This window comes from Bufo bufo, chromosome 6 (genome assembly GCF_905171765.1).
Source record: "Bufo bufo chromosome 6, aBufBuf1.1, whole genome shotgun sequence".
NCBI lineage: Eukaryota > Metazoa > Chordata > Amphibia > Anura > Bufonidae > Bufo > Bufo bufo.
In genome coordinates, this window is record NC_053394.1 from 101,726,729 (window position 1) to 101,798,817 (window position 72,089).

The 72,089-nt window shown below is 45.4% G+C and overlaps 1 protein-coding gene across 1 annotated transcript; it reads left to right on the forward strand.

The window, feature by feature from the left end:
• The first annotated feature begins 37,426 nt into the window (after nt 1-37,426).
• Nucleotides 37,427-38,209, forward strand: LOC121005557 (taste receptor type 2 member 39-like). Its single transcript, XM_040438332.1, has one exon. The coding sequence runs from the start codon at nt 37,427-37,429 to the stop codon at nt 38,207-38,209; it is 783 nt and encodes a 260-aa protein (XP_040294266.1).
• Nucleotides 38,210-72,089: the final 33,880 nt, after the last annotated feature.

The following is a 72,089-nucleotide window of genomic DNA, read 5'->3' on the forward strand; positions in this document are numbered from 1 at the left end:
CAGTCATTCCATCTGTAATCCATACAGTCAAAAGACTGAAAGTATTCCAGTGAGGGGATTTTTTTTATTTAAAAAAGGCCAAGTTAGTTTATCTGGCGTTCAATATACTAGATACAGTTAGGCCTGCGTTTCATACATCTGGAATTAGCAAACTAATGTGCTGGGGTTGGGAAAACATATATGTACCCATACTAGAATCTGTCAAAGAAAGCGGTACTCACATATAACAGTCATTCCATCTGTAATCCATACAGTCAAAAGACTGAAAGTATTCCAGTGAGGGGATTTTGCTTATAAAAAATAATATATTTCATTGTGGTGCGAGTTGAATCGCAACAATGAAGAAAAATACTATTAAGGGACGAGGACGCGGTCGTGGTGGTGTCCGTGGAGCCTCTGTTGCTGGTAGAGGACGTGGCCGTTCGGCCCCAGGCGCACACAGTAGGGAACGAACTCCCTCAACTAGCCGGCAGAATGTACCGCAATATCTCGTGGGGCCCAATGCCGCTCTTAGGATGGTAAGGCCTGAGCAGGGACAGGCATTAATCGATTGGGTGGCCGACAGTGCTTCCAGCACGTTCACCACATGGTCTTCCACCCAGTCTTCTGCGGAAAGCGCACAGGTGGCACCTGAAAACCAAGCCCATCAGTCTGTCACATCACCCCCAAGCATATCAGGGAAACGGTCTGAGCCACAAGTTATGCAGCAGTCTCTTCTTCTGTTTGAAGACTCTGCTTCCAGGGTTTCCCAGGGGCGTCCACCTAGCCCTTCCCCAGTGGAGGAAGACATACCATGCACTGACGCACAACCACTTATGTCTCCAGATGAAGAGGACATGGGAATACCACCACAGCAGAGTCACCGACTCTCTGATGATGACGAAACACAGGTGCCCACTGCCGCGTCTTTTTGCAGTGTGCAGACTGAACAGGAGGAGGTCAGGGAGGGAGACTGGGTGGAAGACGATGCAGAGGACGATGAGGTCTTAGACCCCACATGGACTGAAGGTCGTGGCGATGACTTTCACAGTTCAGAGGAAGAGGTAGTGGTGAGACCGAGACAACAGCGAAGCCAAAGAGGGAGCAGGGGGCCAAAGCAGACGAGCCGCCGCCCCCAGAGTTCGCCTGCTACTGGACATCGCCAACAGGGACCCAGCCCCACAAAGGCAGCTTCAAAGAGTTCCCTGGCATGGCACTTCTTTAAACAATGTCCTACCGACAAGACCCGAGTGACTTGCACGCTCTGCCATCAGAGCCTGAGGCGAGGCATTAACGTTCTGAACCTCAGCACAACCTGCATGACCAGGCATCTACATGCAAAGCATGAACTGCAGTGGGGTACACACCTTAAAAACCAGGCACTCGCTGAGGCTCCCCCTGCTCCCTCTACCGCTGCTGCCTCGGCTTCCGCCTCGAGAGGAATGTTGCCACCTGCCGAGCAGCAAACAGAGGATGTGCCACCGACACCACCACCACCGCCACCGTCAACTAGCGTCTCCACTATATCACACAGCAGCGTTCAGCTCTCAATATCTCAAACCTTAGAGAGGAAGCGCAAATTCCCCCCGAGTCACCCTCGAGCCCTTGGCCTGAACGCCAGCATTTCTAAACTGCTGGCCTTTGAAATGCTGTCATTCCGGCTGGTGGACACAGACAGCTTCAAACAGCTGATGGCCATGGCTGTCCCGCAGTATGTGGTTCCCAGCCGCCACTACTTCTCCAAGACAGCCGTGCCTTCCCTGCACATGCAAGTGTCCGATAAAATCAAGTGTGCACTGCGCAACGCCATTTGTGGCAAGGTCCACCTAACCACAGATACGTGGACCAGTAAGCACGGCCAGGGACGCTATATCTCACTAACTGCACACTGGATGAATGTAGTGGCGGCTGGGCCCCCGGCGGACAGTTCCTTGGCGCACGTCCTTCCGCCCCCTAGGATCGCAGGGCATCATTCTCTGCCTCCTGTAGCCTCCTCCTCCTACTCGGCTTCCTCCTCCACTGCTTCCACCAGCTCATCCGGTCAGCCACACACCTTCACCACCAACTTCAGCACAGCCCGGGGTAAACGTCAGCAGGCCATTCTGAAACTCATATGTTTGGGGGACAGGCCCCACAGCGCAAAGGAGTTGTGGCGGGGTATTGAACAACAGACCGACGAGTGGTTTCTGCCGGTGGGCCTCAAGCCAGGCCTGGTGGTATGCGATAATGGGCGAAATCTCGTGGCAGCTCTGGGACTAGCCGGTTTGACGCACATCCCTTGCCTGGCGCATGTGCTGAACTTGGTGGTGCAGAGGTTCATTCACCACTACCCCAACATGTCAGAGCTGCTGCATAAAGTGCGGGCCGTCTGTGCGCGCTTCCGCCGTTCACATCCTGCCGCTGTTCGCCTGTCTGCGCTACAGCGGAACTTCGGCCTTCCCGCTCACCGCCTCATATGCGACGTGCCCACCCGGTGGAACTCCACCTTGCACATGCTGGAGAGACTGTGCGAGCAGCAGCAGGCCATAGTGGAGTTTCAGCTGCAGCACGCTCGCGTCAGTCGTACTGCCGAACAGCACCACTTCACCACCAATGATTGGGCCTCCATGCGAGACCTGTGTGCCCTGCTGCGCTGTTTTGAGTACTCCACCAACATGGCCAGTGGCGATGACACTGTTATCAGCGTTACAATACCACTTCTATGTCTCCTTGAGAAAACACTTAGGGCAATGATGTTAGAGGAGGTGGCCCAGGTGGAGGAGGAGGATGAGGGCTCGTTTCTAACACTTTCGGGCCAGTCTGTTCGAAGTGGCTCAGAGGGAGGTTTGTTTAAGCAGCAGAGGACAGGTTCACAAGTCGCCAGCCAAGGCACTGTACTGGAGGACGAGGAGGATGAGGAGGAGGAGGTGGAGGGGGACGAGGATGACGCAAGTTCACAGCGGGGTGGCAGCCCAGGCCCATCACTGGTGCGTGGCTGGGGGGATACGGTGGACGATGACGATACGCCTCCCACAGAGGACAGCTTGTCCTTACCCATGGGTAGCCTGGCCCACATGAGCGAATATATGCTCCAATGCCTGCGCAACGACAGCAGAGTTGCCCACGTTTTAACGTGTGCAGACTACTGGGTGGCCACCCTGCTGGATCCCCGGTATAAAGACAATGTGCCCACTTTAATTCCTGAACTGGAGCGCGACCGTAAGATGCGCGAGTACAAGCGCACGCTGATAGAGGCGCTCTTGAGAGCATTCCCACATGTCACAGGGGAACAGGTGGAAGGTGAAGGCAGAGGAGTGGCAAGAGGTCGCCAACGCAGCTGTGTCACGGCCAGCTCATCTGAGGGCAGGGTTAGCATGGCAGAAATGTGGAAAAGTTTTGTCTCCACGCCACAGCTATCTGCACCGACACCTGATACGGAACGTGTTAGCAGGAGGCAGCATTTCACTAACATGGTTGAACAGTATGTCTGCACACCCCTCCACATCCTGACGGATGGTTCGGCCCCATTCAACTACTGGGTTTCGAAATTGTCCACGTGGCCAGAGTTAGCATGTTATGCCTTGGAGGTGCTTTCCTGCCCGGCGGCCAGCGTTTTATCTGAACGCGTATTCAGCACGGCAGGGGGCGTCATTACTGACAAGCGCAGCCGCCTGTCCACAGCCAACGTGGACAAGCTGACCTTCATAAAGATGAACCAGGCATGGATCCCACAGGACCTGTCCCTCCCTTGTGCAGAGTAGTCCTTATTAACTGCCTAAAACATGTCTTGTTGTGCTACGGGCCACTTCTTTATTTGATACAAATTTTATGAAACCCACAGTTGAATGAAACTCTTCTCTGTCTGGGCGCCGGGGCCTAACCAGATGAAAGTGGCCGGTTAAACTAACGGGTGACATGAAGCCATAACCTCTGCCATGCTACCTCTGTCTTCTGTCTGGGTGCTGAGGCCTAAGTCAAATAAAGCGGTCTTCTGCTGTGCTGGGGGATATGAAGCTAATCTCTGACCTCTCTCCTCTGTCTGGGTCCAAAGGCCTAAATCACTGAAAGAGGCCTTCTCCTGTGGTGTGTGATATGATGCCAGAATATGTGCTGTGGGGCCTCTCTCCTCTTCCTGGGTGCAGGGGTCAAATAAACTAAATTGTGGCCTACTCCTGTGGTGGTTGATATGATGCCTGATTCTCTGATGTGGAACCTCTCTCCTCTGTTTGGGTGAAGGGGTCAAAGTAACTAAATGGTGGCTTCTCCTGTGGTGGCTGATATGATGCCAGAATATGTGCTGTGGTGCCTCTCTCCTCTTCCTGGGTGCAGGGGTCAAAGTAACTAAATGGTGGCTTCTCCTGTGGTGGCTGATATGATGCCAGAATATGTGCTGTGGGGCCTCTCTCCTCTTCCTGGGTGCAGGGGTCAAAGTAACTCAATGGTGGCTTCTCCTGTGGTGGCTGATATGATGCCAGAATATGTGCTGTGGTGCCTCTCTCCTCTGTCTGGGTCCAAAGGCCTAAATCACTGAAAGAGGCCTTCTCCTGTGGTGTGTGATATGATGCCTGAATATGTGCTGTGGTGCCTCTCTCCTCTTCCTGGGTGCGGGGGTCAAAGTAACTCAATGGTGGCTTCTCCTGTGGTGGCTGATATGATGCCAGAATATGTGCTGTGGTGCCTCTCTCCTCTTCCTGGGTGCGGGGGTCAAAGTAACTCAATGGTGGCTTCTCCTGTGGTGGCTGATATGATGCCAGAATATGTGCTGTGGGGCCTCTCTCCTCTTCCTGGGTGCAGGGGTCAAAGTAACTCAATGGTGGCTTCTCCTGTGGTGGTTAGTATGATGCCAGAATATGTGCTGTGGGGCCTCTCTCCTCTTCCTGGGTGCAGGGGTCAAAGTAACTCAATGGTGGCTTCTCCTGTGGTGGCTGATATGATGCCAGAATATGTGCTGTGGTGCCTCTCTCCTCTTCCTGGGTGCGGGGGTCAAAGTAACTCAATGGTGGCTTCTCCTGTGGTGGCTGATATGATGCCAGAATATGTGCTGTGGGGCCTCTCTCCTCTTCCTGGGTGCAGGGGTCAAAGTAACTCAATGGTGGCTTCTCCTGTGGTGGTTAGTATGATGCCAGAATATGTGCTGTGGGGCCTCTCTCCTCTTCCTAAGTGCAGGGGTCAAAGTAACTCAATGGTGGCTTCTCCTGTGGTGGCTGATATGATGCCAGAATATGTGCTGTGGTGCCTCTCTCCTCTTCCTGGGTGCGGGGGTCAAAGTAACTCAATGGTGGCTTCTCCTGTGGTGGCTGATATGATGCCAGAATATATGCTGTGGTGCCTCTCTCCTCTTCCTGGGTGCAGGGGTCAAAGTAACTAAATGGTGGCTTCTCCTGTGGTGGTTGATATGATGCCTGATTCTCTGCTGTGAAACCTCCATCTGGGTGTAGGGGTCAAAGTCTTTCAAAGTCGCCTTCTCCTGTGCTGATTGATATAAAGCTGATGGTTGTGCCATCTGACATGGTTGCCAGGGTCTGATTCAATGGGGGCCTACTCCTGTGGTGGGTGATCTAAATGCCTGATTCTCTGCTGTGAAACCTCTCTCCTCCGTCTGGGTGTAGGGGTCAAAGTCTTTCAAAGTCGCCTTCTCCTGTGCTGATTGATATGAAGCTGATGGTTGTGCCATCTGACATGGTTGCCGGGGTCCCATTAAATTGGGGCCTACTCCTGTGGTGGGTGATCTAAATGCCTGATTCTCTGCTTTGAAACCTCTCTCCTCCGTCCGGGTGTAGGGGTCAAAGTCTGTCAAAGTCGCCTTCTCCTGTGCTGATTGATATAAAGCTTATGCTTGTGCCATCTGACATGGTTGCCGGGGTCTGATTCAATGGTGGCCTACTCCTGTGGTGGGTGATCTAAATGCCTGATTCTCTGCTGTGTAACCTCTCTCCTCCGTCTGGGTGTAGGGGTCAAAGTAACTAAATGGTGGCCTACTCCTGTGGTGGGTGATATGATGCCTGGTTCTCTGCTGTGGGACCTCTCTCCTTTGTCTGGGTGCTGTGGTCAAAATAATAGTAAGTGACCTTCTCCATTGGTGGGTGACTTGAAGCCTGATTCTGTGCTATGGGACCTCACTCCAATTAATATTGTTTAATTTTTATTTATTTTATGTTAACTCATCATTTCCCTATCTACATTTGTTTGCAGGGGATTTAACTACATTTTGCTGCCTTTTGCAGCCCTCTAGCCCTTTCCGGGTGTGTTTTACAGCCTTTTTAGTGCCCAAAAGTTCGGGTCCCCATTGACTTCTATGGGGTTCGGGTTCGGGATGAAGTTCGGGTCGAGTTCGGATCCCGAACCCGAACATTTTTCGAAAGTTCGGCCGAACTCGTCGAACCCGAACATCCAGGTGTTCGCTCAACTCTAGTCTTAAGTGGTATGGAAGCAACTGCACCGTCAGCGACTTGGCCAGGTGGGAGTTCAGCTTCCATACAAGCTAATTGTTGGTTGAAAATAGTTTTCTCATGACTAAGAATTCTGTTATGAATGTCTCTTGATGGAGCAGAGGAGGACAAGAAGAAGTCTGAGCAGGAGAGTCTGCAGCTTATGATGTACTACTTGGGGATTTTCCCACAAGATCCAGTGATGCCTTCTCATGTGCTGCTATAGAGCTCTGGTACTTATGTTTATGTTTAAACACCCACTGATTATTTTAGTCCTGCAGATCTTGCACACCGCTGTTGTTTTATTATTCCAGTCTTGTGGAAAAAAAACTGCCATATGAGAGTTGCTTGCACAGAGCAACAGGCATCCCAGCTTGGCCTAGGTCTGGTACATTTTAAGCCTACACCCACAGTATCAGCGGCATCACCAGTTTCTGAGTCACCATGGCCACCACCCTACTCCTCTGATGTCAGCTCATCCTCATAACCCTGCTCTTGCTACCAGGTCCTGCACAACACACAATCCTCGTCATCTTCATTCTCCACGCCACTTTTGTCAGACTGTGAAATGTCATTGTGGGCTCCTTGGACTGCCTCCTGATTCCTTGCTCTGTATTTGCCCCGAGTGCCACTGTTGCGACCACTGCCCCTATCGCTGCCACCGTAGCTACAAGTGCAGTTACTACTACTCCTACTGGCCAGATGGCTGGTATTGCTGCTGCTACTACTAAACACATTCTGATTCTATGATGACAAGGCCTGGTTCATTTATTTTGAGTCCCTTAAAAAAGTCAGTTTTTTTTTACAGGTTTGGTACACACAGATTATTAAACTGTATTAGCAAAATTGCAAGTGTGTTTTCTGTAATTTAAAAACAGAAGTGCAATAAAATGTCCTAACTCCCTTCCCTGCAACAAACACACTGCACACTGCTATTGACAATTTATTTTGGGAATAATGCAGCACTTGTGGTTTAAAAATTACATTTCTGTACTATAAAAAACATAGTGCGTGACCCTTGCCTCTTTTAACAGTGGTCTATGTTTAAGAGCTGAAAAGCGAAATTAGACTTGGATTATAAATCACTGCAAAAGATGCACCACAAGGATATGCAACTGACAATACTGGCTAATCCCTCAGGCTGATGTTAAAAACTGAGACGTTAGCCAATGTATTCCAGTCAGGAACACATCGGAGCCCTTTTGAACCACCGTCAAAGTATCTCAGTGTGGTCCTACCACTAGACTACCTATGGTGTGTGAACACGGTCTGAATGGTGCTAAGATCTAACTCACAGCCAAGCTCCTACATACCTCCATAGTGAGATCACTCATGCGGTGGGAGAAGAGATAGGGCTGCAAGCCCCACCTATAACAGGTCATGTGACACAGGCTACCATGTGCACTAGAATGTTACCAGCATTGCGCAATGGCACACTCCATTCATATAAAGAAAAATCACTAAAATAAAGTGGCCTAAATGGGAGGAAATGCTCAAAAACCCCAAACACTGTAGTGTGTTTATAACCGGGGGAGCAATTCCTCCGCACATCCGCATGTAATCCGCTAGCGGCAATCCCCAGCAAAAAATGCATACAATGGAGGATGTCGGCAGCGGTCCACATGCACCACAAATGCATCCTACACAAGATGGATTAGTGTGTGGATGAAAAAAAACAGAGACTTTAGCCAATGTATTCCAGTCAGGAACACAACGGAGCCCTTTTGCACCACCGTCAAGGTATCTCAGTGTGGCATGGGTCCAGGGGCGTAACGATCGCGGTCGCAGGGAGTGCGACTGCGACCGGGCCCGGCGGGGGGAGCGGGCCCGCTGTACTAACATGTAATGAAGCGCTGTGAAGGGGCCCGGCATGAAGTACAGTGACAATGCCGGGCCCCGTCAGGGCGCTCCATTCAGAGGCGTAGCGTGGGGGGGGGCCGGGGGGGCCGTCGCCCCGGGCGCCACTCTGCAGGGGGCGCCGTCTGCGGGGCTGGCACAAATTAAATCGCCGACGCTGTGTTTTTTTTTCTTCACACAGCGTTCGGCTGCAGAGCAGAGTGAGGAGGCGAGAGGGGGCGGGGCATGCACGGCAGTTCCCGATAGGCTCCGCCCACCTTCCAGGCGGGAAGTACAGTGCAGACTGCAGAGCCAGGAGCCGGAGGCAGCAAGAAGAAGCAGAAGATCATGGCTGCAGCTGAATCAGTAGGAGACTGTAGTCCAGCTATGAGCCTAGAGACAGTGATTCAACTTGAATTACTTAGTGGGGGCATTGTGCACTGTCTGTGGGGACAGTATTACTTTGTTGGGGCCCTGGGGCGCAAATTACGTAATGGGCAGTGCCCATTACGTAATTTGCCCGCCAGTGCCCCCACTAAGTAATACTAACTGCCCCCACAGACAGTGCACAACTCACTGCACACTGCCCATTACGTAATTTGCCCCCCAGTGCCCCCACTAAGTAATACTAACTGCCCCCACAGACAGTGCACAACTCACTGCACACTGCCCATTACGTAATTTGCCCCCCAGTGCCCCCACTAAGTAATAGTGCCCCACAGACAGTGCACAGTTGTGGCAGTATTACTTAGTGGGCCACTGGGGGGCAAATTACGTAATGGGCAGTGCGCAGTGAGTTGTGCACTGTCTGTGGGGGCAGTATTACTTTGTTGGGGCACTGGGGGGCAAATTACTTAATGGGCAGTGCCCATTACGTAATTTTCCCCCCAGTGCCCCCACTAAGTAATACTAAGTGGCTGAACAAATGCATGCCCTCGCAGGGGCAGCAGTGCAGCACAATCCACCATTATCCGGCCGGCCAGCAAGTACAGGAACAGCCAAACAGGAGGAGTCAGATCGATGACAGCCAGGTAGGAATCAGGAGAAGATGTTAGAACTTAGATGGATGGATCACAAGTAGGGGGCGTGGAGCGGGCGGCGGCTAGTCGGGATTCGGACTCGAGAGCACCGGCGCTCCCAGGCAGAGTGCGCTCTGCGCGGTGGCCTACTCTGCTTATAGGTGGCGCCGGCCCTGGATTCAAGCGACCCTGAGACAGAGTGAGTGACAGTCAGTGTCACTGTCCCAGAGTCCCAAAGTCCCACCCTGAGTGTGTAATTAGGTCAGTAGTTTACTTTGTTGGCATTGGCTGAGGGCAGGCAGGCTTTAGGGGTAATATATGATTATATGAGTTAAGTGCCAGTAAGTGTCATGAGAGCCAGGCCAAGGCTGCCAAGCAGATGGCACCATGGCACTGCAGTCAGAGTGCTGGTGAAGGATGACCAGGGACACTGAGACAGTACTGCCTCTCTGGGATGCCATCTGCCCATCTCTGCTGTCCATATACCAGGCCTACCCTGGTATATGGACAGCAGAGATGGGCAGATGGCATCCTCTGGGCAGTACTGTCTCTCTGGTCATCCTTCACCAGCACCCTGACTGCCACGGTCCTGCTTGGCCTGGCTCTCATGGCACTTCACTGCCTCGTGCTTGGCTATCAGCGCTGAGTGACTCAGTCACACTGCAACATTGACTGAGTCACTCAGTGCTGATAGCCAAGCACGAGGCAGTGAAGTGCCATGAGAGCCAGGCCAAGCAGGACCGTGGCAGTCCGGGTGCTGGTGAAGGATGACCAGAGAGACAGTACTGCCCAGAGGATGCCATCTGCCCATCTCTGCTGTCCATATACCAGGTCTACCAGCATTAGCCATTGATATACCACCTGCCTGCCTGGTCACCCCACCTAACACTCACGGAGACAAGTGACTCAGACTGTTAGGTGTGGGGGGACCAGGCGGTATATGAAGGGGTAATACTGGTAGGCCTGGTATATGGACAGGAGAGATGGGCAGATAGCATCCTCTGGGGGTTGTATCTTACATGGGACTGTATGCTGGAGGAGCTGAAGGGAGAGTGATGTGTTTTACATGGGACTGTTTGCAAGAAGGACTAAAGGCAGGGGGAGTGTTGTATCTTACACAGGACTGTATGCTGGAGGGGCTGAAGGGGGCCATAATTATTACTATAATACTACAGAGGTGTCATTATAATAATAATACAGAGGGGGCCATTATATATTATAATTATACAGAGAGCATTATACTTATGGGCACTACAGGGGAAGGGGACTTCTGTTATCTGAGGATGATAGTAAAGTGAGGAATCTAAAACATTTTCTGCAAAACTTTGCAGAGACGAGACATGGCTGAAAGAAGGTGTCATGATGGTCCTATCTCCGAATGAGGACGTTGATGAAAGTCTACATCACAGGAGATGTCACTGGATGTAACAGGTATGGTGCGGTATTCTCCTGTATATTTCATAGCAATGTATGTTATGTCCATCCAAATATCTGTTTCACGGTAGGGGGGAGGGGGTATATAGAATTTTTCCCACACTGCCTCAGCCTGGCCCCAGACTTGAGGTCACACTGTGTGTGTTCTGAATTCTGGGGCCTCACACCCATCTACTACATTATCTGTACTCAGAGTTATCACCGTGTTATCTGTGGTGTTACATAGGACTGCAGGTGACATCTATTACATTATTTGTTTAAAAAAGGGGCGTGGTCACAGGTTGGGGGGGGGGGGCGCAATACTTGGCTTGCCCCGGGTGCTTGTTACCCACGCTACGCCACTGGCTCCATTACATGTTTAATATGAGGCAAGGTGGGGGAGGTTTGCGCAGAGGGGGTGGGAGGAAGAGGGAGGACGCGCGCACTCACTCACATACACTCGGCCCGGCAGTTCTTGTCACTGCCGGGCTGTCTCCAGATCATCAGTGAAGCAGGAGCTCTAGCGCTCCCTCTGCTGGCCGCACATCGGGCTGCTGGCTGTGGGAGGAGCTCTGAAGGCCCGGGAAACTGCCTTTAGTACAGCCAGCAGTGCGATGTCAGTGTGGCAGCGCAACATCAGGGAAGAGGGTAAGTATGTGTTTTATTTTTATTTTCCTAACACTGCAGACTGGGGGCAAAGGGGAAGGGGGGGGGGGGTTGATGGGCACAACTAGAGTGAGGGGGCACAAAAGTGGGCATCTCTACTGAGGGGGCACCTAATCTGCCATAACTACTGTGAGGGGGGCACATAATCTGGCATAACCACTGTGAGGGGCACATATGTGGGCATATCTAATGTGAGGGGCACATAATCTGGCATAACCACTGTAGGGGGGCACATATCTGGCATAACTACTGTGAGGGGGGCACATATAAAGGCATAACTATGAGATGGCACATATAAAGGCATAACTACTGTGAGGGGGGCACATAATCTGGCATAACCACTGTGAGGGGCACATATGTGGGCATATTTAATGTGAGGGGCACATAATATGGCATAACCACTGTAGGGGGCACATATCTGGTCATAACTACTGTGAGGGGCACATAGTCTGGCATAACTACTGTGAGGGGGAACATATCTGGCCATATCCACTGTGAGGGGCACATATCTGGGCATAACTACTGTGAGTGGGCACATATCTGGGCATAACCACTGTGAGCGGGCACATATCTGGGCATATCCACTGTGAGGGGCACATATCTGGCATAAATACCGTGAGGGGGCATATATTTGGCATAACTACTGTTAGGGGGCACATATTTGGCATAACTACTGTGAGGGGCACATATCTGGGCATAACTACTGTGACAGGAACAAAGGTGGGCATAACTGCTGTGAGGGGCCACAAGAAGGACATAACTTTTGTGAAGGGACCACAAGGTGGGCTTAATTACTGTGAAAGGCCACAAGATGGGCATTACTACTGTGAGGGGCCACAATGTGGACATTAGTACTGTGTGGTAGCACTTAGGGGAAATGTCCTAAATTACCCTGCTATACATTGGCATAGCTCAGTCTACCAGGCCAGCAGAGCTCCCCCAGCTGGTAGTTTCACAGGGGTAGTCACCATCCCTTCCTTATGTGATTATTCTTTTTTTTTCTATCACCACAGGGACCTTGTTCTGGATCCAGCGGACATCACACCGACGCCAGCGACACCCTGGATGAGGTAGGACCAGATTTTATTAGGATTGGGTGAGTGTAGCCATGCATTGGGCTCTTTCACACGAGCGGATCCCGTGTGGCTAATCTGCTGTGTGAAAGAGAGCCAAGCCCCGCTCCGGACAGCAGAGACACCGAGCAGTAACATGATTGATAATGCTCCATGCCTCTCTATGATCGTTTTGCTACAAAATCACGGTGACCACTTTATCTCCCTGTGATTTTTTAGTAAAAAGGTCACAGAGAGGCACGGAGCATTATCAATTATGTTACTGCTCCGTGTCTCTGCTGTCCGGAATGGAGCTTGGCCCTCATTCACGCAGCGGACTAGCCACACGGGAAAGCCATTAGTAAGAAAATCTGCCGCTTCTTTATAAAAATCGGGGGGTAGGGGGGCCCCGATACAAAGTTTGCACTGGGGCCCATAACACTCTAGTTACGCCACTGCATGGGTCCTACCACTAGACTACCTATGGTGTGTGAACACGGTCTGAATGGTGCTAAGATCTAACTCACAGCCAAGCTCCCACATACTTCCATAATGAGATCACTCATGCAGTGGGAGAAGAGATAGGGCTGCAAGCCCCACCATTGTGGTGCACCTTTTGCAGTGATTTATGTATTTGTATATTTTCATCCACACACTACTCCACCTTTATGGTGCATGTGGTCCGCTGCCAACATCCTCCATTGTATGCATTTTTTTGCTGGGGATTGCCGCTAGCAATGGATCACATGCGGAGGAATTGCTCCCTCGGTTATAAACACGCTACAGTGTTTGGGGTTTTTGAGCATTTCCTCCCATTTAGGCAACTTTATTTTAGTGATTAGACTTGGATTATTGTTCATTTACTACGTGCGTTTTTTTTCAAAAGTCACAAAAATGTTGCAACCCACGCTAGGTAACCCATGGTCTTCTTTTACACCTAAACCACTTTGCACTCACAACACACATATTATTAAGGTGCACCAGTTCATAAATTTGATGCAAGCACACAAAGCAAAGCCAGACTGAAAACTGACATAAAAACAATCTTAAATGATAAATGCACACCGTATCCCCACAGTGCACACCACAGTCATGGAGGCAGCCTTATCAGTTACTGACAGCTACTGTATCTCTGTTCACACAGTCATAGAGGGAAGGCTGTCAATCACTCATAGGACTACCTCTTTGACGTCAAAGCCCGGAATGGTTAGGCTAGTTTCACATCTTCAGCATTTTTATGGCAGGCTGTTCCAGGAGACAACAGTTTGCCGGAATTCTCCAGATCCGGCACTGTTGGATGCAAAGTATAAAGGGGTCCAGCAGAGATCCAGCCACATTCCACCAAAAATGCCAACAATTGGCCGGACACAAACTGCTTAACCTGTTGGTGACACATGACGTACCGGTACGTCATGATGTCCCGGTACTTAAGGACACATGACGTACCGGTACGTCATGTGTAGTTCCGATCACCGCCCGCCGCAGGCACCCTGGGACAATGCGCGGGGGGTCCCCCGTCCCCATCCCCCCATCCCCGTATTGGTAATCGTAGCAAACCGCAGGTCAATTCAGACCTGCGGTTTGCTGCGTTTCCAGGTTATTCGGGTCTCTGGTGACCCGATAACCCGGAACAGGATGGTGATCGGTGGTGTGACACCACCAATCACCATGCTCCGATCCTCTCAGGATCGGCTCTGATTGGCTGCAGGGGCGGGCGGGCGCTTTAAAATATTGCAGCACTCCTCACCTCCTCCTTTCTGTGTCCGGGAGTCGAGGACTCTTCTGACCCAGCACCCCCAGCACCCCCTTCTGACCCTCCACAGTTGGCACTAAAAGGTATTTAGGGAAAGGTTAGGTTAGGCAGGGAAATTCAGGGAAAGTTTAGAGGGGAAAAAAAATAGTTTTTTGTTGCATCACCCTAAATCGGGTGTCTGGGGTCCACAGCACAGCTCTGTGACCCTAGACCCCCCCAGGGGTGCTGCAGCTTTCCCCCCTGTCCCCCCCCCCACAACTTTTTTTGGGGCGCAAGCTGTTTTTTTTTTCTTTTCTGCTTACGCTGACTGTGGCCAGCACTCTTAGCGTCCTGCCACTGTTAGCGCATCGTACACTCCACCGCTGATCAACTTCGGATGGCTAATCAGCGAGTTAGAATTTTTTTATATATTTTTTTTCAAATTTTTTGGCCTTTTTTTTAATATATATATTTTTTTATCTGTTAGGTTTAGGGTAAGTATGTGAACACCCATGCCCCCACACACACGCACACCAAATAAAGATTTCCACGCATGCACACACACACACTCCCCTATGGCCCGCCGGATGTTCTCGGCCGAGGAGGCATACGCCCAGCTTGCCTCCGAGTCCGAGAGCCCCAGTGAGGACGAGGATGACCCCACTTTCCTTTTGTCATTTGCGTCCTCCTCATCATCTAGCGATGATGATGAGCCCCCAAGGCGGCGGAGACACCGCCAGACAGAGCAAGGGGACGGACCGCCATGCTAGGGACCCTGTGGCCCACATTAGTACGAGAAGCTCTGGGGCTCGTACTAGTTTTCCGGCACACCAGTTAAATCCACCGGGGCCCCCTACCCGTGAACTTGTCTGGTGTGCCCCAGAGCATTTTGAGCCTGCGATTCCTGATTTTGTTGGCCAACCAGGAATCCAGATTCCCACAGTGGGCTTCACTGAATATGACTATTTTAGTCTTTTTTTCAGTGACCACTTTGTGAACCTGATGGTGGAGCTGTACACCCAACAGTTCATTGCTCAACACCCGGGCTCCTTTTTGGCTAGGGCCAGTGGCTGGACTCCGGTCAGTGCAGCCGAGATGAGGACGTTTTGGGGACTCGTGCTGCACATGGGCCTAGTAAAAAAAAAAAATAGTGTCAGGCATTACTGGAGTGGGGACGTCCTCTACCAGACCCCACTTTACAGTACGGCCATGACACGCTCCCGGTTTGGTTTGAGGCCATCCAGAAATGCCTGCATTATGTACAAAATAAGGCCGGTCATTGATCACTTTGGGGCCAAATTTCTGGACGCCTATGTACCTGGAAGGGAGGTCGCGGTTTATGAGTCTCTCATTGCTCTCAAGGGGAGACTCATTTTCCGCCAGTATGTTCCCTCTAAGCGGACGAGGTATGGCGTGAAGCTGTACAAACTTTGTGAAAGTACTTCAGGTTACACTTACAAGTTTCATGTGTACGAGGGGTGAGATTCCTGTATTCAACCCCCAGAATGTCCCTCCACTCTGGGTGTTAGCGGGAAACTTGTGTGGGACCTTATGCACCCACTGCTAGATAAGTGTTACCACTTGTACATGGATAACTTTTATACTAGTATCCCCTTGTTCCAGTCCCTTGCCGCCAGATCCACGTCCGCTTGTAGGACCATGCGGAAAAATCAACGCGGCCTCCCTACCCACCCCCTCCAGGTACCTATCCCCAGGGGTGAGACCCGTGCTCTTACCAGTGGAAACCTGTTGCTGGTCAGATATAAGGACAAGAGGAATGTCCTTGTACTGTCCACAATTCACAGTAACTGCATCACCCCTGTCTTTGTGCGAGCTACCGCAGCAACGGTCCTCAAGCCCGATTGTATCGTTGACTACAATCGGTATATGGGAGGAGTTGATCTCTCTGATCAAGTCCTCAAGCCATATAATGCCATGCGCTAAACCCGGGCATGGTACAAAAAAGTTGTGGTCTACTTGGTACAGGTTGCCTTGTACAACTCTTTTGTGCTTTTCTGACCGGGACAGAGCAGGCCGGAGTACCTCAGGAACTGGAGGCGCCAGGTTCGTCCCTGGTCAACACTTTCCAGGTGTGGTCCCCCATACTGGAAAGAAGGGACAGACCCAAAAAAGGTGCAGAGTGTGTCACAGGAAGGGGATACGGAAGAACACCACCACTCAGTGTGACACGTGCCCCGATTATCAGGGCCTCTGCATTATTGGTTGGTCCTTAACCGCCTCCGGACCGCCTAACGCAGGATCACGTTCTGGAGGCGCAGCTCCAGGCAGAGTCACGCATCTATGCGTCATCTCGCGAGATTTCCTGTGAACGCGGGCACACAGGCGCACGCGTTCACAGGATCGGAAGGTAAGCGAGTGGATCTCCAGCCTGCCAGCGGCGATCGTTCGCTGGCAGGCTGGAGATGCGATTTTTTTAACCCCTAACAGGTATATTAGACGCTGTTTTGATAACAGCGTCTAATATACCTGCTACCTGGTCCTCTGGTGGTCCCTTTTGCTTGGATCGACCACCAGAGGACACAGGCAGCTCAGTAATAAGTAGCACCAAACACCACTACACTACACCCCCCCCTGTCACTTATTAACCCCTTATTAACCCCTGATCACCCCTGATCACCCCATATAGACTCCCTTATCACCCCCCTGTCATTGATCACCCCCTTGTAAGGCTCCATTCAGACGTCCGTATGTTTTTTACGGATCCACGGATACATGGATCGGATCCGCAAAACACATACGGACGTCTGAATGGAGCCTTACAGGGGGGTGATCAATGACAGGGGGGTGATCACCCCATATAGACTCCCTGATCACCCCCCTGTCATTGATCACCCCCCTGTAAGGCTCCATTCAGACGTCCGTATGTTTTTTACAGATCCACGGATACATGGATCGGATCAGCAAATCACATACGGACGTCTAAATGGAGCCTTACAGGGGGGTGATCAATGACAGGGGGGTGATCACCCCATATAGACTCCCCAATCACCCCCCTGTCATTGATCACCCCCCTGTCATTGATCACCCCCCTGTAAGGCTCCATTCAGATGTCCGTATGTTTTTTACAGATCCACGGATACATGGATCGGATCAGCAAATCACATACGGACGTCTAAATGGAGCCTTACAGGGGGGTGATCAATGACAGGGGGGTGATCACCCCATATAGACTCCCTGATCACCCCCTGTCATTGATCACCCCCCTGTCATTGATCACCCCCCTGTAAGGCTCCATTCAGACGTCCGTATGTGTTTTGCAAAACACGGACACCGCGGATCCGCAAAACACATACGGACGTCTGAATGGAGCCTTACAGGGGGGTGATCAATGACAGGGGGGTGATAACCCCATATACACTCCCTGATCACCCCCCTGTCATTGATCACCCCCTGTAAGACTCCATTCAGACATTTTTTTGGCCCAAGTTAGCGGAAATAGTTTTTTTTTTTCTTACAAAGTCTCATATTCCACTAACTTGTGTCAAAAAATTAAAATCTCACATGAACTCACCATACCCCTCACGGAATCCAAATGCGTAAAATTTTTTAGACATTTATATTCCAGACTTCTTCTCACGCTTTAGGGCCCCTAAAATACCAGGGCAGTATAAATACCCCACATGTGACCCCATTTCGGAAAGAAGACACCCCAAGGTATTCCGTGAGGGGCATATTGAGTCCATGAAAGATTGAAATTTTTGTCCCAAGTTAGCGGAAAGGGAGACTTTGTGAGAAAAAATAAATAAATTAATTTCCGCTAACTTGTGCCAAAAAAGAAAAAAACTCTATGAACTCGCCATGCCCCTCATTGAATACCTTGGGGTGTCTTCTTTCCAAAATGGGGTCACATGTGGGGTATTTATACTGCCCTAGCATTTTAGGGGCCCTAAAGCATGAGAAGAAGTCTGGGATCCAAATGTCTAAAAATGCCCTCGTAAAAGGAATTTGGGCCCCTTTGCGCATTTAGGCTGCAAAAAAGTGTTACACATGTGGTATCTCCGTACTCAGGAGAAGTTGGGCAATGTGTTTTGGGGTGTCATTTTACATATACCCATGCTGGGTGAGATAAATATCTTGGTCAAATGTCAACTTTGTATAAAAAATGGGAAAAGTTGTCTTTTGCCGAGATATTTCTCTCACCCAGCATGGGTATATGTAAAAAGACACCCCAAAACACATTGCCCTACTTCTTCTGAGTACGGCGATACCAGATGTGTGACACTTTTTTGCAGCCTAGGTGGGCAAAGGGGCCCACATTCCAAAGAGCACCTTTCGGATTTCACAGGTCATTTTTTACAGATTTTGATTTCAAACTACTTCTCACACATTAGGGCCCCTAAAATGCCAGGGCAGTATAACTACCCCACAAGTGACCCCATTTTGGAAAGAAGACACCCCAAGGTATTCCGTGAGGGGCATGGCGAGTTCCTAGAATTTTTTATTTTTTGTCACAAGTTAGCGGAAAATGATGATTTTTATTTTTTTCTTTTTTTTCTTACAAAGTCTCATATTCCACTAACTTGTGACAAAAAATAAAAACTTCCATGAACTCACTATGCCCATCACGAAATACCTTGGGGTGTATTTTTTCCAAAATGGGGTCACTTGTGGGGTAGTTATACTGCCCTTGCATTCTAGGGGCCCTAATGTGTGGTAAGTAGTTTGAAATCAAAATGTGTAAAAAATGACCTGTGAAATCCTAAAGGTGCTCTTTGGAATGTGGGCCCCTTTGCCCACCTAGGCTGCAAAAAAGTGTCACACATCTGGTATTGCCGTACTCAGGAGAAGTTGGGCAATGTGTTTTGGGGTGTCATTTTACATATACCCATGCTGGGTGAGATAAATATCTCGGCAAAAGACAACTTTTCCTATTTTTTTATACAAAGTTGGCATTTGACCGAGATATTTCTCTCACCCAGCATGGGTATATGTAAAATGACACCCCAAAACACATTGCCCAACTTCTCCTGAGTACGGCTATACCAGATGTGTGAAATTTTTTTGCAGCCTAGGTGGGCAAAGGGGCCCACATTCCAAAAAGCACCTTTAGGATTTCACAGGTAATTTTTTACACATTTCGATTTCAAAATACTTCCCACACATTAGGGCCCCTAAATTGCCAGGGCAGTATAACTACCCCACAAGTGACCCCATTTTGGAAAGAAGACACCCCAAGGTATTCCGTGAGGGGCATGGCGAGTTCCTAGAATTTTTTATTTTTTGTCACAAGTTAGCGGAAAATTATGATTTTTTTTTTTTTTTCTTACAAAGTCTCATATTCCACTAACTTGTGACAAAAAATAAAAACTTCCATGAACTCACTATGCCCATCATGAAATACCTTGGGGTGTCTTCTTTCCAAAATGGGGTCACTTGTGGGGTAGTTACACTGCCCTGGCATTCTAGGGGCCCTAATGTGTGGTAAGTAGTTTGAAATCAAAATGTGTAAAAAAATGACCTGTGAAATCCTAAAGGTGCTCTTTGGAATGTGGGCCCCTTTGCCCACCTAGGCTGAAAAAAAGTGTCACACATGTGGTATCGCCGTACTCAGGAGAAGTTGGGCAATGTGTTTTGGGGTGTCATTTTACATATACCCATGCTGGGTGAGAGAAATATCTCGGTCAAATGCCAACTTTGTAAGAAAAAAAGGGAAAAGTTGTCTTTTGCCGAGATATTTATCTCACCCAGCATGGGTATATGTAAAATGGCACCCAAAACATATTGCCCAACTTCTCCTGAGTACGGCGATACCAGATGCACAAATGCGTTATTGTCTTAATTGTACTGACCTGGAGAATGAAGGAGGCAGGTCAGTTTTACTACATAAGGAATGCTGTAAAAACAAAACCCATAAAACTGTGGTGGAATTAATTTTTTTTCCGATTCCACCAAATTATTATTTTTTTTAGCTTCCCACTACATCTTATACAATATTAAATGCTGTCATTAGAAAGTACAACATTTCACAAAAAAACAACACTACTGCTATGTGAATGGAAAAATAAAAACTATACTGCATAGCCCTGGAAAGGCAGGGAGTAAAAAACAAAAATGCAAAAACAAAAAATCCTCAGAGGTTGAAGAGGATAAGCACAGTTTGACCAGCCTCTCACTCCCTCAAAGCTTTCCATGACCAATTTCCGTGAAATCTACACAATATTTCTTTCAATTCTTTACCTATAATTGCCCTATAGTGTCCCTATCACACTACAATAGTTACTTGTGGCTCTGTATACTCAGTAATCATTTGGCACAAATTGCCACACTCTACCACTAAATCAGAAGCTGAACACCCTATGGCACTTCTGCTGGTTCATTGTAAATATCTCTGTTCCTACTGGCCCCCTGATTGGCTGATCCAGGCTGTCTGTCAGGCTCTGAGCCAATCAGGGCAAGCCCTCCTCCAATCCCTCCTAGTGTCATGTGATCTTCCGCCCTTATAGTCCCCCCCGTCCCCTGTCCCCCCAATATTAACAATAAAATGGTGTGCTGGGCAGCTTCACCTTCTCTATAACATGCTGCCTGCAGATTACACTACATTTTCATGGCGACAGGTTCTCTTTAATGTGGATGTTAACATGATTTCCACAGTTTTTGCCATGTTGTTTCAATTTCATTAAGGCCTCATGCACACGGCCGTTGTTTTGGTCCTCATTCGAGCCGCGGTTTTGGCGGCTCGGATGCGGAACCATTCACTTCAATGGGGCCGCAAAAGATGCGGACAACACTCCGTGTGCTGTCCGCATTCGTTGCTCCGTTCTGTGGCCCCGCTAAAAAAATATAACATGTCCTATTCTTGTCCGCGCTTTGTGGACAAGAATAGGCATTTATATTAAAGGCTGGCCCTGCCGTTCCGCAAATTGCGGAATGCGCACGGACACCATCCGTGTTTTGCGGATCCGAGATTTGCGGACCGCAAAACACACCACAGTCTTGTGCATGAGGCCTTAAGCAGAGATCTTGAATAAGAAGAGGAACTGAAACACAATGAATATTAAAAGTAGGAGTACAATGAATAAGCTTTATTTGTACTGCAAAACCTCTAAAGCCAGAAACCATTGAGGAACTTAACCTGTTCCTAACATACGCTGTATATGTACAGAGCATGTTGGGTGTTTAATGATGGCCCCTGATCAGGAGCTGAGCAGGTGCCATAATTGATAGAATTCTGCTGTATTAAACAGCAGACACCCAGAGGCAAAGTCCATGATCAGTGAAAATGCTGATCACAGACTTTGAACCCCTTCAGATGGCGTGGTCGGTTGTAAACACAGCATGTGAGAGGTCTGTCCTCAGGAGCACTGCACTCACGGGGGTATAGAGGGGCTGCCCTGTGTGGAAATCAAGGGAGCCGTAAGCCTTTTAAAGGCTCCGAGATCTGTGGTAGTGCTGCATAGGAACTTAGTGAATCTCCCGATGACTACAAAAGGAGCAAGCGGAAGGTTTTACCATGACCCTCACAGTCCACTGATCTGAACATAATTGAACATCTGTGGATAGACCTCAAAAAGGGAAGTGCATGCAAGATGGCCCAGGAATCTTACAGAACTGGAAGACTTTTGCAAGGAAGAATGGATAAAAATCCCTCAATTAGGAATTTAAAGACTCTTAGCTAGCTTCAAAAAGCATTTACAAGCTGTGATACTTGCCAAAGGGTGCTCAAACTTTTTCTTCAGGCTCTTTTCCTTTTTTGTTATTTTGAAAATGTAAGAGACAAAAATAAAACGTTATTGCTTAAAATACAAAGGGAATGTGTCGTCTTCAACTTTATTTTATCTTCAACTTGCTTACAGTAAAAGTAATTTTGACCAGGGATCCCCAAACTTTTGCATGCCACTGTAAAAAAAAAAAATTGCACTAGTACCCAAAAAATTGAATAAAAAGTGATCAAAAGACTTACACACTCCAAAATGTTATTAGTAAAAAATACAGATCACCTCACAAACAATGCACCCTCACACAGCTCCGTAGATGTAAATATAAAAAAATGGGTGTCAGAATATGGTGATGCAAAGAATACCACATTATTCCAAAGTTTTTAAATTGTATTGCAATTTTTTTGTATCAAAACACAAGAAAAACAATAAAAATGTTAAATCTCTGTAATAGTACTGACATGGAGAATGAAGCTAAGCTGTCAGTTTAATCACATAGGGAATGCATTTTTACGCTTTTGTATTTTTTTTCCAGTTTCATCCAATTAGAAATTCCAGCTTCCCACTACATCGTATGCTATTTTAAATGGTGCCCTTAGAAAGTACAACTTGCTTTTCAAAAAACGAAAATGGAAAAACAGAACGGGGTTAAAGTGTCTCACCACAGACAACCCAATTTATATGGGAGCTATCTCTTGACATCCCTAGAAAGAGACAATAATAGCTTAGGAAACATTTGGTCAACCAATACTTCCACACAGCAGCTGCGTCCGGGGTAATGTGATAGCTTATTACATGTAGGACATTCACATGTAATACATACAGCAGATGGCATGAGTCCACAAGAGCAAGAGATTGTTTCCCTTATTGATCCTTATTGTCCATATTCCCCAAAATGACATATAAGACATATAGACAGGGCCTGTAAACTAATTAGTGTGCTGAAATAAATACTTTGTTACAAAGACAATTTATATCTGTCAAACCACATGATTTGTATTCCTGAAAATGAATCTGTTTGAAGTAATTCACATGTACAGTATGAGACTTGCAAATATGTTCTTTGTGTCATCTACTTCAACGACTGGTAATGTGTTTCTAGGAAATGAGGTGGAATGTGTCAAAATAATACCTTGTTCAGAATCTACAGACACAAAGCCTTGAACAACGTACAAGTAAAATATTCTAGATCTCCAACATGTCATTTTTCGTGACTCTTAATTTACTCATCCACGCTTTAGGGATGTTAACTGGCTTGACTGGAAATAGTTTTATCCTAGTAGTTCACTTTCAGGACTGGCTTAGAACCCATGTCCACAATCCTTGTAATATCATCTTAAATGGAATTGCGATTTCCAACATATTCCTGGAAGGAGCTATTGGCACCCAAGAATTTGCTTTCTTTTTGTTTTTTGACTTCTACAGGCAAGAAAAGGTAACAGTCTTATTTATAGCGATAACCATTTCACTTTCATTAACCAGTCTTTGTTGCTCCACTTGTCTGTGTTTCTACTATTGTGTGAAGATTGTTCAATTTCGTGGAACCTTATTTTACAAGCTGAAGGCAAAGCTTCCATTTATCGTGCCCTGGCTACTAGCTTTTTCAGTTGTCCTGTCTTGGTGTGTTGGAATGACATCCTACTGGGATGTCTACTTGGACTTTACAGGAAACATAACAAGTACAATGCCACCTGAATTCAAGAGCAAATGCAGTTGTATATTTCAAGTATATGGTATTGTTGCTTCTGTGGCTTTTACCTTAATACTTCTCACAACTGGAGCCATCATCACCTCACTATGTCGGCACATGAAACGGATGAGACAAAGCAATGAAGGCTATGGACATGCTAGAATCAATACTCATCTATCGGCATCTAGAACTATGACTTCTCTCTTAATCATTTACTTGCTTTTCTACATTGCATTTACTTTGCTAAATGACCCATCGGTACCTAAAGGTGAAACAATAATTGCTGTTTGCTTAATTTTTACTACTTTATTTCCAGTCTTGAATTCTGTTATTTTAATTTTGGGGAACAGAAACCTTATGAATGTTTTAAAGAAGCTGCTATGCATGCAGTCAAGTCCCAGTGATACAGGAGTCACTGTCAGTACTTTCTAGTACTTCAAGTATAGTAATCCCTAATTTTGCACAGATAAGAGTAGCCTCGGAAAAAGGGCCCATGTAACTGCCACATTTCCCACACCAACTGCAGCTTGGCTGACCCTAATCTACTACGTCATAATGAGCTATAATCATAGGGGTTTCTGTCCCATACTGTCAGTCAATCACTCGTCAATCAAGCCAAGCCGGGCAAGGCTAGGAGGATGTCACCCCAGTGATGCTTCTCCCCATTCCTAGCCTTTTTTCAAACCATGTTTTCACTAGAATCCCAGATCATAGAGTAAAACAGCTGTTTGTAATCAAGACACCTGTTGGCAGGGGTGTAACTAGAAAAGTCTGGACCCCATACCAAATTTCTTAATGCCTTCCTCCTCTTCGGCAATTTCCCTGAAATCCCCCCACACACACACAGTAAAATGCCCCCTTATTGCCCACATGCAGTAGTTATGCTCTCTTAGTGCCCCCACAAGTAGTTATGCCCCTTAGTGCCCCTACACTGTAGGTATAACCCCTTAGTGCCTCTACACTGTAGTTATGCCCCCTTGGTGCCCCACACAGGGGATATGGAGCAAACACAAGTTACACAGGGGATGCAACACGAGAAGGGAGTTACACAGTGCAGCCCACAGGGGATTTTCAGTCCGGGACTGCCCAGGCTGTAATGGATGATAGACATCCACTATAGCCTAAGCTCCCCTACCACTGTGAACCCTGTAGAAACCACTATGGCAGCTAAGGCAGTAGTTCCAGCCCTGTGTGGGGACTTCATGCTGTGGTTCGGCTTGAACAACAAAGTACTTAAAAATCAAAGGATTGTTTTCTTTACTTCCCCCCACCACTCTTTCAGCCATAATTGTTTTCTATTTCTCATTTATTAGTAAGTATAGGTTGGGGTTTAATTTATATGATTTTTTTTTATTGTTCGCAAAATGGCACTTCTTTCTTACTCTGCCAAAATAACCTTGTTGTTGTGTTTATGGGCATACCGAATATGTATATGGTTTGTCTTTAGGTACTCTTATTTAATAAAAAATATTTACAATATTATCTTTGTTAAAACATTACACTGTGGTCATTTTCCACAGCATTAACCCACTGACAGCACATGTTCAAATCTCACATATATATGATATGTATTTATACTACCATTAGGAGCACTGTATTTATTAGAGGTCTTATTTATGTATTAGAAATACGTGGGTTTTTTTCAGGGGAAGATATTAGTAGGGATCAGTGGTCTTTCAGAACCAATAGTACATTAAGGTCTTGACATTGTTCTCTTCATCCTCTCAGGCCTGTAGCCAGGATTTCTTCTCTGTTGAGCACCAAGTGGTCTCCTAAGTGTTGTCCCGACAAAGAACATACTAGCAGTGATTATAATTTCAGGTATTGCTAGTCTGAAATCAGAAAAAACAACATTAGAAAAAAAGATGTTCGATTTGTATCTGGTTTTAATTAGAAGAAAAAAATTCTAGATGACACATTCCCTGGTTTAAATTGCTTGGCACAATGTAGCCTAAAGGGTGACATCTTTGTCTAAACTGTTCCTTAGTGTGGAAGATTCATTAAAGAGTTAGTGATATTTTATGTAATTTAAAATGCATAATATTGTAATAAAGCTAAATTGTTTCATCTCAAAATGCAGTTTACTACTTTTGTTGCATATAGCCATCTTACATCTTTTCTCTAGCAAAAGACTAATAGTCCAATCATCAATCAAATTCTGTATGCTACTGTTGTAACTTTTTATAAACTTTTAAACAGGAGAAATGCAAAAATCTGCAATCCATCTGGAAGACCTAGCTAGCCAAGAATTTCAATGGCCCTTGGATCATGCAAAGTTTCTCCAGAAGTGTCACTATAGGGAATAAAGGTGCATTTGGAATCGTCTGATAGGTTGAATCTGTTTCTACACCTGCCATGAGCAGCTACTAGGGTTGAGCGAACTTTAGGATTTTTGGACTCCGGACCCGAACCCGTACTTTTCAGTAAAAGTTCGGGTTTGGGTTCGGTGTTCAGCGAGTTAATGGCGCTTTTTGAAAGGCTGCAAAGCAGCCAATCAACAAGCTATAAAACTCGTGTGCCCTTAGAAGCCAACACAGCCATGCCTACTAATGGCATGGCTGTGATTGACCAGTGCAGCATGTGACCCAGCCTCTGTATAAGCTGGAGTCACGAAGCGCTGCACGTCACTCTGCTCTGATTAGTGTAGGGTGTAGGATGCTGCTGCTGTGAGGGAGAGAATAGGACAGAATCTTTAATCAGAAGTGCTTGCTAACTCAGCGATCTACCTAGACTTTGTTTTGTGGGTGCAGTGCACAATCTTTTTACCCTGCCCTGAGCCTAGTGACCCAGAAAAATAACTTTTATCTGTCTGTTAGTTAGGTGGGCGGCCGCGGCCATTTTATGCAAGTTCTGTGCACCAGCACAGCATATGTGCAATGAAATACTGCAATTATATTCTGGGTTTAAAAAAATCACCCATTTTTGGCAAGACCCTACATCTGTGGCCTTTGCACCATTTGTCTGTGTGCAATTTAATCTTGAAATACTGCAATAATTTTCTGGGTTTTAAAAAACACCCATTTTTGGCAATACCCTCCATCTGGGGCCTATGCCGCAGTAGTCAGTGTGCAATTTAAGCTTGAAATACAGCAATAATTTTCTATGTTTTAAAAAACACCCTTTTTGGGCAAATTACTAAATTTTACAGCCCTTGTTGCATGTCTCAGTGTGAAATACAAGCGTTAAATACTGCTGTCATATTCTGTTATTCAAAAAACACCCTTTTTGGGCAAAATACTACATTTTACAGCCCTTGTTGCATCTCTCAGTGTGAAATACAAGCGTGATATACTGCTGTCATATTCTGTTATTAAAAAAACACCCATTTTGGGCAAAGTACTTAATATTGCAGCCTTTGCTGCATCTCTCATTGTGAGATTCACGCGTTAGATACTGGTGTTCTATTCTGTTATTAAAAAAACACCCATTTTGGGCAAAAAACTAAATTTGCGGCCTTGTCTGCATCTGTCAATGTGAGATACAAGCTTGAAATACAGCAATAATATTCTGGGTTTAAAAAAACACTCATTTTAGGCAAAGTACCTAATATAACAGCCTTTGCTGCATCTGTCAGTGTGAGATACACCTGTTAGATACTGCTGTTCTATTCTGTTATTAAAAAAACACCCATTTTGGGCAAAAAAATAAATTTGCGGCCTTGTCTGCATCTGTCAGTGTGAGAAACAAGCTTGAAATACAGGAATAATATTCTGGGTTTAAAAAAACACCTATTTTGGGCAAGATCCTAAATTTGAGAAATATGAGGAGAGAGTCAAATAAGGGACGTGGTCATGGTCATGGTGCTGCTGGTGGAGCTCCTGTTGCAGGAAGAGGATGTGGTCGATCTGTGCCAGCTACACGGACAAGTGACACACCTTCCTCAGGTGCGAGTAGGCGACAGAACCTTCAGAGTTATTTGGTCGGGCCTAATGCGACTCTATGAATAGTGAGGCCAGAACAAGTACAGGCGATAGTAGATTGGGTTGCTGACAGTGCCTCCAGTTCCTTTACATTGTCTCCCAAGCAGTCTCCTGCTGAAAGATCAGAGTTGGCACCTGCAGCCAATGTCCATCAGTCTTTCACCTCACCCCCTTGAAAATCAGTCAAGCAGTCTGAGCGCCAAGTCATGCAGCAGTCTCTTCTGCTTTTTGATGACACTGCTAGCAGGGTTTCCCAGGGACATCCACCTAGCCCTGCCCCAGAAGTGGAAGAGATTGAGTGCACCAATGCCCAACCACTTATGCTTCAAGATGAGTACATGGGAGGACCCCCGCAGCACGTCTCGGATGATGACGAAACACAGGTGCCAACTGCTATGGCTTTCAAAAGTGTGCAGACCAACAAGGAGGGCAGAGGTGAAGACTGGGTGGAAGATGATGTGGAGGACGATGAGGTCCTCGACCCCACATGGAATTAAGGTCATGCAAGTGACCTGTGTAGTTCGGAGGAAGAGGTGGTGGTCGCACAGAGCAACCAGCACAGCAGAAGAGGGAGCAGGGTGCAAAAGCGGAGCGGCCGTCCACTAGACATTACGCCCACCGCAGCAAGGGATCGAGCACACCAAAGCCAGCTCCAAGGAGTTCCTTGGCGTGGCAGTTCTTCAGACAATGTGCTGACAACAAGACACGAGTGGTTTGCACGCTGTGCAATCAGAGCCTGAAGCGAGGAATAAACGTTCTCAACCTGAGCACAACCTACATGACCAGGCATCTAAGTGCAAAGCACGAGCTGCAATAGAGTAGACACCTCAAAAACCAAGAAAGGTCTCTGGCTCCTCCTGCTGCCTCTTCTGCTGCAGTCTCAGCCTCTTTATCTACCTTTGGAGTGACAGTGCCACCTGCCACCCCGCAAACAGAGGATCTGCCAGCAACACCACCACCTGGGTCACCAAGCATCTCCACAATGTCCCACGGAAGCGTTCAGCTATCCATCTCCCAAACACTGGAGCAGAAGAGGAAGTACCCCCCTACCCACCCACGATCCCTGGCCCTGAATGCCAGCATTTCAAAATTACTGGCCTTTTAAATGCTGTCATTCTGTCTGGTGGAGACGGAGAGTTTTAAAAGCCTTATGGCGGTGGCTGTCCCACAGTACATCGTGCCCAGCCGCCACTACTTTTCCAGGCGTGTCATCCCTTCCCTGCACAACCAAGTGGGGGACAAAATCAGGTGTGCACTGCGCAACGCCATCTGTGGCAAGGTCCACCTAACTACGGATACGTGGACCAGTAAGCACGGTCAGGGACGTTATATCTACATGATAGCACACTGGGTAAATGCAGTGGCGCCTGGGCCTGAGGCGGATAGCAGTTTGGCGCATGTCCTTCCACCACCGTGAATTGAAGGGTGCTTCTCTTTTCCTCCTGTTGCTTCCTCCTCCTACTCTGCTTCCTCATCCTCTACCGGCTCCTCATCCGGACACCTTCACCACCAACTTCAGCACAGCCAGGGATAAACGACAGCAGGCAGTTTTAAAACATATCTAATTAGGAAACAAACCCCACACCGCGCAGGAGCTGTGGACGGGCCTTGAACAACAGACAGATGAGTGGTTGGTGCCAGTGAGCCTCAAGCCCGGCCTGGTGGTGTGCGATAATGGGCGAAATCTCGTAGCAGCTCTGGAACTAGCCGGTTTGACGCACATCCCTTGCCTGGCGCATGTGCTGAATTTGGTGGTGCAGAGGTTCCTTAAAAATTACCCCGATATGTCAGAGCTGCTGCAAAAATTGCGGGCTGTCTGTGCGCGCTTTCGGCATTCTCACCCTGCTTCTGCTCGCCTGTCAGCGCTGCAGCGTAACTTCGGTCTTCCCGCTCACCGCCTCATATGCGACGTGCCCACAAGGTGGAACTCCACCTTGCACATGCTGGCCAGACTGTGAGAGCAGCAGCAGGCGATAGTAGAGTTTCAGCTGCAGCACGCACAGGTGAGTCGCTCTGTGGAACAGCACCACTTCACCACCAATGACTGGGCCTCCATGCGAGACCTGTGTTCCTTGTTGCACTGTTTTGAGTACTCCACCAACATGGCCAGTGCCGATAACGCTGTTCTCAGCGTTACTATCCCACTTCTATACCTCCTTGAAAAAACGCTGCTTGTGATGATGGAAGAGGAAGAGGGATCATTTCATAGGGTTTCAGGCCAGTCATTCACAAGTGGCTCCGAGGGTGGGTTCCTGTACCCACAAATGCCAGGTACACAATTGTCCAGCAAGGGCACAGTTCGGGAGGATGACGATGTGGAGGATGAGGAGATGGAGGAGGAGGAACCATGTTCACAGCAGTGTGGCACCCAAACCAGCTCATGGCCATCACTGGAGAGCGGCTGGGGGGATACAGAGGACACAGACGATACACCTCCCAGCGAGGACAGCTTTTCGTTGCCTCTGGGCAGCCTGGCACACATGAGCAATTACATGTTGCAGTGTCTCCACAACGACCACCAAGTTGCCCAAATTCTAACTTGTGCTGATTACTGGGTGGCCACGCTGCTGGATCCCCGTTACAAGGACAACGTACCGTCCTTAATTCCGTCACTGGAGCGTGATCATAAGATGCGCGAGTACAAGCGCACGCTGGTAGACGCACTGCTGCTGGCATTCCCACCTGACAGCGGGGGCACAGTGGAAGCACAAGGCGAAGGCAGAGGAGGAGGAAGAGGTCGCCAAAGCAGCTGGGGCGCCACCAGGACCTCATAAGCTGGGTTAGCATGGCCGAAATGTGGAAAAGCTTTGTCAGCATGCCACAAAAACCAGCACCACCAGCTGATATGGAACATCTTAGCAGGAGGCAGCATTTCACCAACATGGTGGAGCAGTATGTGTGCACACGCCTACACGTACTGAATGACAGGTCTGCCCCCTTCAACTTCTGGGTCTCCAAATTGGGCACATGGCCTGAGCTTGTCCTTTATGCCTTGAAGGTGCTGGCCTGCCCTGCAGCCAGTGTATTGTCTGAACGTGTGTTTAGCATGGCAGGGGGCGTTATCACAGACAAGCGCAGCCTCCTGTCCACATTAAATGAACCAGGCATGGATCCCACAGGACTTATCCGTACCTTGTGCAGAATAGACATGTATACCGGCCTTAACCAGCCATTGTTATACTACAGCGCAATTGCTCATTCTTGTATCTTGGATATTTCACACTCTTTTGGAGTGTACCCTAATAAAAAAAATAATAATTACATTAAAACAAAAAAACAGCGTTGGCTACCTCGTGCTCCTCCACCGCCGCTTCCACCTACACCGCTACATCCACCGCCTCCTCAAACTCCTACTCCATATGGACCTCCACCTCATAAATCAAGTTTATTTTTTTAATTTGTATGTATTTTATTTTATTTCATTTCACTAATTTGTCTATTACATTTTCGGGTAAAATTCACCAATTTTTGGGTGTGATATACCACTGCTATACCTAGTAGACAGGTGAAAACATTTCACTAATTTGTCTGTTATATTCTTGGGTGGCATTTGACCATTTTTGCAGTGATTAAACCCCTTCTCTGCATAGGTGATATGGGCATAAATTTCAAAAAAATCGTCTGTTACATTGTCAGGTGACATTTTACCAATTTTGCCGTATACAAACCCCTGCTCTGAATAGGTGACAGGGAATTCAATTTCAAAAATTCTTCTTTAATTGATGCGCGCCCCATCCTTTCATTCAATGCATAAACTTTAACAACTTGTCCCACATTTGCGCTTCAATAATTTGTCCCACTTTTCCGCTCCATCATATTTAATTTCAATCAATTAACCTCCCTTGGATGTGGTCTCTCTTTCTAACGCTCCCTCTCCGGCGTGGAACCCTGATTCGCTGTTAACCATGATCAACATGATAGGCGCAGAAAAGAACATCGAAAGTTGATAGAGCAGATATCCAATTGTATCGTGGACATCACGGGGACGTGCGACATGGTGGAGCAGTATGTGTTGTGGGGATTCGGTCTGGTAGGCAGGATAAGCGGACGCTGTACAGAGGCAAAAACAAGGTTGTAAAGCAAAGTTCAGTGTTTTATTCACACAATAGGAAAAACAAGCCAAAAGTAACGGAGTTCAGGTTTGGTGCCTGTTCACACCATACAAAGTCCACAGTGCAAAAAACCTTCACCTGGTCAGTAGTTTTCCACCCGCAGTCCACAGCACGCTTTAGAGGCCTATTTCCCCAGCATGCGGCTCTCAAGACACAGACTCCACAGCTTCTCTGTCATGGAGGATAATCCACACCAGCTGAACGTGCTGGCTGGGTTTTTATATCCCAGCCAAAACCAGGCCTGGAACCGTGGGGAACAGCCACCCACCCTGGTCTTTGGCTGCTCCCAATAAAAACCGCCCCGGATCGGCTTTACAGCCATACTAACAGCTGAAATGTCAGACTGCAACTGCAAAACTGACACTTCAGGGAAAAACCTGATTCTTACCTCACCGAGGCCAGGAACCTCGGTGACACGTATCTTCCGTCAATGACAGCCCCTTGTTCCTTCTTACAGTGTGCACACGCCTACACGTACTGACTGATGGGTCTGCCCCCTTTAACTTCTGGGTCTCCAAATTGGGCACATAGCCTGAGATTGCCCTTTACGCCTTGGAGGTGCTGGCCTGCCCTGCAGCCAGTGTATTGTCTGAACGTGTGTTTAGCACGACTGGAGGGGGTTATCACAGGTTATATTTCCCAATGTTTTGGGGTGTACCCTAATTTAAAATAATAAATAAAATTAACACCAAAAAGCAGTGTAGGCTACCTCCTCCTCCTCCACCGCCGCTTCCACCTACACCGCCACATCCACTGCCTCCTCAACCTCCTACTCCATATGGACCTCGTCCTCATAGATCAAGACTATTATTTTTACATATTTTATGTTATTTTAAGTCCTTTCCCTATCCACATTTGTTTGCAAAGCACTTGCCATGCTCTTAACCACATTTTGCTGGCATTTGCAGCCCTCTAGCCCTTTCCATGACATTTTTAGAGCCATTTTAGTGCTCAGAAGTTCGGGTCCCCATTGACTTCAATGGGGTTCGGGGTCAAGTTCGGGTCCCGAACTCAAACATCCAGGTGTCCGCTCAACTCTAGCAGCTACACATTTGCACAGTTTTTTAACCTTTGGCTTTCGCAAATGAGTTTAAAAACACATTTTTGTAGACACTCGTTTTGCACTTCTTAATACAGTTTTCCCCTTTTTACCCATTATAAAATAAATCTTGTATACTAAGGATTGTAATGGTTTCATTAACTACAGTATATACATTGTATTTATCCAGAATTACTTTGCATATATTTTACCCCCAATTAATTTATATTAACCTAGGGGGGCATTTATGAAATAAAATAAATCAGTTTTTGGGCTAAAAATTTTGCACATGATGCTTATTGCAGCATTTTCTGCAATATTTGGTCATGTTTTGCACCACTTTTCAAAGTCTATGTTTAAGACTAGAGTTGAGCGAACACCTAGATGTTCGGGTTCAGGGAGTTCGGCCGAACTTTAAAAAAAAGTTCGAGTTCGGGACCTGAACTTGATCTGAACAGGTAGCTAATTAATGAAAAAAGTGTGGTGAGTGTCTGAAGCAATGTACCCTTTTTTTTTTTAGCAGTAAGGCCTATTGCTGCAGAAGAGCGATTTCACTCACTGTCTGTCCTTTGCACTAGTCCTTTAAATTGGCCCTCAACAATCTGCATATTCTATACTTCTTTCTCTCTCAGACGATGGTGGTAGTTGTTGGGATATAGGCATAAGGGTTCCTTGTGCAGTGAGCCCCGGAGGAGCCAGTGCAGAGGATGGGAGTGGTAATGGCACTGATGAGATGTTGTGCCATAGTGTACTCCCTCAAGCCACTGTTACCTGGGGATCAGAGAAGTGGAAAGGTAGTTTGAAGGATCAGGCCAGAAGTAAACATATAAAAGCCCCTCTTTACTTAGTGCAAAATAGCTTATGGTACATCCAGTAGTCGTAGGGACAAAGAGGGGAGGAACAAGGTGGTAAGCCATATTCCTGCCAACCATAGCCAACCATAGCTCTTCTGCTGGAATGCTTGGCCTAAATACAATATAACAATACATAATACAATATTTGCAGATACCCCCAGTTATGGGATATTGCACTTGCCTAATCTATATAGTAATTAGTGAACCAATCAGTCTAGGAAAGTTTGTAGGTGAGACCACAAGTGCAAGTGGCAATAGCATGAGAGGTCACTGAATTCATTTTTCATCAAAAAGGGTAGATACAAACTAAGGGCTCAGTTCTTTTGAAGAGTAACTAAACTTTTTAAAAACTGTATTTAAAAATGCTGGAAATGTCCTAAAGAAATTCTTTCTAATATACTTTATTATTGTATTTTGCTTTTTTACTAGAGAAATAGCCATCTGAACTTGGCCTCTCCTAAGTGCTTTAGAATCACTACATTTGTACACCATTGATATGTCAGCGGTGTACGTGTGTACGGATTCCACTGTACTGTGGAATGGGGACACAGCGAGCACTGTATGGATGCACTGCTACTCCTGCCTGGGCCCCATGATCTTGGCTAAATCCTGGCTATGCACTCCTCATTGCGCTATGCCAGAATTTAGCGCACTTGAAAACCCTGAACAGCAGCCATTGTTACAGCTTCGAGAGCTTTCAGCTGAGTGAAGCAGGAGCCCGCTCTGCTCAGCTGAAAGCTCTCCTGTAATGTGCTGCTATTCAGATCTTTTAAAAGGGCGGAGTGGGCTCAGATAGGAGCCCGCTCCACCGAGCTAAATCCTGGCATAATAAAGTATATTAGAAAAATAATTTTTAGGACATTTCCAGTGTTTTTTAATAAAGTTTTTTAAAAGTTTAGTTACTCTTTAACATTGGGCCTTGTATCATAAGGAGGTGACTTCAGATTTCCTCTTGCATTAATATTAACAATGAACTCAGATTGACTGCTATGGGCAAGAACATTTTTATTTATTTATCAGGAACAGTTTTTATAGGTGCGCATCACAATTAATTCTTATAATCTTATATTAAGTTGCCATATATCCATGCTGAGTCCCCAAATGGTATTTGCAGCTGCTGTCTATTCTATTCTAGCTAGTAAATAAGAGAAGACCCATCTTTATAAACGAATCATTTCCTTATAGGGTAAAAATGGGTTTCCTTAACCAGACAAACCCTTTAAAGAAATGGAAATATGGAAAAGCATCTGCCTTGTGTTCCATTAACATGCAAATCTGTTAGTTGCGTTATGTACTTTGTTGAGCTCTAATGTGTAATCAAGGATTGAGTTCTGAATCAGAAGATTATGTTAATGTGATATCTTGTCTATGAATTTGCACTCAGGAGTATGCAAGCTCACACGCTAAAAATTCATCAATGTGAAACATCAGTGCTCTCCGGTAACTGATACACATTATTATTTGTGTGATCTGTACCAAACCAAAGGCAAGAGAACATTGCCCAAAGGAATCATTTCGGACATTCGACCATCGACTTGACACACCTAAATCTTCTGCATCATCAACATGTCGCTAACTGTGATTCTCAATGTGCTTGTCCACTGCTTATTTCTTGTAACTGGTTTAATCGGCAATATATTTATCCTGACTGTTCACTTTTTAGATTGGCTGAACACCCGCGAATATAACCCGGGAAACCTTATACTCAATGGAATTGGGATTTCCAACATATTCCTTCAAGGAACAGTTGTCTTCCAAGAAATTGCTTTCTTCTTGTATCCTGATTTCTACTATAAAGATTGGGTGATTTATATGGTTTTGGCTTTGGTGACTACATTTTCATTCTCCAGTCTTTGGTGCTCCACCTGTTTGTGCTTCTACTACTGTGTGAAGATCGTCAACCTTCAAGGAACATTATTTTATAAAATTAAGGCAAAGCTTTCAACATTGGTGCCCTGGTTGCTAGCTTTCTCCATCTCCTTGTCTTGGGGGGCTGGCTTACCAGGCTACTGGGATTTATACTTGCTTGTGTCTATCACCACCTTAAATATTACAGGGAATATCACAACTGTACAATCAGCTAAATACTGGAGCAGATGTAATTGCTTGTTTGATACGTACATCTGTATTGCTTCTGCTGCTTTCATTATAATTTCCATCACAGCTGGTGCCATTATCACCTCTCTATGTAAGCACATGAGACGCATAAAACAGAACAATGAAGGATTTGGACATGCTAAAATTGATACTCATCTATCAGCAGCTAGGACAGTGACTTTACTCTTGATCAGTTATTTGATGTTTTATGGCTCTTTTACACTAATATACAATCCTTTAGGTTTTCCAGATGACATTACAATGACTCTTTGTTTAATTCTCATCTCCTGTTTCCCATCAATAAATTCTATTATTTTAATATCTGGAAACAGAAAACTTACAAATGTTTTAAAAAAAATCCTTGGTATGCAGCCTAGTGGTGGCAATACAGAAGTCAATGTCACAACCTACTAGTGCCACATGGTCCTTGGAGATCAGTGATCGCCACAACAATATACTGCATATACAGGTGAAACTCGAAATATTAAAATATCGTTCAAAGTTCATTTATTTCAATAATGCAACTTAAAAGGTAAAACTAATATATGAGATAGACTCATTACATGCAAAGTGAGATATTTCAAGCCTTTATTTGTTATAATTTGGATGATTATGGCTTACAGTTTATGAAACCCCAAAGTCTCAATTTTGAAGTACCCTTTGCTCAGGGGGTATGGACTAATTAGCTGACTACAGTGTGACACTTTGAGCCTAGAATATTGAACCTTTTCACAAAATTCTAATTTTAAGCTGCATTAATGCAATTCATTTTAATTTGCATTACTGAAATAAATTAACTTTTGCACAATATTCAAATTTTTCGAGTTTCACCTGTATGTTTGAATTCCTTTTCTTTAAGCCTAATAGACTTTATAGTCATATAGAATGTAATTCCCAAAATGCATGTTTTTAGGCATATATGCTTACCCAATCCCTCCCTTTAGACTGTTGAATTTTATTTTATTTTGGTGTAGGTTTACCAGTCCATAGGTAAAGTTGGTACAATTTATAGCCAAGTGGAGCTCTTTTAGACCACATCTTTATGCTGTGTGGAGATTGCTTTTTGCTTAGTTGTGGCTTTAATGTTATGTGTATGTTGTACAGATGTAGCAAACTTTAACTTCACATTTAACATGCTCATGCTACCTACCACGACCAGCAAATTTTGATAAATTTTAAACTTGCCAATATCTATTTAAAATTAGCAGCATCATGGTATACACAGATAGGGTTGAATTTAAATAATATTCTCTTGGAGAAATACTTCATGTGTCATTGATTCCATAAAGGTATTGGCCTGGCGGTAAAGGGCATTTTTTCATGAGATAAGATAAATGTTCTTGACCACCTTATTTGTATTTTCCACAAAAAGAAGCATGGAAAATGTCTATTGAATTGCAAATATGCTATTTTTCTAAGCACTGACAATACTGTGTGCTCAGGGAGTGAGTTTTAAACAAGAAAGAATATGAAACCTACATCTTGGAATCTACAAACTTAGGAACTCTAATAAACCATCAAAAACGACTTCACATCACCTACATCCTCAAAAGAAGAACATTGGATTTCAAGAAACCACAAAGATTCTATACTTTTAGACGACTGGTTGTCAAGATCAGCAGGAAGATCCAAAGCAAAATCTCCAAAGTGCTTCATTAGAGCAACATGATCTGAAATGGTCTTAAAGAGATAATTCCAGAAAACCCAATTCAGTAAGAAATGAAAGACTAAGTTTTACAGGAAATTCAAATAAAACTTTCCATATCACGAGCATGGCATCTCTTGCAGTTATTTATGTGCTTATTCATTGCATATTTCTTGTGACAGGTGTAACAGGAAATAGTTTTATCCTGATCTTTCACCTGATGGACTGGCTACAGACACAAGATCATAACCCCTGCAATCTTATCCTTAACGGAATAGGAATTTCCAACATGCTCCTTCAAGGATCTGTTGCGTTCCAGGAGATTGCTTTCTTCTTATATCCTGACTACTATTTTAAAGATTGGGTTATCTACATGATTATAGCAATGCAAACTACATACTCATTCTCCAGTCTCTGGTGCTCTACCTGTCTGTGTTTCTACTATTTTGTGAAAATCATTAATCTTCGAGGAACACTATTTTACAAGCTGAAGGCAAAACTTTCAACATTGGTGCCATGGCTTCTAGCGTTTTCTGTTGTCCTGTCTTGGTGTGCTGGGATGCCAGCCTACTGGGATCTGTACCTGCACATTTCATTGACTACACTTAATATTACTGGGAATGTAACAACGCTGGTGACTGCTAAATACAGTAGTAGATGCAACTGTATGTTTGATGTGTTCAATGTTGTTGCTTCTGCTGCTTTCATTATCATTTTCTTCACAGCTGGGGCTATCATCATCTCTCTGTGTAAGCATATGATGCGGATGAGACAGAGCAATGAAGGTCTTGGACATTCGAAAATGAACTCTCATCTGTCAGCAGCCAGAACTGTAACTTTACTACTAATAATCTACTTGATTTTCTATGGCTCATTTACTTTAATATACAACCCAGTAGGATTCCCAGATGACATAACAATGACTCTTTGTCTAATTATCGTTTCCTTTTTTCCCACCTTAAATTCTGTTATTTTAATTTCCGGAAATAGAAAACTGACGAATCGTTTGAAGATGCTCCTTGGTATGCAACCTAATGGTGTCAATACAGAAGTCACTGTAACAACTAATTAGTTGCAATTAAATATTTCTTTATGCAGTCATATAGTTTAATAAACTGGTGGTTATTTGTACAAATTACAGATGCAGCAATTGTTAACACTTAACCTGTTAAACTGTTGTAGCAAGCTACAATTTCAATGACTTTTTCAGTGGCTTTTGCTGTGTTAAGTGTCAATTTAAAGTTTACTGTAGCTATTTAAAGCATTAAGAGTCAATTTAACGTTTGCTAGATCTATATATATGTAGATATTGGCTGATGTCTCACACCCACAGGCCAGTAAGAAAAGCCTATATAACCTCTGTTGATATAGTATCAACATCAGCAGTGCATTTACAGTCAGGAGAGGCAGTAAACATAAAAAATAATAAACTAAGGCTAAATTCATACTGAGTTCAGTGTGTCTATACAGTTGCATACATCTGTAATAGTCTGCCAATAAAAATGTAAAATACATTATATTTTTTATTATAATCAATTGCATCAAAAAGTGCTATTTAATACAGCTGTAGCTTCAGGATCCTTACATATCATGACACAAAGCATATGCCAAAACAACACCCTTTTGGTATTTGTTTGGTCATTAGTCTATGGGCATGTTGGCACATAAGTCAGGAGATTTTCCAGGCATATACACCTAAGCTGTACTGAAAATAAAGCAAAAGGTTAGAGAACCATGGAGTGACATGATGGTATTAGTGCTAAAGGCCCCATAGACATTAGAGTGTGTCAGCTGAACCTGTCGAGAAAGGTGTGTATGGGGAGCTCACAATTATTTTAGCTTGATCCATTTGTTCCCCCAAGATGAGCCACCACTAGAAATGTCTGACAGTGGCTTTCTACTCTTTCCTCAAAGAATACACATGCAAGTTTGGCTGAACCAAACGTGTATGTGTATAGGAGAGCCAGGAGCAAGTCAAGAGAGATAGCTGTAGGCCAAATGATTGTTTGGCCAACAGCTATTGAATGTGTATGGTGGCCTTAATGCCTCATTTTATCCATGGGACCAGAGACATCAGGCAAGTATAAATAATGCTGAATTAGTCATCCATTCAAATCTGAGGGAATAAAATATAAGTGCATTGATTAGTAAACATTTCTAGCCTAGATAAAATTGGTAAATTTGTGAGGCAAAAGAGTTACGATCATAAGTGCAACACAATTATCAGGCATGATAAGCTTAAAAGGGTTTTCCGATATTTTTATACCGATGATCTATCCTCAGGATAGGTGGGGGTAAGATTGGTGGGGGTGTGACACCCTGGACCCCCGCCAATCAGCTGTTTGAGAAGGAACGGCTTTCTCTCTACTCACCAAGCACAGTGCCGTATATTGTATAGCGGCTGTGCTTGGAATGGCATCTCAGCCCGATTCACTTTTATGGTGCTGAGCTGCGCCTAAGCAACATGACAGAAGAACGTGTCATCACTGGCCTAGCTGATCGGCTGGGGTCCCAGGCTTCAGACCCCCACAGATCAGATAGCAATGACCTATTCTGAGGATAGGCTATCAGTATTAAAATCTCAGAAAACCACTTTAATTTAAAAGATGTATTGTTATTTTACACTAAATATTCTTAATTTAAAAAATAATACTCTTCTTAAAACCTAAAAAAATATTTGTGGTCCAAGGATCTGAGATAAAAGGAGTTCATTGATGGAATTCTGAATTGTAGAACTGCTAAAATTGTCCCTGTGCCTGCTATGCTTAAGTGGGCACAGTGTCATCACCTGTAGTTTTAATTTCCTGAGTAAAAAGTAAATTTAGACTGGCCATGAAGATACGTTATAGCCAGGGAAAGAAAATCCTTACTCTACATGCGACATGTAGACCCAGGAATTGTTACTGCTCTACACTTTGAGGACCCCAACAAACATAATTTTTTTCAGGTTAACTAATTTTCTCCCTCAGTTTGTAGGGTTTTGAGTTAAGTTAGGTTTTGAGAACTACAGTAGTCTTATTTAGAGATTTCCAAAGTACTGGGGAACCATGGTAAAAGTCTGGGAGATAATAGTGAGAGGTTTTATTATTGGTGATCACAGGTAGGTTATTTCCACCCAAATTGTCTTCATGAAAAGAGTAGTGGAGGTGAGTCATTACTATCAAACATGTTTTCTATCATTTAATTTAGGTGTGTGGTACCTGCTGTGTGCAAAAACACTTAAAAACAATTAAAGGGGTTGTCCGAGTTATTTTTTGTTCTTTGTATGTTTCTAAATAATCAAATGTAAAGGCTTTACAATGCACTTACTGCATCTGCAGTTGCTGCCTTCTTCAGAGTTCACTGAGGGTCACATGACCTGTGATATCAGCTTCTCTCCCTGCTTCGTGCACAAGCCTGAGAGGGCAGATATCTGGCTGTACACGAGACGTCACTGTGCTGGCCAAGCCCCCCTGCACTGCCCTCTGCTCTCTCCCTGGATTCTTCAGGAAAAACTTTAACCCCTTCAGCAGCACAGACTCAGGGCTGAAGGCTTTACTGAGTAGCTGCAGACAGTGAGAAGACAAATGCTGGGCACAGCAGCTGACAGACTAGAGGAGTTCTGCAGAGCATTGCACAAGAACAGGTAGGGGGAAGATCCTGTGTGTATCAGCAGTGTCACTGTACCACTGGGACTTGTAGTCCTACACATACAACATGCTGCTCAGTATCCCAGCAGTCAGACATGTCAGACATGTCACTCAGTCAGACATGTCACTCAGACTTATTCATTCCCTTTGCATAGCAAAGGGAGGGACAGAGATTGTTGTTATTGCAGGTAAACAAAGGGGCAGAAGAGATATAATTAGAGATGAGCAAATTTTTCAAAAATTAGATTAGTCCGGTTCGCCAAATTTTTCATTAAAATTTGCTTCGATCCGAATTTATATGAATCGCGTTAACAATCGGCTATTTCCTGGCTGCTGAGAGCCTTTATAGTGGTTTAGAACACTGTGCCTAGTAGTAATACGCATAGGGAGTCTGCTTTGGTAGTGAAATAATACTGTGAGTCCGTATGACATGCAGATGACAGGCGTCACTGCACACTTCACTTATTAGGGCAGTCACGGAGCCAAAACTGACCAAATAACTCAAGTATGAACTCAGCCTTACAGGTCGATGTTAGTGCCAAGAAGAAGCACACTCCTTTTACACCATCATTAGCTGATTACACATAGATGTTATCAGAACCAGTTCTATTAAACGCTTATACAAGTAGAGCCCCCCCAGACAGAGTCACTGATTAATTTGCCCTTCCTCTGATCCATCAGAACGATAACCCACAATAAAACGGATCCTGTCTGTGGAGCATAAGCCTTCACTCAGTCAGCATTTGCTCAATAATCCATCAGTATTGCTAATGCCAAAAAAAACAGGAGTGGATATAAAACATAGATTACACGTGAATGGAATATTTGCATGTCTTCTGTGTTTTCTACCCACTCCTGATTTTGGCTACCAAATCACAAGCCAATTCTGATGGGACCATACAGGCCTTACAGCTGCTACACAGACAGGATCCATAGTGCATCTCGTTTTTCCTTCCTTCTAACAGATCAGAAGAAAGGTCAAATAAATTATGATGTCAGCTTGGCCGAAAGGCAAAATAGTGGACCAGTCATGAAGTGGGGAGGGTGGTAACAGCATGAGAAGTCCACAGAGTGGACCTATGACATAGTGGTGAGGTGGAAGCAGCATGAGGATACCACAGAGTGGCCCAATGACAGGGTCTGGATTTGGCAGCAGTATGAGCAGGCCACCAAGTAGCACAATGACAGAGTCTGGAGTTGGCAGCAGTATGAGGAGGCCACCGAGTGGCACAATGACAGAGTCTGGAGGTGGCGGCAATATGAGGAGGCCACCAAGTGGCACAATGACCGAGTCTGGAGGTGGTGGCATCAGGAGAAAGCCACCGAGTGGCACAATGACAGAGTCTGGAGGTGGCGGATGCAGCAGCAGCATCATGAGAAGGCCACCGAGTGGCACAATGACAGGTTCTGGAGGTGGCAGCAGTATGAAGAGGCCACCAAGTGGCACAATGACTAGGTCTGGAGGTGGTGGCAGCATCAGGAGGTTGTCATTCTTTTCATGTACTTTTTGTATATTTTTTGTTTCATAATATATATTTTCCTCACACTTTCAGACGTCACACGACCTCACACGATGTCATTCGGTCAATACAGCAAAAAGTTTTTCAGTCACCCATCATTTTTACCGGAAAAAAAAAAAACTTTGAAAGAGTGGCACAATGACAGAGTCTGTAGATCGCAGCAGTATGATGAGGCCACTGAGTGGCAAGGTGACATAGTTTCAAGGTAGCGGCAGCATCCAGAAACAACAGAGTGGTAAGGTGACATAGTGTGGAGATGGCAGCAGCAGGATACCACAGAGTGGCAAGGTGACATAGTGTAGAGATGGCAGCAGCAGGATACCACAGAATGGCAAGGTGATATAGTGTGGATATGGCAGCAGCAGGATACCACAGAATGGCAAGGTGACATAGTGTGGAGATGGCAGCAGCATGAGGAGACCACAAAGTGGCAAGGTGACATAATGTAGAGATGGCAGTAGCAGCAGCATCAGGAGACCACATAGTGGCAAGGTGACATAGTGTGGATATGGCATCAGCATCAGGAGGCCACAGAGTGGCAAGGTGACATAGTGTGAAGATAGCGGCAGCATCCAGAGACCACAGAGTGGCAAGGTGACATAGTGTGGAGATGGCAGCAGCATGAGGAAACCACAGAGTGACAAGGTGACATAATGTTGATATGGCAGCAGCAGCAGGATACCACAGAGTGGCAAGGTGACATAGTGTGGAGATGGCAGCAGCTGGATACCACAGAGTGGCAAGGTGACATAGTGTGGAGACAGCAGCAGCAGGATACCACAGAATGGCAAGGTGACATAGTTTGGAGATGGCAGCAGCATTAGGAGACCACAGAGTGGCAAGGTGACATAATGTGGAGATGGCAGTAGCAGCAGCAGCAGCATCAGGAGACCACATAGTGGCAAGATGACATAGTGTGGATATGGCATCAGCATCAGGAGGCCACAGAGAGGCAAGGTGACATAGTGTGGAGATGGCGGCAGGATCCAGAGACCACAGAGTGGCAAGGAGACATAGTGTGGAGATGGCAGCAGCATCCGGAGACCACAGAGTGACAAGGTGACATAATATTAATATGGCAGCAGCAGCAGGATACCACAGAGTGGCAAGGTGACAGTGTGTGGATATGGCAGCAGCAGCAGGATACCTCAGAATGGCAAGGTGAAATAGTGTGGATATGGCAGCAGCAGGATACCACAGAATGGCAAGGTGACATAGTGTGGAGATGGCAGTAGCAGCAGCAACAGCATCAGGAGACCACATAGTGGCAAGATGACATAGTGTGGATATGGCAGCAGCATCAGGAAGCCACAGGATGGCAAGGTGACACAGTTTGGAGGTGGTGGCAGCATCAGGAGGCCACAGAGAGGCAAAGTGACATAGTGTGGATGTGGCAGCAGGATACCACAGAATGCCAAGGTGACATAGTGTGGAGATGGCAGCAGCATGAGGAGACCACAGAGTGGCAAGGTGACATAGTGTGGATATGGCGGCAGCAGCAGGATACCACAGAGTGGCAAGGTGACATAGTTTGGAGATGGCAGCAGCAGCTGCATCTGGAGACCACAAAGTGACCCGGTAACAGAGTGCGGCGGTGGGTGGCAATACCAGTACCCGCTGACATAAGTGGGTGCAAGAAGGAGCGCTTGGCATCAGATGTGTGGCATCAGGTGGGTTGCAGCATCATAATAGTAGCTGAGGCAGGTAGCCAGAAGAAACCGGTCTCTTTTGTCAAATTGTTGGTGTGGCACCATGGATGATCTAGAATGATGCATCAGGCATTGGTGTGTGGAAATCCTGGCTGATCCACACCTGATGTAGTGTCCCACTATGTGCTATATGTGGGCACTGTAAACTGTTGCTAAATGTCATATCAAATGTATTGTGGTATCATGCTGTAATTCCCTTTAACAGGCTGGCAGTGTCATTTACCTTTATTCGCCCCTAGGTGGTGCTGGCACCACTTATACAGGGGAAACTCGAAAAATTAGAATATTGTGCAAAGTTCATTTATTTCAGTAATGCAACTTAAAAGGTGAAACTAATATATGAGATAGACTCATTACATGAAAAGCGAGATATTTCAAGCCTTTATTTGTTATACTGTAATTTGGATGATTATGGCTTACCGCTTATAAAACCCCAAAGTCACAATTTAAGGTACCCTTTGCTGAGGGGATATGGATTAATTAGCTGACTAGAGTGTGACACTTTGAGCCTAGAATATTGAACCTTTTCACAAAACTCGAATTTTAACCACCTCAGCCCCCTTAGCTTAAACACCCTTAATGACCAGGCCACTTTTTACACTTCTGACCTACACTACTTTGACCGTTTATTGCTCGGTCATGCAACTTACCACCCAAATGAATTTTACCTCCTTTTCTTCTCACTAATAGAGCTTTCATTTGGTGGTATTTCATTGCTGCTGACATTTTTACTTTTTTTTGTTATTAATCGAAATTTAACGATTTATTTGCAAAAAAATGACATTTTTCACTTTCAGTTGTAAAATTTTGCAAAAAAAACTACATCCATATATAAATTTTTCTCTAAATTTATTGTTCTACATGTCTTTGATAAAAAAAAAATGTTTGGGTAAAAAAAAAATGGTTTGGGTAAAAGTTATAGCGTTTACAAACTATGGTACAAAAATGTGAATTTCCGCTTTTTGAAGCAGCTCTGACTTTCTGAGCACCTGTCATGTTTCCTGAGGTTCTACAATGGCCAGACAGTACAAACACCCCACAAATGACCCCATTTCGGAAAGTAGACACCCTAAGGTATTCGCTGATGGGCATAGTGAGTTCATAGAACTTTTTATTTTTTGTCACAAGTTAGCGGAAAATGATGATTTATTATTATTATTTTTTTTCTTACAAAGTCTCATATTCCACTAACTTGTGACAAAAAATAAAAACTTCCATGAACTCACTATGCCCATCACGAAATAACTTGGGGTGTCTTCTTTCCAAAATGGGGTCCCTTGTGGGGTAGTTATACTGCCCTGGCATTTTAGGGGCCCAAATGCGTGCGAAGTAGTTTGAAATCAAAATCTGTAAAAAATGGCCGGTGAAATCCGAAAGGTGCTCTTTGGAATGTGGGCCCCTTTGCCCACCTAGGCTGCAAAAAAGTGTCACACATGTGGTATCGCCATACTCAGGAAAAGTTGGGCAATGTGTTTTTGGGTGTCATTTTACATATACCCATGCTGGGTGAGAGAAATATCTTGGCAAAAGACAACTTTTGCCATTTTTTTATACAAAGTTGGCATTTGACCAAGATATTTATCTCACCCAGCATGGGTATATGTAAAATGACACCCCAAAACACATTGCCCAACTTCTCCTGAGTACGGCGATACCACATGTGTGACACTTTTTTGCAGCCTAGGTGGGCAAAGGGCCCAAATTCCAAAGAGCACCTTTAGGATTTCACCGGCCATTTTTTACAGATTCTGATTTCAAACTACTTACCACACATTAGGGCCCCTAGAATGGCACGGCAGCATAACTACCCCACAAGTGACCCCATTTTGGAAAGAAGACACCCCAAGGTATTCCGTGAAGGGCATGGCGAGTTCCTAGAATTTTTTATTTTTTGTCACAAGTTAGCGGAAAATGATTTTTTTTTTTGATTTTTTTTCTTACAAAGTCTCATATTCCACTAACTTGTGACAAAAAATAAAAACTTCCATGAACTCACTATGCCCAGCACGAAATACCTGGGGGTGTCTTCTTTCCAAAATGGGGTCACTTGTGGGGTAGTTATACTGCCCTGGCATTTTAGGGGCCCGAATGCGTGCAAAGTAGTTTGAAATCAAAATCTGTAAAAAATGGCCGGTGAAATCCGAAAGGTGCTCTTTGGAATGTGGGCCCCTTTGCCCACCTAGGCTGCAAAAAAGTGTCACACATCTGGTATTGCCGTACTCAGGAGAAGTTAGGCAATGTGTTTTGGGGTGTCATTTTACATATACCCATACTGTTTGAAATCTCTTTTTATTAGATAAGCAAATAAAATAAACAATCATCATGTCGCATGTAGCGCAGTACAGCGTATGTCACATCACATCAAGTCTAGTCATAGATCGTCAAAGGCAATGCCTAACAATACAGGTTAGGGTGTGACAACCACTTTCCTAGGGCTAAGGGCCCTTAAAATGATTGATCTTACAATGCGTCTGGGTAACGTTCATCACATAACACAACAGTAAGAGGGAGGGGAAGAAGGGAAATAACAGACCCAACAGTGTGTCGACCCAAAGCGGCATTTACATTCTGCTCAGGAATAGCTATAAAGGCAATATTGTTTACAATGCCAAAGGCATGGTATAGCATATCCGAATCCAATCGCCAGCAATGATCAGATTGAAGACGAATGGAAAACGAATGGAAAGAGAAGGGGGGAGGTGGAAGGAGTATTGTCTAGCTATTGTAAGGGGTGGCCATCTACCTGCATTTCTAATCAGATTCCCACAGTTGGGAATTGAGAAGGTTTGATCTATAATCTAGCCATGGTTGCCAAACCTGCAGAAATCTATTTCTGCTATGGTAAGTCCAGCCTATCAGCTCCTCCATCTGACATATTTGATGAACCCTGTTGCGCCACATCTTCAGTGTTGGTGGATCAACTGCTCTCCATTTAACTGGAATTAAAAGCTTTGCAGCCATAAGTAAGTGAGTAGCCAGATTATTTTTCCCGGGGCGAAAGTTGGGGGTTGGCATCCAGAGTAGTACTAACTGAGCTGAAAGCTTTAGGGTCAATGTACAGATCCTGTTAATGGCAGATTCTACATCTGCCCAGAAGGATTTGATGGCATGGCAAGACCACCAGATATGGGATATGGAACCTGTGGCAGCCGAACATCTCCAACAGAGATCCGTGGATAGCAGATGTATTTTAAAGAGGTACTCAGGGGTTCTATACCATCGCATCGCTGTTTTAACAGAATTTTCCTGGATTTTAATGCACTTGGAAAAACCGTGCGAGGATTTTTGAATCCAATTACTTTCAGCATTATTAAATTCAAGTTGGAGCTCTCTTCCCCACTCAGCGACCCATGGTGGTATGCTAGAGTCTCTCGCTTTTAGAATCTGTCTATAAATGAGGGTGGTACATTTATGGGGTAGGTGTGGGAGTAATACATAGTTCTCTAACCATGACGGGTCAGGCAATGGAATATACTTAGATGACATAAATTGTTTACAGGTATTCTCAAAGTCATTAATTTGGATAAAGTCTTTACCAAGAGCAGGTTCACCCGAGAGGGCAGAATAGAAGTTGGATGAGGGCTGTATCCCCTTCATGTCTCCTAATCTGTGATGTGACATTGATAACCAGATGTCTGATGGAGATTTAATTCGTGGAAATAATAATGTGGGGATGACTGAGATAGGGGCTAGTGGGGAAATCTTATCTTGAGTAGAAGTTGACCCCAAGAATTTATGGCAGATATGAAGCATTGCTTTGGTAAGCTCACTTACAATTTTGACTTCTTCTCCTGCTCTCTCGGGTGTCCACAGCCTATGAAATAGCTCCCTACCCAACAAGGCTAATTCAAGGTCTATATGCATACAGTGTATTTCTTTTCTGGCAAGTTTAAGCCATCTTTCCAAGCTAATGGCCTGTATGTAAGTCAATAGGTCAGGGAGGGAAATACCCCCACATTTTTTCCTTCGGGAAAGGAGGCGAAAGGACATTCTGGGGCGCTTCTTGTCCCATAAGTACCTGCTCATGATAGATTGTAGTTTATTGATAAAACTAATAGGTATCGAGATGGGTAAGGCTCTCAAAGTGTAGAGTATCAACGGCAGGATGTAGGTGGTGAGCACATTTTTCCTGCCTAGCCAGGTCAGGAATGGAGAACTGCTTCTGGAAAGGATTGAGGTAACTTTGGAGAGCAGTGGGGGAAAATTAAGACTGAACAGCAGCTTGGGATTCGTCGGAATCATCACTCCCAGATATTTTATCGCTTGCGCTGGCCACTTAAAGGGTGTGAGGGCTTTGACTTTAGTGCGCAGGGCAGTAGAAAGGGAGATTCCAAGGGCCTCCGACTTATCAAAGTTTATCTTAAAATTTGAGATGACCCCAAAAGACTCAAAAACCTGCATAACCTCCGGCAACGCCTCTACAGGATTAGATAGTAGGAGCAGCAAATCATCCGCAAAAGCGGCCATCTTGTGGACGAAATTTCCTAGCTTCACCCCTTGGATCACAGAGGATTGGCGGAATTTAAGCAGAAGTGTCTCTAGGGTGAGGACAAATAAGGTGGGAGATAATGGACATCCCTGACGGGTACCATTTCTAATTTGGAAGGCGTTCGACAGGGTGCCGTTGACTAATATTCTCGCTGATGGTGCAGAATAAAGTGTAAAAATAGCTCTGATAAAGTCCTCTGGGAAACCAAAGGCTTGTAATACTTTACCCATATAGGCCCAGCTGACCCTGTCGAACGCCTTTTCCGCATCAGTACCTAAAAGCACAAGGGGAGAATTGGATTTAATGGAGTGGGTAATCGTATGTATAACTCTACTGATGTTATGCCTGCCCTCTCTTCCTGCAACGAATCCTACCTGTTCTTCTCCCACAAGCCCAGGAAGCAACGCCGACATCCTACTGTTAAGCAATTTAGCCCACCATTTCAGGTCGGTATTCAACAGCGATATTGGCCTGTAACTTCCACAAGCCTCTTTATCCTTCCCTTCTTTATGGATAATCGTAATATGTGCTTCCTGAGCCTGTGGGGTCAGAGAGCCACCCCCAAGGAGGAGATTACAAGCTGAAGCAAAGTGTGGGATTAATATGTCTTTATACTTTTTATAATAAGAAATAGGAAACCCGTCAGGCCCCGGGCTCCTGCCTGAAGGGATGGACATAAGAACCTTTTCCACTTCTTCTATTGTGAATGGCTGAAGTAGCCGATGTATATTATCCGCAGTTAACCTTGGGATGTTGATGGAGCTGAGGAACTCAGATGAACGAGTCTCGATCTGCTGGCTAGTGAGGGGTACCGGGAGGTTATACAAGTTCGAATAAAAGGAGCAAAACTCCTGGGCTATCGCCGGGGTGTTGATGAGTCGGAGGCCCGAGGCGGATTTAATGGCTTGAATAAAGGATTTGTTCCTTTGGTTCTTAATAAGGTTGGAGACTAGTTTAGAACCTCTATTACCATGAAGATATTGTTTGAAGCGCAACCTCTTCAAGGCCCCAGCTGCCCTAATGTTCAAAAGGTCAATGACCTTATGCCTTAAACACTTAAGTGATACTAGGTCCTCCTCTGTTTTTGTTTTCTTGTGGAGAATTTCAAGTGTGGAGATTTGCTGAAGGAGGGAGTCTAATTGTTTCTGTCTCCGTTTCTTTGCATTAGAGCCTAGACTAATGAGTTCCCCTCTGATTACAACCTTATGAGCCTCCCATAGTAACGTCTCCTTAGTAAGGTCACTAGTGTTCTCTAGGAAGTAGTTTTTGAGGCACTGTTCAATGGCTTTTTTATGGGATTCCTCCTCTAGGAGCGTCTCATTCAACCTCCAGACCCAGGATCTCGGAGGCAGCTCATTGATTCTCACCCTCACACTCACCGGCGCATGGTCGGAAATGGTTATGTTACCGATCTTAGCCTCAGTGACTGAGGACAATAGGTGGTTTGCAAAGAAAATGTAGTCTAAGCGCTGATATGAATTGTGCGTCAGTGAGTGGAAAGTGTAATCCTTTCCCTCAGGATGGAGAATGCGCCAGACGTCCGAGACCCCTAAGTCCCTTAGAGTAATAAGTAATTTCCTCAGCTGTCTTCTTGAGGTAGGGCGACCTGTAGAGGTCGAGTCTATAGAAGGATCGAGTGTGAGGTTAAGATCCCCTCCCAGAATGAGGAATCCCTCTTTAAATGTTTTTAGGGCCTCCAGGGTGTGGAGCAACCAGGTGACCTGCCTGCTGTTTGGGGCATACAGGTTGGCTATAGTAAACATGGTGTTTGCAACTTTGCCTTTTAAGAAAAGAAAACGGCCATCAGGATCCGCTAGTTTGGCCCCTAGAGCAAAGGGAAAGCTCTGTCCTAGGGCTATAGAGGCGCCTCTGGCAGCCGAGGAATAAGAGGCATGGTACCAAATAGGAAAATGTTTATTTTCTGTTTTGGGTATATGTAGGTGTCTAAAATGGGTCTCCTGCAACAGGACTAAGTCAGCTCCTTCTTTTCGGAGTGTATGGTATATTTGGCTCCTTTTCTGTGGTGTGTTCATGCCATTCACATTGAGAGATAGCACCTTTATGTCAGTCATGGTGAGAGTGAGCGGGCCTAAGCAGTAAAGCTAAGTGACCAAATGAGGGCGACACAGGGTAACAGTAGAACAATGAATATAAACATAACATTTAGATTAAAGGTAAGTACTATACAGGTAACAATTACCTAGAGGGTCAGGGACCCCGGCGGGGGAAAACTAGTGTGTAAACACCCCAGAGCCAGAGCCCACACCCCAAACCCAACGTATTGAAATAAACAGTGGATTTGCATAGACCCTAAGGAAAGCATAATCAGCAGATTCTATATCATAAAAAACAACCAGACGGTGGCTTATAGACAAGGTGAGGGTAAGGGAAGAAAGCAAAAGGAGGAAAGGGAAGAGGCAAGACAAATAAGTAATGTAAAGTATACTAATGGCCCTTATGCCAGGTTAAGCAAGTTGAAGAGACAGTTATTAGATGCATTGGCACAATAATATAATAATCAGGTAGAGGGCATAAAACCTGAGTCCTGTATAACTGGAACACAGCAACAGTGGAGACCCAAAACAAAGGGCTCCGGTGATCCGGAACAATGTGAAATCCCAGGAAATGTCTCACAGGAGCAGGTTAGGGGATTCTTTTCTTTGGAGACTTCTTCTTTTGCGCCAAGCGCCAGCCCTCTGACTGCGGCAGATTTGGAAGCTCTGAAGTTGGATCGCAGGGGAGCCATGATTGTATATCAAGAGCTTCTGTACCTAGGGCCTCCCAAATAGGTGGCAGATCTTCAGGGAGTCTGACGGTGAATTGTTTACCTCCTATGGCGGTGCTGAGGCCGAAAGGGAACAGCCATCTGACAGGTAGCTTCTTTTCTCTGAGCATTGTGGTCAGTGGGCGCAGGTTTCTGCGCTTAGCTAACGTGCTAGCCGCCAGGTCTTGAAATAAAAGCACTTTATGGCCGTCTAAGGAGGCATCCCCCTTCTCCCTTGCTGCTCTCAAGACAGCAGCGGTATCTAGAAAGTTCATGAGGGCGCAAACCACATCTCTAGGCGGCTCACCTGCGGGCGGTTTTGGCCTGAGCGCTCTATGCGCTCTTTCTATAACAATGGCGGCGGCCTGTTCTTCTCCTATGAGGGAGGCAAATATACCGCGAACGGTGTCTGTCAGGTCCTCTGCTTGAACCATCTCAGGTATGCCTCTCAGACGGACGTTTTTCCTCCGACCCCTATTTTCCTGGTCTTCCAGGTTCAGGAAGGCTGTGTTAATCATTTTGGATACCATCTTCAGATGGTCTTGAACACCTGCTTCCCGCTGGATCATTTGATCATGGCTATCCTCCAGGCTTTCCACTCGATGGCCAAGTTGTAGAAACTCGGCCTTAATGTCCGATAGTTCCCTCATGACCGGAGTGAGGGCCTGAGTCAGAGATTTCTGGAGAAAGCTACGGGTGAGAGGTAGGGAGTCCGACTCACTTTTGCTGTATGTTTCGGCATCAGAGCTGTCTGCGTCCGAATCGGCTCCTTCCCGCTCAGAGAGGTTACGCGCCTCACGCGCCATCTTGCCACCATCGGGGTGCGACGTAGATCTCCTGTTAAGGAACTTATTCAAGTCCCCCTGGGTTTTCTTCGTCTTCAAAGTGGCCCCGGAGGCATTGTCTTTGTCTCTGAGAGTTTTCCCCATTTTGGGATCAGTTTCCACTGAATAAAGCTGAAGTAGCTGGGCTAGTGGTGTGGAGCTCAGGTGAAGACGTCCTACACCATGGCTTGCTGGCTCCGCCCCCCCCAATATACCCATACTGGGTGAGATAAATATCTCGGTCAAATGCCAACTTTGTATAAAAAAATGGCAAAAGTTGTCTTTTGCCAAGATATTTCTCTCACCCAGCATGGGTATATGTAAAAAGACACCCCAAAACACATTGCCCAACTTCTCCTGAGTACGGTAATACCAGATGTGTGACACTTTTTTGCAGCCTAGGTGGGCAAAGGGGCCCACATTCCAAAGAGCACCTTTCGGATTTCACTGGCCATTTTTTTGATTTCAAACGACTTCTCACGCATTCGGGCCCCTAAAATGCCAGGGCAGTATAACTACCCCCCCACAAGTGACCCCATTTTGGAAAGAAGACACCCCAAGTTATTTCGTGATGGGCATAGTGAGTTCATGGAAGTTTTTATTTTTTGTCACAAGTTAGTGGAATATGAGACTTTGTAAGAAAAAAATAAATAAAAAATCCACATTTTCCGCTAACTTGTGACAAAAAATAAAAAATTCTAGGAACTCGCCATGCCCCTCACGGAATACTTAGGGGGGTCTTCTTTCCAAAATGGGGTCACTTGTGGGGTAGTTACACTGCCCTGGCATTCTAGGGGCCCTAATGTGTGGTAAGTAGGTAAATGACCTGTGAAATCCTAAAGGTGCTCTTTGGAATGTGGGCCCCTTTGCCCACCTAGGCTGCAAAAAAGTGTCACACATGTGGTATCGCCGTATTCAGGAGAAGTTGGGAAATGTGTTTTGGGGTGTCTTTTTACATATACTCATGCTGGGTGAGAGAAAAATCTCGGCAAAAGACAACTTTTCCCATTTTTTATACAAAGTTGGCATTTGACCGCGATATTTATCTCACCCAGCATAGGTATATGTAAAATGACACCCCAAAACACATTGCCCAACTTCTCCTGAGTACGGCGATACCAGATGTGTGACACTTTTTTGCAGCCTAGATGCGCAAAGGGGCCCACATTCCTTTTATGAGGGCATTTTTAGACATTTGGATCCCAGACTTCTTCTCACGCTTTAGGGCCCCTAAAATGCCAGGGCAGTATAAATACCCCACATGTGAACCCATTTTGGAAAGAAGACACCCCAATGTATTCAATGAGGGGCATGGCGAGTTCATAGAATTTTTTTTTTTTAGCCACAAGTTAGCGGAAATTGATTTTTATTTTTTTTCTCACAAAGTCTCCCTTTCCGCTAACTTGGGACAAAAATTTCAATCTTTCATGGACTCAATATGCCCCTCACGGAATACCTTGGGGTGTCTTCTTTCCAAAATGGGGTCACATGTGGGGTATTTATACTGCCCTGGCAATCTAGGGGCCCTAAAGCGTGAGAAGAAGTCTGGAATATAAAAGTCTAAAAAAATTTTACGCATTTGGATTCCGTGAGGGGTATGGTGAGCTCATGTGAGATTTTATTTTTTGACACAAGTTAGTGGAATATGAGACTTTGTAAGAAAAAAATATATATATTTCCGCTAACTTGGGCCAAAAAAATGTCTGAATGGAGCCTTACAGGGGGGTGATCAATGACAGGGGGGTGATCAATGACAGGGGGGTGATCAGGGAGTCTATATGGGGTGATCACCCCCCTGTAAGGCTCCATTCAGATGTCCGTATGTGTTTTGCGGATCCGATCCATGTATCCGTGGATCCGTAAAAAACATACGGACATCTGAATGCAGCCTTACAGGGGGGTGATCAATGACAGGGGGGTGATCAATGACAGGGGGGTGATAAGGGAGTCTATATGGGGTGATCACCCCCCTGTCATTGATCACCCCCCTGTAAGGCTCCATTCAGACGTCCGTACGTTTTTTACGGATCCGATCCATGTATCAGTGGATCCGTAAAAATCATACGGACATCTGAATGGAGCCTTACAGGGGGGTGATCAATGACAGGGGGGTGATCAGGGAGTCTATATGGGGTGACCTGGGGTGATCACGGGTGATCAGGGGTGAATAAGGGGTTAATAAGTGACAGGGGGGGTGTAGTGTAGTGGTGTTTGGTGCTACATATTGCTGAGCTACCTGTGTCCTCTGGTGGTCGATCCAAACAAAAGGGACCACCAGAGGACCAGGTAGCAAGTATATTAGACGCTGTTATCAAAACAGCGTCTAATATACCTGTTAGGGGTTAAAAAAATCACATCTCCAGCCTGCCAGCGAACGATCGCCGCTGGCAGGCTGGAGATCCACTCGCTTACCTTCCGATCCTGTGAACGCGTGCGCCTGTGTGCGCGCGTTCACAGGAAATCTCGCGTCTCGCGAGATGACGCGTATATGCGTGACTGTGCGCAGGGCTGCCACCTCCGGAACGCGATCCTGCGTTAGGCGGTCCGGAGGTGGTTAAGTTGCATTACTGAAATCAATGAACTTTTGCACAATATTTAAATTTTTCAAGTTTACCTGTATATATAGCTGGGGGGGGGGGGGGGGTCCAAGTCAGTGTGTGTGTTGAGGATGAGAATGAAGAGAGGAGGAAGTTAATGGAGGAGGTGGAAATTAGTTTTTCCACCAAAATAATTCACAAAAGATTTTACCACATATAACTGCAGCGCTGAACGCTGAATGACATTTGTTTGTCCACCGAAATAATTCACGAAAGATTTTACCATATATAACTGCAGCGCTTAACGCAGAATTTTTTTTTTCCCACCGAAATAAGTCACAAAAGATTTTAACGCATGTAAGTGCAGCGCTTAACGCTGAATACAATTTTTTTTTCCACCAAAATACTTAGATAAAGATTTTACCACATATAACGGAGCACGGAGATTGAAAGGGTCTTCGGATTCCCCCCGCACTATATGGACGTCTCAGAAATGAACCGCTGCTCCCAATAGCAGCTTCTGGAAAGGTCATGTAGCGTCCCGGTCATCCGGCATCTATTCGCTCTGCTGAAGGATTATTTTGAAAGTGTGTAGAAGCACGGGGGTCCTCACACTGCAGATTTATCATGGAGACATCATGGAAATTTAACAACATATAACAGCAGCGCTGAACGCTGAATACATTTTGTTTTTCAACTGAAATACTTCTATAAAGATTTTACCACATATAACCGCCGCACTGACTGACTGCTACCGCCGCTACTTCCGTGAACAATTTAAATGACAAAAATATGTGGTTTCAAAAGGCAGGAAATGCTCAACCCCAAATGCAGTTGTGCATTTATGCTCGGGGGAGCAGATACTGCGCTTGTGGTCTGTCCCCAGCAAAACATGCATACAGTGGAGGATGCCCGCAGCAAATCACAAGTGCCACAGAGACATCCTACAACAGATGGTAAAATGTGTGGATGTGGAATGATATATAGAATAATATACTTGCTAAAGCCTCATTTTTAACATCAGTGTGAGGGTTTAGTCAGATGTTACTGTTTGCATCCACCACAGTAGTGCACATATTCTTGTAACTATTTACTTCCACGAACCCCTGCTAGTTTGCGGGTAGGAAGGCTGCTGTGAAGCAGGTGCCCTACTCCAGGCACGTTTGGCTCCCCACCTCCCACTGCTGCCACCCTGCTAAATCCCAGCCATGCTTTCAACACATCTAACCGCCGCTGATGTGAACTGAGAATGTATATTTCTGTTTGTACTGAAATAGGGCACTAAACGCTTTCAACACATCTAACCACCGCCAACGTGAACTGAAAATGCATTTTTCTGTTTGTACTGAAATAGGCCACTAAACGCTTTCAACACATCTAACCACCGCCGACTTGAACTTAGAATGCATTTTTCTGTTTGTACTGAAATAGGCCACTAAACGCTTTCAACACATCTAACTGCCGCCAAAGTGAACTGAGAATGCATTTTTCTGCTTGTACTGAAATAGGCCACTAAACGCTTTCAACACATCTAACCACCGTCGACGTGAACTGAGAATGCATTTTCCTTTTTGTACTGAAATACAAAATAATACATATAACCGCCTCACTGACTGTTACAGTCGCTACTTCCATGAACCCCTGCACCACTACTTCCCGGGCAGGTAGGCTGCTGCGAAGCAGGTGCTCTACCCCGGGCATGTTTGGCTCCCGACCTCCCACTGCTGCCACCCTGCTGAATCCCAGCCATGCTTTCAACACATATAACCGCCAACGTGAACTGAGAATGTATTTTTCTGTTTGTACTGAAATAGGCCACTAAATGCTTTTAACACATCTAACCGCCGCCGACGTGAACTGAGAATGCATTTTTATGTTTGTACTGAAATAGTCCACTAAACGCTTTCAACACATCTAACCGCCACCGACGTGAACTGAAAATGCATTTTTCTGTTTGTACTGAAATAGGCCACTAAACGCTTTCAACACATCTAACCGCCGCCGACGTAAACTGAGAATGCATTTTACTGTTTGTACTGAAATAGGCCACTAAACGCTTTCAACACATATAACCGCCACCGATGTGAACTAAGAATGTATATTTCTGTTTGTACTGAAATAGGCCACTAAACGCTTTAAACACATCTAACCCCCGCCGACGTGAACTGAGAATGCATTTTTCTGTTTGTACTGAAATAGGCCACTTAATGCTTTCAACACATATAACCAAGAATGAGGTCAGCTGACTACCTGAACATACTGAATGACCAGGTTATTCCATCACTGGATTTTTTCTTCCGTGATCTCACGGGCATATTCCAAGAGGACAATGCCAGAATTCATCGGGCTCAAATTGTGAAAGAGTGGTTCAGAGAGCATGATACATTATTTTCACATATGGATTGGCCATCATAGAGTCCAGACCTTAACCCTATAGAGAATCTTTGGGATGTGCTGGAGAAGGCTTTGAGCAGCGGTCAGACTCTACCATCATCAATGCAAGATCTTGGTGAAAAATTAATGCAACACTGGATGGAAATAAATTTTGTGACATTGCAGAAGCTTATCGAAACAATGCCACAGCGAATGCGTGCCGTAATTGAAGCTAAAGGCAGTCCAACGAAATATTAAAGTGTGTGACCTTTTTTTTTTTGGTGGCAACTTTTTTTTTGGACAGGCAGTGTATCTAAAAGGGCCATACAAAAAACATGGTGAAATTTAGCACTGCCCTTGTCTGAAGAAGAAAAAGTTCAGTTTTCAGAGGCGTCAAGGATTCTTTACTATAAGAACTGTAAATCTGTGGAATAGTCTAGCTCAGGATGTGGTCATAGCAGGAACAGTGGACAGTTTTTAAAAAGGCTTAGATGAATTCCTAAAATTAAATAACAACATTATTGCTAACGAAAATATGTAGAAGTCTGGGTCTCACACCTCTTTTCTAAATTTCAACCGTATTAACTATGATAGGTCATCAATATCAGGTTGGTCCAACACCTGACACTCCCATCGATCAGCCTCCAAGAGAATGGGAGCTGAGCCGCAGTACGCCAATGCCAGAAACTTCACAATGTACAGAGACTTCTGCTTCCACTGTCTCGTTTTAAAAAAGGACTGTACTCATATATGTCAGAATGTTAGCGTAAACTGGAGTTCTGCATATCTGCTATTCAATTTATCATGGAAATGTTTGTTCCAATTTTTGTCCAATGTCTTTTCAGAAGACAAAAAAATTTAATCTATATATATCTTAACTAGCTCTGGACATGGCTCCAAAAGGACAAGATGTATGCTTATTTGTCCTCAAAGAAGGCATAAAGATATTGGTATGTGTAGGGGTTACATTGGACCCCATGGATGTCCCCCAGAGCAGTCAGAAGAAATAATTACCAATAATTGACAAATTGACATATAAAGTAATACCACATGAAATTACCTTCCCACGCACTTGTTACACTTGATTAAATAGAGGCATATCATCCTAACACCCATAGAAACAGAAATAGTGTGTTAACAATACTCCGGTGTAGTATTAGTAATCTATTGGGTTTTATTATCCCAATGGAAACAATAACATAGGCCAACTTCAGGAGATGTTCACAGTCCTATTCTAATTACAGTGGTCCCTTAAGTTACAATGACCTCAAAATGCAATATTTTAATATATATATATTTTTAGTGATGATTGAGCATGCTTGGCCGAACACCAGTTCGGCTCGAGCATCTCGATGCTCGGCACATGGCGGTATTCGGCCGAATACCGCATGTACTCGAGCGCAATGGTACGCAGCCAATAAACGTGCAGTTGAGTACTACCCTCACTGTAATGCCGTAGCCATGTTGGCTGCTGGCATTACAGTGATTGGCTGGCCGGAACGCATCATTGGGTGCTATATAGCACCAGATCATGCATGTTTGGCTCATTCCTAGTCAGGGAGAGCTGTGCTGAGGAAGGGACAGACAGTGTAGGGAGTGATTTAAGTATATTTTTACCACCAAAACTTTTCAGAGACCCAAAAGTCATTTTAAGGACTATTGTGTGTGGAAGCAGCAATCTATATTTTTAGCGCAACCTGCACTAAATTGCTAAAACTTTACAGACCCAAAAGTCCTTCTAAGGACTATTGTGTGTGGCAGCAATATCTATGTTTAGCACATCCTGCACTAAATAGCGTACAATAGTTAGGCCGCTGCAGACAGCGACATTAACTGCGCCACATCTCCAGTGTAAAGTGTCCGCATCCCACAAAAATCTGTGACATCCAGCGTACTTTTTCCGTAGACGGTGTCCGCTTCTGACAGTGACATTAGCTGTGCCACATCTCCAGTGTAAAGTGTGCGCATCCAAAAAATATCTGTGACATCCAGTGTACTTTTTCAATAGACGGTGTCCGCTTCTGACAGTGACATTAGCTGTGCCACATCTCCAGTGTAAAGTGTGCACATCCAAAAAATATCAAAAATATCTGTGACATCCAGTGTAATTTTTTCGTAGACGGTGTCCGCTGGGGACAGTGACATAAGCTGCGCCACATCTCCAGTGTAAAGTGTGTGCATCCAAAAAATATCTGTGACATTCAGTGTACTTTTTCCGTAGACGGTGTCCACTGCGGACAGTGATATTAGCTGCGCCACATCTCCAGTGTAAAGTATGCGCATCCAAAAAATATCTGCGACATACAGTGTACTTTTTCAATAGACGGTGTCCGCTGCGGACAGTGACATTAGCTGCGCCACATCTCCAGTGTAAAGTGTGCGCATCCAAAATGATCTGTGACATCCAGTGTACTTTTTCCGCAGACGGTGTCCGCTGCGGACGGTGACATTAGCTGCGCCACATCTCCAGTGTAAAGTGTGCACATCCAAAAAATATCTGTGACATTCAGTGTACTTTTTCAATAGACGGTCCAACACCCACTTCTCCTCCTCCGCCTCCTCCTCCACTTCCACCTCGGAATCATCCGCGTGTAGCAACAGTCAGCCATCAGTCGGTAGCTGGAAGCAGTGTAGCACTGCAGTGGGGAAGCGGTAACAGGCCGAACTGAAGTTGATATGCTTAGGGGACAAACAGCACACCGCCGCAGAGCTGTGGCAGGGGATAAGAGACCAGACTGAGCTGTGGCTCTCGCCACTTAACCTATAACTTTGTGGCAGCTTTGGAGCTCGGCAAGCTGACAACCCATGCCTAGCCCACGTCTTAAACTTAGTGGTTCAGCGGTTTCTCAAAACCTACCCCAATTCACCTAAGCTACTAGTGAAGGTGCGCCGCATGTGTGCACATTTCCGCAAGTCATTGACAGCTTCAGCCAGTCTGTCAACGCTGCAGCAGTGCTTGAAATTGCCAGCTCATCGGCTGTTGTGCGTCATGAGCACGCGCTGGAACTCCACGTTCCACATGTTGACCAGGCTTTGTGAGCAACAGAGGGCAGTAGTGGAATACCAGCTGCAACATGGTCATCGCCTTTCTAGTCAGCTTACGCTAATAACAAGCGAGGAGTGGGCATGGATGTCTGACCTCTGTGAGGTTTTAAGAAACTTTGAGGAATCAACACAGATGGTGTGTCTACTCAAACGCTATTATCAGAGTAACCATCCCACTTCTGTGTCTACTCAAACACTCACTGCTCACAATTAAGGACAACAATTTGCATGTGGAAGAGGTGGAAATGGGGGAAGACATTACACAGGGTAATAGCCAGACCACCCTCAGTTTGTCTTCTCAGCACGAATTGGACGATGAAGAGGAGGAGGAGCAGGAGACGGTTGCCTCCACTACAAAGGGTAGTACCCATGGAAGTTTTTTCCATCTGTTCTGCGTGGGTGGGCAGAAGAGGAGGAAGAGGATGAGGAGATTGACAGCAAAGTCTGTGGCTGACTTCATGTTAGGCTGCCTTTTCAGTGACCCACATGTTATACGCAATTTAGACATCACGTATTACTGCTTGTTCACCCTTCTCCACCCCCACTACAAAGAGAACTTCTCATCTCTCATTCCTCTGGTGGAGAGGACGAGCAAAACGGTGCAATACCAGAAGGTCCTTGTTGAAACATTGCTCCAAATATTTCCATCTGACAACACTGGCGGCAGAGTCCGTAGTTCCTTGAGCAACCGAGGAGGGGAGACGAGGGGAACACACAGCAGTTCCAACAGAGGCAGGGCAACACTCTCCAAAGCCTGGGACAGTTTCATGACACCCCGCCAGCATCCTCACCCTGATGTGCAGCCTACTGTCACAAGGAGGGAAACATTTAGGCTGAGTTCACACGGGCGTTGCAGGAAAAGGTGCGGGTGCATTGCGGGAACATGCGTGATTTTTCCACGCGAGTGCAAAACATTGTAATGCGTTTTGCACTCGCGTGAGAAAAATCACGCATGTTTGGTACCCAAACCCGAACTTCTTCACAGAAGTTCGGGCTTGGGATCGGTGTTCTGTAGATTGTATTATTTTCCCTTATAACATGGTTATAAGGGAAAATAATAGCATTCTGAATACAGAATGCATAGTAAAATAGGGCTGGAGGGGGTTTTTTTAAATTAAACTCACCTTAGTCCACTTGATCGCGGAGCCGGCATCTCTTCTGTCTCCTTCTTTGCTTATTGCAGGAAAAGGACCTGTGGTGACGTCACTCCGGTCATCACATGATCCATCACCATGGTAAAAGATCATGTGATGGATCATGTGATGACCGGAGTGACGTCACTACAGGTCCTTTTCCTTCAATAAGCAAAGAAGGAGACGAGAAGAGAAGCCGGGCTCCGCGATCAAGTGGACTAAGGTGAGTTTAATTATTATTATTTTTTTTTTAACCCCTCCAGCCCTATTTTACTATGCATTCTGTATTCAGAATGCTATTATTTTCCCTTATAACCATGTTATAAGGGAAAATAATAATGATCGGGTCTCCATCCCGATCGTCTCCTAGCAACCATGCGTGAAAATGGCACCGCATCCGCACTTGCTTGCTGATGCTTGCGATTTTTACGCAACCCCATTCACTTCTATGGGGCCTGCGTTGCGTAGAAAACGCACAATATAGAGCATGCTGCGATTTTCACGCAACGCATAAGTGATGCATGAAAATCACAGCTCATGTGCACAGCCCCATAGAAATGAATGGGTCCAGATTCAGTGCGGGTGCATTGCGTTCACCTCCCGCATTGCACCCGCGCAGAATACTCGCCCATGTGAACTCAGCCTTAGGAAGATGGTGAAGGAGTACATAGCAGACCGTGTCAGCATAATCAATGATACTTCAGTGCCTTACAACTACTGGTTGTCCAAGCTGGACATGTGGCACGAACTGGCGCTCTACGCCTTGGAGGTGCTGGCCTGCCCTTGCGCCATCGGGTATTTATTTAGTGCTGCTAGTGGCATTATAACAGATCCGCCTGTCAACTGAAAATGCTGACAGGTTGACTCTTATAAAAATGTACAAGGCCTGGATTGCTCCTGGTTTCTCGACTCCACCAGAGGAAAGCGGCTGAACATAAAGGCTCTTTAAATGTGCTGTTTATAATGTACTGAATACACTGTATTTCCATGCACCCCTTCCACTACAAAAAAGGGTATATGATTAAATCTTCCTTTTCTCATTTTCCTCCTCCTATTCCATCATATCAACATGCTTATTCATCGAATATAATGCCCTCGCATATATGCCCGCGCATCTAATGTTTTACAGGGTCAGCTCACCGGCAGGCCCTCGAATATAATTTTTTTGAGTGTCAGGTCACTTGCATGTCCTCGCATATGATTTTCTAGAGCAGGGGTGGCCAACCCGCGGCTCGCGAGCCGCATGCTGCTCCTTGTGCCTTTATTTGCGGCTCGCAGGGGAGCGGTGCGGCCAGCGATTACTCTCCTCTCTGCAGTGCGGTGGAAGGCTGGAACGAGGCGGAAGAGTGGAGGATTCAGAGCGCCGAGAGCGGGCACGTGACTCAGTCACTCACTGCAGCTCCGCCTCCTCCTCCGGCAGAGAAGGCGAAGTTGCAGTGCTTATCCACGCCACCAGCCACCGATGTGCCCGCCCACTGCCCCACACCCCCATCTGTGAGTGTGTCTGTGTGACCTAATGCCCGCCCCCAGTCTTCTCAGTGCCAGCCCAGCAGCCAGATTCATCAGACCGCGGGCTGGGTCTATGGGGGCGGCAAGAAGAGGCGCAGTAAGCCAGGAGGACCTGCTTCCAGCTCCATAGTAAAATTTAATGAATGTTAATGGTGGACAGCAGGGCAGGGCAGTGGGCACTCAATCAGAGCAGCAGTGGCAGAGAGACTCACTGTGGCCAGCAGCAGCCATTTTAGTCCGATTACAGCCACTCTGCAGCTTTGGCTCTAATCTGACTGAAATGGCTGCTGCTGGCCTCAGTCTCTATGCCACTGCTGCTCTGCCTTTTTTTTCACAGGTGCCACTGCCCAGCACACCAAGTGTGTTTGAGCATATGGGCTGTCGTCTAAGCCTGGGTGGTCATCTGAGCATATGGGCGGTCATCTGAGCATAAGGCGGTCATCTGAGCATATGGGCGGTCATCTGAGCATAGAGCGGTCATCTGAGCATAAGGCGGTCATCTGAGCATAAGGCAGTAATCTGAGCATAGAGCGGTCATCTGAGCATAAGGCGGTCATCTGAGCATAAGGCGGTCATCTGAGCATAGAGCGGTAATCTGAGCATGGGGCGGTCATCTGAGCATAAGGCGGTCATCTGAGCATAGGGCGGTCATCTGAGCATAGAGCGGTCATCTGAGCATAGAGCGGTCATCTGAGCATAGAGCGGTAATCTGTGAATAGGGCGGTCATCTGAGCATGGGGCGGTCATCTGAGCATAAGGCGGTCATCTGAGCATAAGGCGGTCATCTGAGAATAGGGCGGTAATCTGAGAATAGGGCGGTCATCTGAGCATAGAGCGGTAATCTGAGCATGGGGCGGTCATCTGAGCATAAGGCGGTCATCTGAGCATAGAGCGGTCATCTGAGCATAGAGCGGTCATCTGAGCATAGAGCGGTCATCTGAGAATAGGGCGGTCATCTGAGCATGGGGCGGTCATCTGAGCATAAGGCGGTCATCTGAGCATAAGGCGGTAATCTGAGAATAGGGCGGTCATCTGAGCATTGGGCGGTCATCTGAGCATAGAGCGGTAATCTGAGCATGGGGCGGTCATCTGAGCATAAGGCGGTCATCTGAGCATAAGGCGGTCATCTGAGTATAGAGCGGTCATCTGAGCATAGAGCGGTAATCTGTGAATAGGGCGGTCATCTGAGCATGGGGCGGTCATCTGAGCATAAGGCGGTCATCTGAGCATAAGGCGGTCATCTGAGAATAGGGCGGTAATCTGAGAATAGGGCGGTCATCTGAGCATAGAGCGGTAATCTGAGCATGGGGCGGTCATCTGAGCATAAGGAGGTCATCTGAGCATAAGGCGGTCATCTGAGCATAGAGCGGTCATCTGAGCATAGAGCGGTCATCTGAGCATAGAGCGGTAATCTGAGAATAGGGCGGTCATCTGAGCATGGGGCGGTCATCTGAGCATAAGGCGGTCATCTGAGCATAAGGCGGTAATCTGAGAATAGGGCGGTCATCTGAGCATTGGGCGGTCATCTGAGCATAGAGCGGTAATCTGAGCATGGGGCGGTCATCTGAGCATAAGGCGGTCATCTGAGCATAAGGCGGTCATCTGAGAATAGGGCGGTCATCTGAGCATGGGGCGGTCATCTGAGCATAGAGCGGTAATCTGAGCATGGGGCGGTCATCTGAGCATAAGGCGGTCATCTGAGCATAGAGAGGTCATCTGAGCATAGAGCGGTCATCTGAGCATAGAGCGGTCATCTGAGCATAGAGCGGTAATCTGAGAATAGGGCGGTCATCTGAGCATGGGGCGGTCATCTGAGCATAAGGCGGTCATCTGAGCATAAGGCGGTCATCTGAGAATAGGGCGGTAATCTGAGCATAGGGCGGTCATCTGAGCATGGGGAGGTCATCTGAGCATAGAGCGGTAATCTGAGCATGGGGCGGTCATCTGAGCATAAGGCGGTCATCTGAGCATAAGGCGGTCATCTGAGCATAGAGCGGTCATCTGAGCATAAGGCGGTCATCTGAGCATAAGGCGGTCATCTGAGCATAGAGCGGTAATCTGAGAATAGGCCGGTCATCTGAGCATGGGGCGGTCATCTGAGCATAGAGCGGTAATCTGAGCATAAAGCGGTCATCTGAGCATAAGGCGTTCATCTGAGCATAAGGAGGTCATCTGAGCATAGATCGGTCATCTGAGCATAGAGCGGTCATCTGAGCATACAGCGGTAATCTGAGAATAGGGCGGTCATCTGAGCATAAGGCGGTCATCTGAGCATAAGGCGGTCATCTGAGAATAGGGCGGTAATCTGAGAATAGGGCGGTCATCTGAGCATGGGGCGGTCATCTGAGCATAGAGCGGTAATCTGAGCATGGGGCGGTCATCTGAGCATAAGGCGGTCATCTGAGCATAAGGCGGTCATCTGAGCATAGAGCGGTCATCTGAGCATAGAGCGGTCATCTGAGCATAGAGCGGTAATCTGAGAATAGGGCGGTCATCTGAGCATGGGGCGGTCATCTGAGCATAGAGCGGTAATCTGAGCATGGGGCGGTCAACTGAGTATGGGGCGGTCATCTGAGCATGGGGCGGTCATCTGAGCATGGGGCGGTCATCTGAGCATGGGGCAGTCATCTGAGCATGGAGCGGTCATCTGAGCATGGGGCAGTCATCTGAGCATGGGGCGTCATCTGAGAAATCTTGAAACACATTGTGAAAAACAAAGATTGCCAGAAGTCTCACTAAAGCTGTCTACACTACAGGTAGGAAAGGTGGTTTAAATGCACTTTTAAATGTTTGATAACTCAATTGCAGTAAACCTGATCTGGCCACCATTTTACATTCAGTGTTTTGCCAGTGTAGGGAGAGGTTGCCGTGTGGAGCAGGGACAGGCTGTTAGGGACACCAAACGCTAGCTAATAGGGCCACAAAAGTCTTTTTAAGGACTGGTATAGGTGTGCTATCGATAGGTGTGATACACAGAATGGTGTGATATACTTATAATATACTTTTAAAATGAGTCAAAAACACATAGATCTATATAGTGATCACCTGGAAGTCAGGGGCCTAGGGGCTTACTAGGGCCATTTTTATATAGGGTAAGGTTCCGGACGGGGTCGCTCTTATCAGGGCGGGTGGTCTATGGTTAGGCTATCAGGGCCAGAATAGCACCCCCTGTAGGGCAATATCAGGAACAGTTCTTTGCCCACCCTGTCCTTCAATACCACATCATCATGTATCCCAGGGATAAATGTTTTTTGCTTTCCCTCCGGGATTCATGGATGTGCACTGGAACCCCCGGATTGTGGTAGGACATATGGTTTTCTCATTTGGTGCCGCCGAGCACCTGATTTAGTGCCGCCGAGCACTTGTTATTGCCTACCACATCTATGCTTTTTGCTTAACTTTAATAATTTAATTTATTTTAATTTTGAGGCATATCTTTTCCATTCACACATCTGCAAAATGGGTCCGCATCTGTTCCGCAATTTTGCGGAACGGGTGCAGACCCATTCATTTTCAATGGGGCCGGAATTTGTGGATCCGCACTTCCGCATCCATGCTTCCGCATAAAAATAGAAGATGTCCTATACAGGCCATGCTGAAGCTGATATGCTTAGGGGACAAACAGCACACTGCAGCAGAGCTGTGGCAGGGGATAAGAGACCAGACTGCGACAAGATTAGGCATTTTCGATTATAGTGTCGGCGATGTGCGGTCCACAAATTGCGAAATGCACATTGCCGGTGTCCGTTTTATCTTTATGTATATTCTAATGGATTGCCTTCCTTGTACAATGTTATAATATACTTTCTATGTTAGAAAGTATATTATAGTGCATTTGTATTGTGCGGCAGTTGTGTGCGGTTCTGCTGCGATACTGCAGGTATATAGAGGGACAAGCGTTAAAGGGTTTCTATCACTTCGTTTCACCTATTTAGCTTTCAGACACTAGCGATCCGCTAGTGTCTGCTTTATCTAACCATCCTAATATAAGAGCTTATTGTCCTGCCGTTTAGCTAAAAAAATAACTTATATAGATATGCAAATGAGCCTCTAGGTGCTATGGGGGCGTGATTAGCACCTAGAGGCTCCGTCTACCTTAACAAACTGCTGCCGCCCAGCGCGTCCCTCCAGCCCGCCCATCTCCTCCGGAATGCGATGCTCCTCGTATTCGGCGCATGCGCAGTGAATGTCTGATCGCTTCCCTGCTCAGACATCTCCACTGCGCCTGCGCCGATGACGTCATAGTGCTCCGAGGAACAGGCGCAGTGGAGATGTCTGAGCAGGGAAGCATCAGACATTCACTGCGCATGCGCAGAACAGAGACGCGCACGGAGAGGATCGCTTCAGCTGGAGATGGGCGGGCTGGAGGGACGCGCTGGGCGGCGGCAGTTTGTTAAGGTAGACGGAGCCTCTAGGTGCTAATCACGCCCCCATAGCACCTAGAGGCTCATTTGCATATCTATATAAGTTATTTTTTTAGCTAAACGGCAGGACAATAAGCTCTTATATTAGGATGGTTAGATAAAGCAGACACTAGCGGATCGCTAGTGTCTGAAAGCTAAATAGGTGAAACAAAGTGATAGAAACCCTTTAATGGAACAAATCATTTCTACTGATGAGATATACCAGTCCCCCCCCCCCCCCAAAAAAAAACAGATTGAAGCGGAGTGTTATTTAACAATATACTTTCTTTATAGTGCTTTTGGGTACTGTTTAGTGCATTTGCGCATGCGCGTACGCGAAAATTATATTGCCGATATTTTGCATTGAAAAAAATAATGAATGGAGATCGCAAATTCGAATAATACATCTGGTATGTCACTGTCCATGTTGTGGGACTATTTGTGCACTTCTAGTAATTATTTATTGGCTGCAAATATGAGCTGATGTTTTTTTAGGTTCACCTGCTATTAAAATGAATGGGACCCACCGCGAACTTGCGGTTTGCGAACATTTGATCGCGAACCGCCCCGGCAGATGTTCGTCCATCACTACTGAAGGTCATTCACTATTTGGCAGTCTTGTAGTAATTCTTTACAGACAGGTAAGTACTCAATGACTTGTACTGCTTTACCTGTGGTGGGATGAGCCACGCCTTTGGATACCAGGCAAAATGGCTCCATTATATTTAGCTGGTGCATTGGCTCACATTGATTGATCAGTGTTTGGCACAAACTGCGGCAAAATAAAGTTTTGTCTTCACTTGCAACAATTTTATTTTACAAATTGCTACTTTCCTTGGCATGGTTTGGTTTTCATTTAGTTTGGAGGTTTATTAACAGGAAAGTAAGAAAACAGTGCAAATTGTGTTATACATCGACGGCTCATAGCATGTGCAATTGTGATTTTCTTACTTTCAGCCTGAAATGCACCATTTATTAAATGAAATTATTAAATGAAAAGTACTTAAAAAAGTCTATTGGCATCCAGGTTATAAATTGTTTAATTAAAATGGAACAAATGATGGAGATATAATTAGTCAGATTTTCATTTCTAGATCCGTTTCCAGTTGGTGCTCCCTAGTCCATGTTGCCTAGAAGATAACATCAGCAAGAGTTGTCCCTTCTGCAGCAGGGGTGGCAAACTCAGCCTGCTCCTACAGCAGGGGGAGCAAGAGTGCACAGAGTGGCTTGGGTCACTTAACTGCTCATTTGCATATAGATTACAAGGTTTTTTTCTCTCTCCAGAATGAAGCAATGGTACTATTATGATGATCTAAACAAGCCCTACAAAGCATTGTGCCTGGTTTAAAAGTGAATTTCCTGCTGACAGACTCCCTTTAAATATCTGTTCTAATGCAATAGTAAAGGTTAGCAAGAAGGGAATTGAGTACAACTATAGGGTATAACTTATTAGGAATAAAATACTGTATTATAATATGATTTTACTGGTTTAGAATGAAAAAGCTTATTTATTTAAAGTGTAACTGTCATTTTTCAGCCAAATAAATCAGTTCTAGCATATGTCACTGCTTCTGCAGAATTATGCATAAAGCAATCTTTAGTTTCTTCACATACCACTGTTTTCCGTGAGGTTTCCCTCAGTTACCGCTTTTTTAAACCCTCTGCCAAAACTGCCTTGCCTCACTTCCCATACACACTTGCTTTAGCCAGCAGCTTCCTGCCAGCCAATGAGATTGGGTTACTGAGAGACGCGCCTCCTCACTCTGAAGCCTAGCAGTATCTACACACAGTCATGCAGTGTGGAGGACCGCCCCTCTATCATCTGTCTACACTGAGCTGGAGACAGAAAAGACATAGCAACACTGTTTTAGGAGGACCAATGGAAAGGGATAGGGTGCATTAATGAAAGCTGTTATTAGGAGGTAATTACAAATCTTTTGACAATCATTGACAGACTAAGGATCCATTCAGACGTCCGTACTGTTTTGCGGTCCGCAGATTGCGGATGGAAAAACACTGACACCGCACATGGCCGGCACTATATCGAGGATTCCTATTCTTGTCCGCAGCTGAGGACAAGAAGAGGACATGCTCTTTTTTTTACGGAGCCGCGGACCGGAAGTTTGGAGCCGCGGACCGGAAATGCAGATGCGGAAAGCACACTGTGTACTGTCCGCATCTTTTCCGGCAAATTCCTAAGATACATCTTCAAGATCTTTGCTTCCTACCATTTAATACAAACTAACACAGGGACACAATTCTCTTCTAGAGAGATATTTGATACACTTATAGCTGGAGAAAATGCCTCTATAGATGATACGTAACACGAAAAACAAAAAAATCCACACAAACCATGTTGTTTTGTATATGTCAAACACAAACAGGGGAAGTATGCTGACAAAAGGTAGGCTGACTTGCAAATATTTTCGCGTCTCCAAATTGTTGTTTATGGTACTGGACAGCAGTCAGACAGCTCCTGAGCTGAATATGGAAGAGTTATAGTCACAGATACACACCACCTGATTTGTAAAGTGGATGCCTTATTTAAAGGGAAAATATCCTGTTTTCTTAAGCAAATCAGAAAGAGATTATTTTCTGCCTGCTGGATTAAAATACCAAGATGAAGACTGATGTTATAATGTGAATGAATGACTTGAATGGACAGAGTAATGAAAATAATGAAACAGTACACTCAGTTCAGGAGATTGATCATTATGTCGGAATTAAACCCTGTTGTAGGAGTGATCATACATCATTTTTTTGTTCCATTTCACTGGCAACCTTTGTATCTTTATCATTCATTTTCTAGATGGGCTGAAGATTTGTGAACATAAAGAATCCTTGTGATCTTATTATCAACTGCATTGAATCTTTCTAATATTTCCTTCCAGAAACTGTTTATTTTTTGTGATCTGCTTCTTCTTTTATTTGGACCTCCTACAGTATGCTCAAAATTCGGTGATTAATGCCCTAGTGGCCATTTTCCAGTCTCTGGTTCTCCACCTGTTTGTGTTTCCACTATTGCATGAAGATCGTCAATCTCGGTGGAACATGTTTCTATAAACTCAAGTCTGCACTCCCACTAATAGTGCCTTGGCTAGTTGTCTTCTCCCTGGCTCTATCCTGGACTAGCAGGCTGCCTGCCTATTGGAAACTTTATAGGAATACTTCCATTCCCATTACTAATTCTTCAAGGAATTAAACATTGGCCATTTCCGTTAATCTGAATATCAAGAATAGGTTAATTGCTTGATTCCGATATATATGATGGTTTATGCTGTTGCTTTTACAGTCATAATTATCACAGTTGGAACCATCATCTCACCTCTGTGTATGCATATGAGAAGGATGAAATAAAACTATAAAGGTTTGGCTGTAACAAGTCAGGAGTCAGGAGTAAGTCAAGGTATCTGCAGCTAAAACCGTCAATCTCCTATTGATACTGTACTTAACTTTCTATGGGGCTCTTGATGTAATATTTAAAGTGATATTGATAACTTATCCTCAGGATCGGTAATTAATATTTGATTGGTGAGAGTGCAACACCCCCGCTTCCCCACAATCAGATGTTTCTTGTGGCCTCCATCACAGGAACTAACCTTGAATGGAGCAGGAAGAACAGCTCCATTCAAAATGTTGGGCAATATCGCTCACCTGAAATGGTGAATCCTACAGCGCTGTGAAGAAGTATCACCTACGGTTCTTCAGCGTGTTGACGAAAACTGGATTAAATGCTTAACTATGTGCATGTGCCAGAAGGGTGGACACATAGAACAAGTCATGTAAAGAATATGCTTTGTAATATAGTGGCTTACCTCTCTTGTCACTGTGGTGATGGTGCTCTGCCAAGATTGATTCCCCTAATCGCTTGACTTTGAATGATTATATAATAATAATTAGCAGGCACTCACCATCTGTATTTCATATATATCAGATTTATTATATAATATTAATAGTTATTAATAAATATGATATTATTAGATAAAAGGTTGATAAATAGGTGATAAAAACATACAGCATAAAATAGGACCATATAGTAAAACAGTATAATATCAAGTAAAAGAACTAACATCAAATATACTTGCAGCGTGTGGTAAATAGAAAATATGGTGTAAATATATACGGTGATCAGATAAAAATTAAAAAATCAAATAAAAATAAAAAAATGGAATAAAAACTAATGAAAGTCAATTGAGAGTTCTCCACTGATAGAAATTATATAGCATATGACTTGATGTTAAGATCTATGTAATGTGCCAATGGTGAGTCCCGTCTTTTTGTAAAGTGCATTCGTTATTGCAATTGCAGGTTTTTTATTATTCTTATAAAAAAAAGTATATGTAGTCTTCCAGATGTACTGTATGTATAACAATGTAACAATGTCTTTTAACTTAGTCCACCGTAGTGGTGTTGTGATTCATCCACTGTATTTTCAGGTGAAAAGCGCTGGACCAGAGTGACCCAATTGAGAGCTGTTTTTTTCTTTTCTTTCGTGATGCTCTGTTATTGCGCTCGAATCTCGGCGTCCCACATGGTATTTGGCGGTCACGTGACTTGACTGCAACTGTATGCGAATGAAACGAATGAAAATGTTCTATTCGACTTTTATAACTTTTGCGTTTTTTTGTCGATTGTGCACTTTTAAGTCCTGCAGGATATGTATTCGGTAGTTTGGTTTACTTAGCCGTCAGGCGCGTTTCAAGGTGACCTCACGCCACTGATGAAGAGATGAGGTCACCTTGAAACGCGTCTGGCTGGCTAAGGAAACTAAACTACCCAATACATATCGAATAGAGTCAAATAGAACATCTTCATTCGTCTCAAACATACAATTGCAGTCACGTCACATGACCGCCAAATACCACGTGGGGAGCCGACATTCAAGCGCAATAACAGAGCATCACGAAAGAAAAGAAAAAAACAGCTCTCGATTGGGTGAGTAGCTGTACTGCAGGTGGGACGCCCCTGCAGCAAGCAACACCTAAGTCTTTCGTAAGTAGAGACAATCGAATATCAC

Excerpts from the sequence above, each read along its gene's own strand:
- LOC121005557 (XM_040438332.1), top strand. The coding sequence starts at position 37,427 with ATGCTCCTTCAAGGATCTGTTGCGTTCCAGGAGATTGCTTTCTTCTTA.